The sequence below is a fragment of the Cryptomeria japonica genome, chromosome 4, assembly GCF_030272615.1.
Source record: "Cryptomeria japonica chromosome 4, Sugi_1.0, whole genome shotgun sequence".
Taxonomy (NCBI): domain Eukaryota; kingdom Viridiplantae; phylum Streptophyta; class Pinopsida; order Cupressales; family Cupressaceae; genus Cryptomeria; species Cryptomeria japonica.
The window spans coordinates 167,512,308-167,584,396 of record NC_081408.1 but is presented as its reverse complement, the minus strand read 5'-3'; the positions used below and the strand labels follow the sequence as shown (position 1 = coordinate 167,584,396).

General features: G+C 36.8%; 1 protein-coding gene across 6 annotated transcripts; it reads right to left on the bottom strand.

Moving 5' to 3' along the window:
* Positions 1-19,205: 19,205 nt before the first annotated feature.
* LOC131048980 (inositol-pentakisphosphate 2-kinase) lies at positions 19,206-70,733 on the bottom strand. 6 transcript variants are annotated; one of them, XM_057982967.2, is made up of 10 exons: positions 70,527-70,731; positions 69,878-70,270; positions 69,708-69,734; positions 48,569-48,712; positions 48,080-48,292; positions 21,769-21,916; positions 21,225-21,265; positions 20,823-20,933; positions 20,005-20,646; positions 19,206-19,731 (listed from the first exon to the last, which is right to left on the bottom strand). In XM_057982967.2, exons 4-10 carry the CDS (start codon positions 48,668-48,670, stop codon positions 19,582-19,584), a joined length of 1,407 nt encoding a protein of 468 aa, XP_057838950.2. In that variant the 5' UTR covers positions 48,671-48,712; positions 69,708-69,734; positions 69,878-70,270; positions 70,527-70,731; the 3' UTR covers positions 19,206-19,581. The 6 variants fall into 6 exon arrangements, with proteins under 6 accessions (XP_057838950.2, XP_057838946.2, XP_057838952.2 ...); XM_057982963.2 differs by lacking the exon at positions 69,708-69,734; XM_057982969.2 differs by lacking the exon at positions 69,708-69,734 and having other exon boundaries at positions 48,569-48,702.
* Positions 70,734-72,089: the final 1,356 nt, after the last annotated feature.

Here is a 72,089-nt window from a genome sequence, read left to right as displayed (position 1 = left end):
TATCAACTAGCTGACCAAGTAGATGGTCAGCATATGCAATCAATAGATCTTTATCAACTTCATACCCCATGGGCATAACCCAAGTAGCCTGGGGTTTAACTACTTCCATCATACATGTATATGTATCCACCATGAAACAAATTGTTTTTTCATACCGGTTAACTACCTCTACCAGTATCCTTTCTCTTGCATGTATTTTCTTCTAAGCATCTTTGAAGTATCCCCATGCAATCTTATCAAAATAATTACCTAGCATCCTAATGTTATTCTTCATTTGCATTAAAGCGGGTGTTCCTCCAATCCATTGAATATCTCTAATACCAGGAAAAGAATTTTGAAAATAAAAGAATAGACCAAGAATGAGTTGACCAAATTTGAACCTCAATCTTTTGTCCTTCTTAATAGCCTCCAAGTTTAGCATCAATTGACTCTACAGTGCTTCAGATAGATCATAATCAACATCTTCTTTGATCATCTAGTAATTAGTATGAATAGTAGCTACCGGTACACTGTTCATCCTGCTAGAGTAGTATACTCTGTATCCAATCACCATTGATGCATATTTCATTGTCGGATCACTAATATTGTTTACTATCATAGCTTTGTCATCCCATTTGAATCCTATCAACTTTTCCACATCATTCTTTGGAACGGATCTCAGTAAAGGTACCTCACCGGTTGCACAAAGTCTGATGATTGTATTAATAGCTTCCTTAGATATTTTATGTGGTCGTTCAAGACACATAAACTGATCATGTATCCTCCTAAGCACATATCTAACATGTTCATCCACAAAATCATCAATAAAGTTAAGTGCATGATGAAACCCTTTGTTGGTAACCTTCTTGTATCATTCCTTCAAGATACCATTATCATCACACAGTGCTCTATATTGATAAAAAATAGAAACCATACCCAGATCTTCTACTTTGTAATGGTAATATGATCTAACATCTTTGACATGCAATACACCATGGGGTACTCTAAATAGGGCTTCAATGGGATCAAATTCTTCAGACTTAAATGGATGTCTTTTGAATTCAGGTTGTGGCCTATCGATAACATATACTAGATATGGTGTATCCATCTTCAACAAATCACTCTTCAGAAATAGATAGCAAGATCTCTAAAAAATACCTTTTTCCCACTTCTGCACTAGGATTTCAAACACCAATGAAGTTCTCTTAACCGATTGTCGATTACAGATCACACCAAACACTTCAATCTCAGTCAAACAAAGTTAGATTTTGCAAGCACAAATTCTCTTATTCTCTATTCTCTCTCCAAGTGCTCATACAAATGCAATGTGAAAAATAAAATTCAAAAAGTTCCTTTTATTTTCCCACCATCTACCATATTAAATGCCTTTACCGGTAAAACCCTAAAATGTCTTAAAACATTATACCGGTTTGACCACAAAATCACTTCTTAAAATCATAAAACATCAAAGTATGTAGATTTCACATACCTCATGGTCCTTCAGGGGATTCAAAGATATATCTAACATTAAGTTCCCCCTAAGTTGTATAAGCAACTTAGTTTGTTGGTGAAGGGTTCTCCACACTAGGTGAACCAATAGGATCTTCGGATGATTTTACTTCAGTTACCTCACCATCCTTCTTTTTCCCGATTCTATTCATTTTTGCTCTAGTCTCCTCCACATCAACTTTCATCTTCCTTTTCCGGTCACCTGATTGATTCACTAGTTTGTTTACTTTAGCTCTGGAGAACTTTGCCATATGTCTCGGTTTATGACAATGATAGAAAGCCATACCAGAAGCTCTCCAAGGTCCAACATTGCCTCTACCAGTCCTTCTGCAGTTCATAACCACATGACCAAAGTTATTACAGATTGTGCATACCACATTCATTCTTTTATCCATCTCATAGGGACTAGACCAATTAGCATAGGGTCTTTGCCAATTTGGACTTCTCCGGTCATTGAAATTCCTTCTCCAATCATCAACAGGCCTCTGAATCATGTGAGGTGTAGGATTGTTTGCTCCATACCTACATTCAATAGATCTATGCTCATACATCTTGCATGTGTAACAATAATCTTCAAATATTCTAGGCATATATCTCTAATTAGTATTAGGTCTATAACCAATATTAACATCAAATCTGCTTCTATAGATATTAGCAGTATGTCCTAGCTTGTGGAAATTGAAACACACAGGTTTATAAGATTTCTTACCAATGGTTTTCTGAGTCTTAGGAGCACGTTTACCTTCATGCATTTTGACCTTGGTACTAAAAGGTTCTCCTTTCTTAAATGTATTGTATCATAACCCAGATTTATCACCATTCATCCTCTGAGATTGGATCTGTTCATCCAGCATGGTAGAACTCTTGTTGAATTTTGCAAGCTTCTCATTAGCTTTTGCAAGCTCTTTAGTAAGATCTTCATTCTGCTTCATAAGAGTCTCTCTAAGAGACATTGCCATATCAAGATCTTCTTTGATTTCTTCTTTCTCTTCTTTCTACTCATGCCAGTGTGCATATAGAGTGTCATTTTCCTTATTTATCTTAAAGATCTCATGATCTTTCTCTTTGATCTTGTCTTTAGCCGCCCTCCTAGCTTCAAGTTCTTGACTCATCTGGATTGTAAGGGCTTCAAGATCTCTCCTCGGGTTAGTTTTCTCACCATTTAGTTTCTCCACTTTCTCAACCAATGCATCTATGTTTTCTCCATTAGAAGAGCTGCTTTCATTGACTTCCAATAGTTGTTTAGTAAGCTCTTTCCTTTTAGAAAGTGAAGTTTTATACTTCCCTCTCAAAGTTTCTAGGACATCCTCTATTTCAGCAAGTTTAAGAGCCATCTCTCTATAAATCATGTCCCCCATGACTTCCTTAGGAATCCTTCCCAAGTGGTTAGGCCTCAAATAAGGTTGGATCTGATACCAATTGATGAACTTATAAGGCGATGAGAGGGGGGATGAATTAGTGCAAGCAAAAACAATATAAATCTAATCACCAACTTTAATAACTTAAAACTTACCAAGCATATGAGAAATATCACCACATAAGAAAATGCCCAATAAAACAAATTCCACATAACACAAGAGATTATACGTGGAAAACCCAAAAGGGAAAAACCACAGTGGGAGTTAGTACCCACAAGATTCACTATCTGCAGAATAGAAATCTTGACCAGTTAAGGTCCTACAACTATGTCATGTTAGGAGCACACCCAGTTAAGAGTCACCCGGTTAGGGGATTTGAATGATGAGTCCTGTTAGGAGAAATGACATGTTAGGATCAACCTCGCAAGATAATTTAAGACTCTAATTCAGAGATACCCTATTAGGGGATTTACAAATTAAGGCATGTTAGGACCTACCCGGTTAGGGGATTTTGTTGTTGCAAATTGTTAGGAAAATAACAGTGATAATATCTTCAAGTAACACCTTCTATGTCTGATAAGATCCACTTCTGATCCTTAAAACATCAACAACGCTTCATTACAGAACTTCCCTAATCACTGCACGATCACATTTACAATATTTGCTCATGAAATCTCTCTTCACATACATGCTGACTTTATACCTCATCACACTTTTTATAAACATTTACATTTATTCGGTTACAACCTTGGAACAATTTCTTAGGTTTAATGAATCTAGACAAACTTACATTGTACACTTTACATATGTTGGCCACCGACATAACAAATTAGAACTTGTGTCGTGTTACCAATTTAAGTGATTATATCACTACCAGTTAAGTGTTCTATTAGTTTGTCTATTCTGTAAATCAAATCTCGCTCATCTAGTTGAATCTGCCAATGCAATTGTGAACATATCTTCAAATACCTGTCTCCATCATCGTTGTGAAACCGCATCATCCAACTCTTCATGAATCGCCTATACCGATTGTCGGAATGCAACTCTGTCTCAGTTTACCGATTGAGATACTAATTACTGGTTCTCTATAATACTATCTTTTGTACCGATTAACCCTTACCGGTTGGCTTCTAAGAATTAAATGACTACAAAAACATTGTTGCCATCAATGACAACACAAAACTTAGTCATCAAACATGAATCTCAATCTCTTCATCACAATCACTAATTAATTATATATTGGTTGCATAACAACAACAATCTTTACCGGTTCAGTCAAATGCCAACATATCAACCAATGATAACCTTATCTCAACGATAGCAGCATTCAAAGTTTCATTAGGGACAACCACTTCAAATCCCTAAACCTTGTAGGATGGTTTAGGCATATCTAGAGAAACAGCAACACCCATTTTAGTAGGACTGTTGCCAACCATCTTTTCAACAAAGGAGATAGGCTCCTCTTCGACAAAGAAAGAACCCAAGGAGTATGGTGGAGAGGAAGGAGATCCATCTTGAATATTACTATCAAAAATTATTTTACCATTTCAGGAATATTCTCTTTATTTGGGGAGGCTCGCAAGGGTCCCCCTAATAGAACCATCATAGAGAACAACCAACAAACTGCAACCAAAATCCTAAACCCTAGTAGACACGTAAAGAATTTGTTGTTATACAATCAACTAAAAGCACTTATTTATGATATTGCTAAAGTTTAATATTCATATAGATCTAGTTGTGCATTTCTCAAATTCAAATTAACCAAAGCCTTATCACATTTGAATTATTTCTTTTATTATCATTTCCTACATTGACATTGCATATCCTTTAGATTTTAGCCTCTAATTTTTATCATGGGTATAATTGGAATAATTAAACCTAGCATATTTTGAACTATTATCAAACATTTCTATAATTAAGACTACCGAGTGTGTTAAATCATGTGTGGATATTTTCTAATCAAAGTCTTTTTTTTTTGTTAAATGTATGTCGATTGGTCTCGCATCATGTATGAAGTTGTTCAACACCCTCCTAGTGAATTTTTTTCCTAAAAAGACCTTTCATGGGAAAGGTTTGTCCTTAAGGTCTCACAATTTTTTTAGCTTAGGTTGAGGCTATAGATTGAATTACTTTATTGAGGGAAAAATTTTAAGGTAATCGTACCCAACCTTTCACAAGATTCATATAAAGAAACCACCTCTTAATTCTAATACAAAAACAAAATTAATATATTTTTAGAATACAACAAGTAAGAATAATATGTTAACTACAAATGTTCATACTCATAATTGTGAAGTGCAAGAATGTCTCTAATCGCTCAATAACTACAATGTTAATATTTTGAATATCTTTAATGATTTTTATAGGTATTCATATGTGTATGAACCATGTGACTTCAAGTATGCAACAACTTTATATCCTTACCCGATGTGTATATTAGGGAAATGTAGTAGATTGATCCATAAACATACACAACATGGTTTCATCTATCATTTTAGCATGTGAATTATGGTTCATAATTTAAATTATGTGTTAATATGGTACCACCAAGTTCAACATGTGGAAAAGGAAGATATACCTTGTCAAAGTCAAATAAAAAATGAGGTTTTGGGAATGAAGTCCTTGTTAAGTTCTGGTACTAGATGTAAAGTACTGATGCCAATAGCTAACAAGATGAGAGGGGGGGGTGAATCATACAAACTTAATCTTCCATAAAATCAATAGATTCAACCTCGGTACATATACTTTAGCAATATAACCAAAAACGGCTAAACATGCAAACTCATAAACACATAATCATCATAACACATATAACACCAGATTTAACGTGGAAACCCAAATAGGGAAAAACCACTGTGGGATTTCAGACCCACTAAGAAATATACTCTTCTAGAGTATGCTCGGTTAAAAGCAAATCCTGTTAAAGATTACAAACACATTGCTAGATGTGACCCGGTTAAGGGATTTCCCTCAGATCTGTTAGGATCTTCACTTTGTTAGAAGTGACCTTGTTAAAGGATTTCAAACACTCATTTAGAATGTTACCTTGCTAGAGGGTTTACAAATAAGACTGTTAAGTCCACTCGGTTAAGAGATTTTCTGTCACTTACAAAATAACAGTAATAAAAATATATCTGCAACTTCACATCTAAAATGCTAAAGCAGATTCTTATTTTCTCAAAACAATCTAGTCATAAGACTTATCTAGTCTTCTGCTGGGCTCCTTACTCTGTTATTCAAACAGGTCTTCAAGCTTCTGTGCTCGGTAATCACTATGTAGCATCCATGTGCTTACACTTTCCCACATACATAGTTCATCAATAATTTCTTATTTATAAATAATTCTAACCGCTTAATCTCCTTGATCACATTTCCCATGATCAATCATAGCCATCAGATATTCAAACTTGACTAGGTTCAATGCATCCTTCGATCTAAAAATGTTTTACCTTGCCTAGGGACTTGCAGTCCTTTCTTGGAACTTGTGCAAGGTTATTGCGGTTCAATCTGCACTGTAGATCTTCCTGTCGATTTTTCATTGCCATAGATCCTTAACAAACTTCATGCGCGGCATACCAATCATTTATACATCTCCAGCTAATCATTGTCCTTCATTAAATAATGCTTTTATTCATCCAATGCGCTCTGTCATAACTCTGTTGCAACTCGGTAAATACTAATCTTTACTCGGTAGACATTCCGCCTTCATTAACCGACATCGATAACCTTAGGGTTTACCGACTAGGTTCCTTGGGGTTTACCGACTAGGTTCTTTGCTCAGTGACATAGTATAGTATTAACCTTATAATCAACAACATTTGTAGGATATCAAAACAATCTAAACATCATGATCTCATCGTCTAACTCTGTAATAGTTGCCCATTGAATAACTTATTTCTCCCCTTATTCATCACATTCTTTCTATGTCACTTACCGACCACTTAATACTCATCAAAACATGCTTCTTAAGATATGGCAACATCATACTGAATCAGAAAATCAATTTCTTGTCATCAATGACAAAATAATGTTATAAAGATAGTTATCATCCTTTTTTAGTTATATCAATAATCTCCAACAACCTTCTCAATATCCTTAATGAATATCAACAATCTCTCTTTCTACTGAAAATGCCAACAGTCCTTTGTGTCATAATTGTATTGATGAATGGATTCATTACTATTACTTAGTATTCCCATAGATGAAACACATAAAAACATAACCAAATGGTGAATGATAAGATGATCATGTTTGAGAGTCAATATTCTAGGGATTATTTTGTCACCAAGGATGATATTGTGAACATTCATCTTGAAAATATGTTTGATAATAATGATACTTTTTTAGCACAACAATGGCTTTTGGAAAACACTAACAAATGGCTTGTGTATCAAAGTATAGTGTCATTTTTGTTGATCGAAATGACCAAATTCCATTTGTTTTGGAAATTCAATTACTAGAGCAACTTGACTAGATGCTTCAATATAGCCACAACAACATACTAGCCATGGATTCTACAATTTGTGGAATGCAATGAATGTATGTTGTGTATTCTTCTGTAGAGTTGAATTAAGAAAAATTGCACTCAAATAAACCATAGTATCGATACATTGTACACTATTTCCTTTATTAGTTTCAATTGTATATAGTAATTACACATTTGACTCAAAAAACATTAGGGTGTTTCTGGAATGGGCCATTATGTTTAGGTCGTGTACATATGATATTGAATATTGGATGTGTATTATTCTTCAATGGGTTCACTTGAAGTCTATCAGTTAAGCCTAACTGACCCAAAATGGTTTAGTATTACATGCAAGGCAAGTTTTGCACCTTTGATCTACCTTGACAACTAGTAATTTGCACAGTGATTCTTTTGACCCAAGTCAACAACTTGAGTTGATATCCTTTTATTTTATGTTCTCTAGATAATCACTTATGTTGTTTCACATTTGTGTGATGTTCAAGAGCTCAACATGATCATTTCTTGGCTTCAATCCTTCACATTCATATAAGAATCTTCCCAATGTTCCTTAATGTCATTCAAAATTAATCACGTAAAAGGGAGAAATATTATTCCTAAAAAGCCCACACAATTTATAATATATCTTCTATTGCTCTTGCTAGATTCTACAAGAAGCAAGAACTGATCCATGATCTAATGTCAATCGCAGATCACATGCAATTTCACTTAATAGATGATCAAAGATCAAAATAGTGAAATGAAGAGAAAATCTAAAATGAAAGAAAATAAAGACAAAGCAATATAAATTTGAGAACTCTCGGTACTCTCACTAATGCACATAAAGCCAAAAGAGGGTGAGAAACCCAAGTACCCCATAACCTACTAAGGTGATGACAAAATAGTGGTTATGAGAGGTGGCAAAACAAGCCAAAAGAGGGTGTGTAACTTAACTACCTTTGTGTGGGAGAGTGACACGTGTAGCTAATATATTTCACCACATGTCATCATATTAACCACTCTTATTAAACATAAGAAAGATTAAATAAAGTATAGGAAAAACGAAATACCCCTAACATAAGGAAGTTAAAAAACCTACACTAACACCACCCTTAAGTGTAGCTTAGTTGGGTGAAAAGATGGGTCGTGGAAAATGAAACCATGTTAAGTACCAATATACATAGATGTAACGCCCCCAAAAAATAGCCCCCCTAAATAAAGAGAGATAATTTCCTCTCCCAAAGTTAAGAGACAGAGAGAATGAATGACTAGAAGAAGCCCCAACTAAAGTAGGCACATGTCGCACCTCTAGCAAAGATCACAAATGAAGGATCTTGTTTTCTATGAAGGCTTTGGTAAAGTTGTTTGTAGCATCATTTGATGTAGAAAAATACTTGAGACCAATTATGTCTTCTTTAATCATCTCCTAAATGTAGTACATATGTATCTCAATGTGGTTTGTCCTCTAATGATGAACTAGATTCGTTAAGATTTGTATTGCATTTAATTATCACAAAAGATGATTGTAGGATTTCTGAATGGAATGTCAAACTCAATAAGAATATTCTGAAGCCAAATAGACTTAGTGGCGGCATTAATTACCGCTCAATACTCAACCTTTGTCAATGAAAGAAAAATTGTAGACAACTTCTTACTCCACCAACAAACTAGAGTGGAACCAAGTGAGAAGAAAAACCTAGATATAGACTTGTGATCTTGAGAATCACCTACCCAATCTAAATCTATGTATCCACCAAGCCAATATCCATGCCTACTGCATAATGAGTCCTATAATTGTGAGTACCCTAAATATAGTGGAGAATATGCTTATCTACTTTCCAATGCAACTTATGTCGCTACCACATGAATCAAGAGACCATGCCCACAACATATGAAATGTCAAGGTGTGTATGAGTCAAGTATATGAGATTCCAATAAGATTTTAGTATAAAATGCCATCAATCAAGGGTAAGTGTAGGTGAAGAGAACTTACCCTCAAGTTTAACCCTTGAAACAAATGGAGTCAATGCAAGATTACAGACAAACAAGTAAAATCTGGAGAGCGTATCAAGTGCATACTTGGGTTATTGAAGGAAGATACATATAGATGATTGAGTATTCTCAATCGCCAAGAAGTAATGAAAAAGACCCATCTAACATAAAAAATTGATCATGTAGACTAGTTTTCATTGCCTCAATAGTGGATGAGTGACTCCCGGTGATCAACAAGTCATCAACATAGAGGACTAGAAATGTGAGTGTCATCATGCTATGAAAATCTAACCATCAAAAAGAAGAAATCCATATTGGCATACCAAGATTGATCTTTCGCAAGGATGCTCTGCCAAGGCTTGGGCTATGAAAGGGATCAAGTTGTTCGCTGATCTCTTTGAGTCTGATCACCTTCTATCCTGGGAGACTATCAAAAACAAGTTTAACATACCTGATTCTCAAAAGAAGACATACAGTATGATTCAATTGGCCGTCAGAAACATTCCTACAATGTGCCATGTCGACTCTCATAGATATCTCCATTGCAGGTGGCCGAATGGTGTGGTCTTGTCAAAAATCAAAGCCAAGGATATTTATGCTGTTCTCAATCAGTCTCATGATATCATTAATCATGTTAACAAGGTTTGGTACTCTTCTTTAGATGTTAAAAAGTTTTGGAACAAGCTGTTCTCTCTCTTATGGAGGACGCCTATTGAGCCAAAAATTAATTGTTTTAAATGGCTGGTTTTACTTGATAAGCTCCCCGTTAAATTTTGCAACTCTGACTTTGATTTGTGCTCATTGTGTAGACTCCCCGAAACTGGGAGGCATATTCTATTTGACTGTCTCTTTGCCAAAGAAATATGGGGCATGTTTGGAATTTTCTATCCGATTTCTGCTAGTATTCTTGATATTATCACTGGTCATATTTCTGGTATTCCTAAAGATGCTAATATGTTCTGGAACATGCTTTCTTCTAATATTTTGTGGCAGCTTTGGAAGTGCAGGAATGAGGAGAAATACCAAGGTAAGCCAAGGGCTCTTACGGAGTTTTCCAGGAAACTCACACACTTTAAAATTTTCATGCGGGTTCAGGTTTCTATGATTATGGAGAGGAAGAAGTTGAAAAGGTTTCTCAAGGCGGGACAGGCTACGTTCTATTACTATGAGCTAAAGAATGGTTATATGTGGCGAAGAACCCTTGAAGACTTACGGGCTTTTGAAAGTGCATGCAATAAACTCAAGGAAGAAATCAGAAAGAGTGCTAATACGAGGATGGACGAGATTGCTTTACTCTCCCAGGTGCAAGCTCACAAAAGTATAATCTGGATGGAAGGCCCTCTCGGTTGGACTGCCTGGGTGGACAATTTCTGGAATGCTCCTCTTTAAGTTATATTTACTTTCTCTCCATATATGTACTAAAGTGTAATTTCCGGTGGTGACTCATTTTTTGATGTACTCGTTCTGAGCTGTTTTGGGCTCCTCTATTGAACTCCTTATTATCAATAAAAAAAAGTCGCCTTGAAAAATGACACTCTTTACATCCGTCTGATGAACTTCCCAATGATGTGTTTCAGCTAGGACAAGTCAAATGGAATTCATCTTAGCAACTGGTGCAAAAGTCTCAAATTAGTCAATCCTGGGAACTTTGGAGAACCCTTTTTCTACCAAGTGAACCTTATGCTTATCAACCAGCCCATTTGTTTTAAATTTTGTTCAATAGACCCACTTCCATCAAAGAAGATTTCTTCCCTTAGGAAGAGGGGCAAGATCCCATGTTTGATTCCTTTCCAAGGAATTGAACTCTTCCTACATTGCAGCAACCCACTCAGGAATACCTGAAACTTCTTGAAAATATTATGGTTAGAAGTTGAAGCAACAAAGAGATGTGGAGCTTTCTAAAACTAGGACATTGTTTTTCTCATGTCTGATGGATCACCAATCCAATGACTTGCTAACTCAAATGTCTGATGAGCCCACAAAGGTGTTGTGGATGAAGAGTTAGAGGACATCAACCTATTAATGATGACTAGTGGATTAATGTGCATCCTCATCATCATTGTTGTCATCTGAAGTGGAGGACAAAGACTAGGAGGAAATTAAGATCCTTTGAAGAACTATCATCATTACATAATATCTCTAATATGATGGCGGATGGAGAAGTGGTAAGAGAAGACCTAAAAGGAATCTCCTCAAAATGAACACTCAATGAATAAATCATTAGTGGTAGAATGGAGACTTCTATAGCCTTTGACACCATTTGGATGTGCAACAAATATGCAAGGTTTTCTTTATGGATCCATGGTGTTATGTTTCTCTACTAGAATGTGGACCCATGAAAGAGAACCAAACACTTGAAAGTGCTTCAGAATGGGTTTCTAGCCAATCCAAGCTTGAAAAGGAGTTACCCCTTCATAGTTTTATAAGAAAACCAGTTATAAATTTAACACACCCAATTGATGGCCTCTACTTAGTATTGAGGTACTAAATATTTATAGTGAATCATATAATTTGTCATGTCCTTCAAGGACGTGTTCCTGCATTGTGCAGCACAATTTAGTTGAGGACTATATGGAATTGTGTGTTGCAAGTTGATTACTTCTTAAACACAAAATTGTTCAAATTGATTGTTAACATGTTCACCCCATCATCAGTAAGTAAAATCTTGATTCAAAATTCTTGAATTGTTTCTCTACAAAAGCTTTGGAATCATAAATTTCTCAAATACCTTTGACATCTAATTGAGAAAGTAAACCTATGTATTTACAAAAATTGTCAATAAATGTTAAGACATATCTAGTCATGCTAGAAGATGGTTGTGGAAGTGGTCCTACCAAGTCATTGTGTACCAACTCCAATAGTTGTGTAGCTCTCCATGCTTTGCCTTTATCATACTTTTCCTCAAGATTCTTACCAAAAATGCATTCTTGGTGAAATCCATCAAAAAATCAAATAGGAAGCAACCTTGAAACCAATTCCTATTCACTAATCTATTGTAAGTGATGGTAGTTATAGTGGCCCACCCATTGATGCCACAAACAAATTATCTCATATGCATGAGTGAGTAAGACTATCGAAGGAGAGTCAAAAAAAAAGTTAGAAAATTGATATAGTTTGGGTTGGTGATCCACCTTTCCCACAACAACCGCAATTCCTTATGCATTTCACTAATTAGTATTATACCTAGTGTGAACTCAACTCACATTCTAGAACCAGTATGAGTGATCAAATAAACAAATAGGAGATTAATTGATAAATATGAAACACAAAGTAAATCTTCAAATGTTCCTTCACCCACATCAACAAACCCCCTCCCATGCACTTCAATAAGAGTATCATCACCCATTAGTATGGTAGGAAAATGACATGAATCTAAAGAGATGCACTCATCTTTTGAAGAAGCCATATGGTGTGAAGAACCCAAGACAATGATCCAAGAATTTGGTCATGAAGCAACAACAACTAGAGCCTTACCTTTCCTTTTCCCCTTACTTTGACTAAATCAAACACCTTGATATTGTTCTTTTCTAGAAGGTGTGAAAGGTGTTCAATTTGCTTCTTTGAACACTTATGTTGATCATGGTCAAGCCTCTTATAGTAAGAATACTTGACCTTCTCCTTCTTAGGTTGTTAACATTTTGATGTAATACAATTATCTACTTTCAAATCAATAGGTTTTTATCTTCCTTCTTCTCTTGTTGGTTCTTCCTCTTTTGTTCTTATGCTTCTTGATCGACAGCCAGCACATGTGACTTAGAGGGTTTAATTGTACCCATTAGAACCAATTTGTCCAACTCCTAGTGAGTTTTGCAGCAAATTCATCTACAAAAGGCATTTTATATCTGGAAAGTAAGGCACATTTTGTATCATAGAATGTAGAAAAAAATACTTGAATACTCAAGACTAATCTTAGAAAGAATACTCAAGATTGACTGTTTATCATTCTTCTTAATTCCACATTGTTCCAAATTTGAATTTTGTGAAGAAGTTTTATATGGTATCAAAATTGTTAGAACTCAATCATATGAGTTCACTCTCCAATTGATAACCTCTTAACTCATATTAATTATTGAGGAGGCTTTCTAAGGTGGTCCACTCTCCATTTGGTGTAGTGGTAGGTTTGATGTGAAAAAGGTCAAGAGAGTGTGACATACACAAGTTACAAAAGGCTTCATCAAATTTATTAAATTATTTTATCTTTTTTGTAGGATATTGTGGTTTAGTTTATAGTCTCATTGTTATTGTATGACATCCATATATTTTTAGATAGATTATCATCATATTTTCATTTAAAATAGTTATATGGTATTAAAATGAAAATTGTAGATGAATCCATGAGTGCAGAAAAGTAGATTGCACACTAGAAAGAAAAGTATGAAAAAGAAGACACGAGACACCCTCCTTCCCACTAGACTCAAAAAAACCCCATGATATTACAAGGTTGGCAATTATTAATTAGTGTGTTTATAAGGTTTTTACCATACTGCAATGCTTTCTAGGCCTTTAATGGCCAAAATTATAAATTTTGATACAAAATAAGTTTGATAAAAAATATTTCTTGGTAATTTCTTACAAATTGATTTAAAAGATTTCATAGGAAGAAAAAAATATTTATTAGTAATTAGTCTCAATGAAAATAGAAAAGAGAGTTGGTGCACAAAAATTGTAAACAATCATCTAGAACTAGCACTTGCAACAGAATGGGTGCAAGGACCACACTGATAGAAAAGTATTTGTAAGCCATACCACTTATTTCTTTTGAGGACATGAATTCCTCCTTGTCTCCACTCTTTTGACATGGAATTTAAGTCGATTTGAGGCAATCAATGGATTCATATTAGTTGTTGCAAGCAACCAGGTTAGAAGATAAAATCAATAGTTTCTCCAGCGGACATGATGAGAGATATGTGTATTCTCTCTAAACCATTATCTAGCATAATAGAATTTTAAAATTTGTGGACTACTAATTGAGAACATTTTTTGTGACTTTGTTGCATTGTTCCCACAAAATATACTTCGATCATAACAACTCCTTTCTTAACTATGAGTTTCTTAGAATTATTATGTACGACTAAAGATACATTATTATTATTTTCTATACAACTCAAATAAAATATCAAATTCAAGCTTCATGTCTTGTTATTTAAGGATGACGCCTTCAATATTTTTGGTATCTTTGTTACATAAAATTATATCATGTGGTTATGTTCTTATTATTGGATGTACTTTTTTCTTTCTATTTGATGTAATAATACTAACCCCAATAAAAAATGTGAGAAATTATACATCTTAATTTCTTTCAACTATATTTGATATATAATCAATCCCTACATGTGATCTAAGAGTGATGCTTCCAGATGCTTATTTTATGCATAGTCAACCCTACATGTGATCTTAGATTTATATTGCCATATGCTTATTTTGTCCACAGTTAAAAACACATTTGGTCTTAGATTGATGTCATTGTATGCTTATTTTATGCATAGTTAATCCCTACATGTGGTCTCATGCATACGTAATCCCTACACTCAGCGTATGTGGTCTTAAATTGGTTTGAAAATATTCAATAATTCAGAATACATTGTCGTTTGTCATTCTACCGATCACTTCATTTATGTACAAAATAATAAAAATAGAAATTTATTAAAAAACCAATATAATATATATCCTCCCAAAGTATAAATATTACAAATTAAAATAAAAATACATATTTAAATTATAAAATTGTTTGTAATTTTAGATCTAATGTTTTTTCTTTTTTTGGCTAAGTACTTAGACAGGATGTGTACCTTGAAAACCCAAATATTATGATCTAAAATTTAATGATGTCTAATTTATATCATTTCCATTACTTTCATTTAAAAATTAATGTAAATATGTATTTACATTTGAACAAAACTAATATAAAAGTAACCCTCATCTTGATCTATAAAAATTATTATGGATATATAAAGCATGCCCTCCCTATTTTCATTTTGCATGAATCCTATTGAATTCTTAATTTTTACAATTAAATTAAGTTGGCAGAATAAAAATATTATAGATTTAAATGGTTAAAGGCACAATTTAGCCATAACAATAGTCACAAATTTTCTAAGTTAATACAAAGTAAAACAGAGATACATACACAATTACTGAGTACTTAGGTAGTAGTCAATAATTCCATAAATGTTGTCAGAATATTGCTCAAAGTTTTAACAATGGGGTGTTGTATCATGGTGATTGTGGAATGTAAATTCGCATTCTTCTCATACCCTCATTTAAAAAAGATGTCTAAGATGTGAGTTTAGCAAAGATTTCACTGCGACTTAAGATAGGTTTGGGCAATAATTTCCACTACCCATAAAAGATGAGAGGTTTTACCTACTTAGTAAATGTCAAAACATGTGACATAACTTCCTTAGATGAAGACAAAAAAAGAGTATGAAAGGTGGTACATAAAGTCAAAAGAGGGTGAGGAATCGAACTACCCCATAACCTACTCAAGTAAGGACAAAATATTGATTATTGGAGATGGCACAACAAGCCAAAAGAGGGTGATTAGCTCAATAACCCCTGTGTGGGAGAGAGTGACACGTGTAGTTGATGTATTTAACCACGTCTTCATACTAACCACCCGTAATAAACCTAAGCAAGATTAAATAATATGTGAAAAGAAAAGAAAAAAACCCTAACTTAAGGAAATATTCTTCATGGCACAGTTTGGTTTTTTTTTATTGTCAATGCTTCCTACAAACAATTTATATTTTGTCTTCTAAAATAACTTGGATTGCAGCTTCTTGTTTGACCTTCATGTAACTCCTCACTAATTTATCGATAGGAAGAAAAAATCCTTTATTAAAATATAAAAGTGAGTTGGTGCACAAAAAATTGTAAACAATCATATAGAACTAGCACTTGCAATAGAAACGCCAGTAGAAAAATATATGTAATTCATACCTCTTATTGCTTTCAAGGATATGAATTCCTCCTTGTCTCCACTCTACTAACATGAAACTTAAGTCGCTTTGAGGCAATCAATGGACTCATATTTGTAATCTACTAGGTCAAAAAATGAAATCAATAATTGTTGCACTAGAAATGATTACTATGTGTATTCACTCTAAAACATTATCTAGCAAAATAAAATTTAAAAATTTGTGAGCTACTGATTGAAAACATGTGTCTTTGTTGCATTGTTCCCACGAAATATACTTTTGATCATAACTCCTTTCTTAATTTTGAGAATCTTAGGATTATTATGTATGACTACAAAAAATACATTTTTATTATTTTCTATGCAACTCAAATAAAATATAAAATTCAAGTTTCATGGAAATCTTATTATTTAAAGACGATGTCATTCATTATTTTTGGTATCTCCATTACATAAGGTTCTATCATGTGGTGTTCTTATTATAGCATATCTTTTTTGTTTCTATTTGGTGTAATAATGCTTATCCCAAATAAAAAAGTGAGTAATTAATAACTATATTTGATACATAGTTAATCTCTACATATGATCTTAGATTGGTGTTTCAACCCTACATATGATCTTAGATTGTTGTTGTTAGATGCTTATTTTATTTTATGCATAGTTAATCCCCACACTTGATCCTAAATTGATGTTACCATATGCTTATTTTATATATAGTTAATCTTTACATGTTGTATCATCCATACTAAATCCTTACACTTGGTGTTAGATTGATGTTATCATGCTTATTTGATGCATAGTTAATCCGTACATGTGGTCTTAAATTGGTTTGAAAATATTGGATACTCTTGATGATTGCCATTCTACCAATCAATTCACTTATGTACAAAATAATAAATATAATAATTATTTAGAAAAACCAATATAACATATATCCTCCCATAAGATAAATATTACAAATTAAATAAAAAATACATATTTAAATTATAAAATTGTATGTAATTTCAGATCTTATGTATGTTATATTTTTTTTGAGCTAAGTATTAAGACAGGATTTGTACCTTGAAAAAACAAATATTATGATTTAAAATTAAATGCTCTGTAAGTTGTTTCATTTCCATTACTTTCATCTGAGAATTAATGCAAATTAAACAAAACTGATATAAAAGTAACCCTAATCTTGATTTATAAAAATTATTGTGGATATATAAAATCTGCCCTCCCTATTTTTCATTTTGCATGAATCCTGTTGAATTCTTAATTTTTACAATTAAATTAAGTTGGCAAAATAAAAATATTATAGATTTCAATGATTAAAGGCACAATTTAGCCATAACAATAGTTACCAATTTTCTATCAAAGTTACTACAAAAGTAAAACAGAGATACAAACACAATTATTGAGTACTTAAGTAGCAGTCAATAATTCCATAAATGTTGTAAGATCATTGCTCAAAATTTTAACAATGGGTTGTCGTATTATGTTGGCTGTGGAATGTACATTCACATTCTTCTCATACCCTCATTTAAAAAAGATGTCGAAGTTGTGACTTTAGCAAAAGATTCCATTGTGACTTTAGCAAAGGTTTGGGCAATATACAGTAATGTATGACAACGTTTGAGCAATATACAGTAATGTATGACAAAACGTGGTAATCGAATTGGATTTAGCCTTTAAAATACAATCTAAATAGTATTTATGGTTGATACTACAATGTGTCATTTCTGTGGAGTAATGAAAGAAAATCTTGCTAGCAAAAACCAGAATGTCGATTAAGCCACAGCTGTACACAAATAAAGATTTTATAGAGCGATCAAGAACAGTATTTATTATGTAACCATGGAAAAGAAAATTAATCTCTGGCATTAATATTAAATAAAGATGAACCTATTGTCGGTAAGTAACTTTTGATATGAGAATTTATTTAGTTGCTAATAAATATGCCATGATATGCATGTAATGCTGTTCACATAAAATCATTACAAGGTGTCTGAATACCCTCTACTGTTGGTGTTGGAAATAAGCCACACCCGGATTTGATTGGTCCAAGAGGGGCCAGTAGCTCAGTGGTAGAGCACTCCAGCAGCGTATGGAAGGTCCTAGGTTCGAGTCCTAGCTGGTCCATGTCTCAACATGGTATCAGAGCCAGGTCCAGGCTAGGAGCCCCAAGCACATGAGAGGTGTCGCTTAAGGGGGGGTGTTGGTGTTGGAAATAAGCCACACCCGGATTGACGATGGATTGGTCCAAGAGGGGCCAGTACCTCAGTGGTAGAGCACTCCAGCAGCGTATGGAAGGTCCTAGGTTTGAGTCCTAGCTGGTCCATGTCTCAACATGGTATCAGAGCCAGGTCCAGGCTAGGAGCCCCAAGCACATGAGAGGTGTGGCTTAAGGGGGGGTTTTGGTGTTGGAAATAAGCCACACCCGGATCGACGATGGATTGGTTCAAGAGAGGCCAGTAGCTCAGTGGTGGAGCACTCCAGCAGCGTATGGAAGGTCCTAGGTTTGAGTCCTAGCTGGTCCATGTCTCAACATCTACAAGCTGTGCAGCTACTAACAGCTTTGAAGCCGACTGATATCCATGGAAACTATGACAAACATAGACACGTCAACAATCCACTGCTTTCCATGAAAACTAGGATAAACATAGATACCTCAACAATCCACATATCCTCTACGCATAGGGTAAGACCTAAGTCAAAGCCATTGGAAGTATCTTAAAATTTATAATTGCACCTGGAGAAACCGCTAACAAAGGTCAAGAGAACTTGAGCTTTAGAATATGATAAGCACCTATACTTCCTTTTGAAGCTGCATCTAAATTAGCTTTTCAAATTGTCTGTGGGTCTATACAAGTCTGGAGGTTTGCTCATTATTGGTGATCGAACCCTTTCCTTAACTATCTCTCAGTTTTCCTAGATTTAAAATCAGTTTTCCTAGAAGAACTACATGATTGAAAAATATCTTATCATCCAAGAACATATGCATGGCTCAATATAATTTCATCATATATCATATATCATACAAACTAGTACATGTATGCATTCCTTGTTGAATGCATTTACAAAGAATTGTCATTGATGGTCTCTAGAAAACGTAAACTGGATATTGCACAGGTTTTGGTACAACCGACACAAAGTATTTATCCACAAAGAAATTAATCATTTTTCCAACACTTAAGGCTGAAGAAACTATTAGTTCTGAGCCATTTGTGGCAATTATGATATAAAAGGATGCACAAAAATGGCTGCATTTATCTCAGTTGCTCTGGCATAGGACGTGACTTGTCTGCATCTGCTCAAATGGTAAGTGCCAATGAGGCACGCATATTTAAAGTTTTTAACTAACAGTGATGTGAAAAGACCAATCAAACTGGTTCACGCATTTCAGAATCTTCATGGTTTGAAATTCTCTTTGTTCCATGCATTCTGGTGTAGGCAGTTACTATTTTCTGATCAAATTTGTAATAGTGGATCATTTTTTCCAAGCGCTTTAAATCCAAGTCTACATAGTGTGCCTGCAAATACAGTTAATAGCGACAAGTTATGCTAGTTTATTTATGACACAAACTGCAAACAATGCTCGATTGATTAATTAACCCTCAGGTGGTCATGTTTACAGTTTTTAGTGTGGTAAAAATAAATATGCCTTATCATAGAGCAATATTTCTTTGACTTTACAAAATTAGCGGCACTGGACTCTTACGACCTAATAAATTTATGTTATCAATAGCTTCTCTGACTTAAATTTTGGCACGGTTTGAAGAAAATGAGTGAGGTCGTTTCCAAACCTTGAAGCGAAAAGTTTGATTGGTTGCTGTAAAGTGCATCATATTATTTCCATCTAATGAATTTACATCTGTGGCATCATGATTCACAGGCTGGAAAGTGAACATTAAACTGCAGTCTTTTGCAGTTGTGGCTACCAGAAAGTCACGAACAATCCTTCTGCTTTCCTCAAGTGAAAGAGAGGTAAAGTAATCATGTATATGATTTTGCATTTGATTATCTGACTCGTCTGAAGAACAAGTGCATATCTGACATGGTTTCCTCATAATGTTGAAATATGCATGGATTGCACCTTCAATGTCATAAAGGTCCATCTTCTGAACAGCTAGAAGCTTGCTCAATATTCCAGTTTTGTGTAGAGATTCTGTGATAAGATCCTTGAAGCATGCCATTCGCTCTCCCTTTTGGCATGTCATCACATTCTCAAGTATGTCTTCCAAGTTTTGAACTGCCTGTTCAGTGATGGAACCGTTAAGCAAGCCTTCCTCTGCATAACCTCCCAATCCACCAAAGACCAACGAACCATTCAAAAATATCCGTAGATTATTCTGAGGGGTTTCCAAAAGTCCCCCAATTGCTTGATGGATTCTATCACGTGATTCAGAGAACAAGTCTATTGGACAATATTTGCTGATACTGGCTACCTGAAGTACAAGGAAATTCCCATTATAAAACTGACATCAACACTGCAATTCTACAAGAAAGTTGGAAGCAGACTGCCCTCTGATTTCCTTCAGTGATTCAAAGTTAATACTTAATTTGGGAAAAAAAGCACATGATTATTTTTCTTTTTTTAAGGGAATCCAGGATAATATTTCACCTCCTGTTGGGATAACTTTAGGTGTTGATGCATTGCAAATCGAGATACAAGCCTCTTCAGGTGATTCTCTGATGATATGAACCTTGAACAAGGAAGAAACCCACATTTTGGCTGCCTTCAAAAGATTGAATAAAAATGGCACCAATGTGGCAGCAACCAGAACATTCATAGATATTTTTTCATGTAAGAATCAGAATAGTTAACATGCAAAAATGTACGTAATGAAAATTGAATATTGACAATGATGTTTGTAAATTGAAACAGGAAATTTATATTAACCAAAAAGAACACAATAGTGTAGGGTAAAAAGGATATTCAATATCTCACATATATCCTGGAAAGAAATTGTAAGCGGTTGAAGAACTAGAAGAAATGATTCAATATTAAGATAGGAAAGATTACCTTGATTTCTACTGAGATACATGGTGCAGCACCATCAAGACCTGTCAATTCAAAAGGAAAAATAACTTCACATAAAAAATAATAGAGATAAAAATTGTACAATTGATTGGTAAAATTCCTCAAAAGTGAGATATCCAACTGAGGATTTGATAATATACTAACAGTACAAAGCATGAAACAAGGATACCAGGTATGTGACAGTGGTAAGAAAAAAAATAATGTCATTTACAGAGACATATACTGGTAAGTTGGAGAATAACTCTCAAACATGTTTATTGATGTAAGGCAGCATTAAACAAAAAACTATGATTTGGGGAACAAAAAAAGTTGAAAAGGAAGACAAACAAAATGAAAGAAAGATCCAGAACAATATGATTATACCTTATGAAAAAGATGCACGATTTCACCAGTTAAGGTATACAACTTGGCACGTTTAGTGATAGAAAAGGGAGAAATATATTTAAAATGGGAAATGATGGTATAAAAAAAGTTGAAAAGGCAGACAAATTAAATGAGAGAAACCTCCACAACAATACAATTATACCTTGTGAAAAGGATGCATGATCTGACATAAGAAGTGCAAAGCCACTCTGGAGATTGATCCTGGTATCTCTGATTCTCCATTCTGGACGTTTCTTATAGATGTTTTGATCCAAAGCTTCTAAAAACTCCTTTGAAACACAAACGAGTGTCTGCAATAACTCAAATGTTTTCCAAAATTCAGATATTAGATAAAACAAGCTACAAAGAGAAGAAATAACAATTTGCCTATTAAATATAGCATCAAAACAAAGGCCATAAGGCAGACTTCAAATTAAACAAATGTGCTGTAAAAGGTACTGGCTACAGCAAAAGATAAAAAGACAGATAAGAGGAAGCAATCGCAAGAAGATCTAATAAAATACATTCTCTTTCCTAATGATCCAGATCATGCAAATGCTATTAGCAATTTAATACAGGAAAAGGTATTAGCAATTTAATACATGAAAAGGGTAAACTTCCAAAGAAATAAAACTCTTCAAACATTTGGGAAATGAAATATAGATGTAATGTTAAAAATTGCGTAGCCATGCCCTTTTCTCTTATGTTTAAGGTCTGCTTTACTTAGATATCGTAAATGGAATAATCAGCTTATAGGTGGCATAATTGTGTGTGAAGTTGGATTATGACATCCCATTTCCTGATCATCTTCATCTCTGGTTCCCAGATTTGCATCCCTATTCACAAGATCTATTATTCAACAACCTGGATCGGATCCATGGTTACAGACTTGACCTAGGTCACTTCCATGGTCATCAATCTGAATCCTTCACCTCTAAAAATCAAACTTACCCACTTTCAACCACTTCACTAGCTGCTGTGAGCTGACTTAGTATGTGTTATGTTGATGTGCGTGATTGGCTATTGTATTTAAGGACATTCACTCATTCATTTGAAAAAAACTTAAGAATTCATTGAGCACATCTAGATTTTAATTTGCGGAGGATAAAAGAATTTAGCACATATTTAGAGATTACTTCATCCTATGCCCATTGCACATTTGCCAATTGTTCATGATCTTTTCACCCAAAGTCATAAAGCTGTTCTACTAGGGGTCTGCCTTGGGAGTACTTGACCCCCACAATTCAGTAGATTTTCCCAAATATGTTCGTAAACATTTCCTGTCCTTAAGCCAGCTGATGCCAAAATCAAGGCATGCAAACTAAATCAAGCCACATCCTGCTAGTACAAAATTTGTGAATTCCAGATCAGGTTTGAACTGCAAATCATTTCCACTGACAGATATTTGAACTAGAGCAACAGATAGTCAAATTTTAAAATCTGAGATCTTCATCACAAAAAGTCTGAAATTCCAAAAACGAAGGCAAATTAATTAATAAAATTTCGCACATTATTTTCCCATTATCAGTTATCAAAATATGTATCACATTTAATCGTTTAAATTTCCAGTTCCACATTTTATTTAATTTTAATTTTTGGTCAGTAATAGGTACTTTTTAAGGTGCCACACACTATTGCTGTTCAAATCCGTGAGCGCACCAGCCCAACGAAAGTACCAAGCCTGCGAGCATAGCTGCCCAGCGGGGATTTGAACCTCGGTGGCAGTTTCACCAAGCAAGTGTTTTAACTGCTGTACTACATGGGTCACCCCCAATTTCCAGTTCCACATTTATTTTCAGTTATTTCAATTATCAGTCTTCTTTTATTCAGGTCAATCTGTGCTTTAATTGATTGCATTTGATTGATAAGCCTAGATAAATTTAGTGAGGTGTGATAAGAAACCCTTGCGTTTTTGCTGAACCTCATATATCTTACATCCCCTAGGATTTGGCGTTAGGACTTGCTTTCCAAATGTCATGACCCCAGCAATAACATATTAATCATCAGATAAATTCAGAAAATTGTCTTACTCCATAAGACTTCGCAATTTTCTGTAATCTAATCAAGCCAAGGCAAATAGAAAGAAATTACTGACTCTATCCTATCGATCCAATTCAACCCCAATGCTTATGATAATATATACCAAATGACTAGTATGGAACAGTGATGATAAGTTTAAGAGCAGCTTTGTATAAAGATTAAGAAAGTTTAATAGCCTGTAATGCCCCCTACAGCGATTGCATTATCTGACAGTCGCCCGTGACAACCTAATCAGCAAATGGAGTTTCATTGAACATTGCCATAAACAGAGATTGGCATGGAGGTTAAGGCAAAAGGTAAAAGACGGTGATAGAGTTGCTCTGTTCATACCTCACAATGACTATTGTTAATTGTTTTTCCCTTATCTCTGTCATTGAAAAGTATTATGACCAAGCATTATTAACTATCCTTTAACACATCCTTTGATTGTCATCTTTGTATAGATATGTGAAGGGTTACTGTCTCTGCTTAAAGAGGAAGACTGTCATACACTTCTTTCACTGTCCTTTAGCATGCTTATTGTCATTACCCTCTTGTCCTCCATATCCTAGCTTCTAGCTACATTCTTTCAGTCCTATGCATTTATATCATATGCTCTGTCCTTTTATATGAAGGTTGTCCGCTGTCAAAGGTTCTGCTTGCTGTTTCTCTTGTGACAGTCCATGCTTTGGCTTTCGTAAAATGTGAAAGTCCATGGTTTGGCTTTCGTAAAATGTGAGAGTCCATGCTTTGGCCTTCATAAATTGTGACAGTCATAAGAACTATCATTGTTTTCTTGTAGACTATCACATTTTACTACGCTTTTCTCACTGTCCTTTTCTTTGCTGTAGAACTTTCCAAGCCTTGTGAGCTATCTCATTGATTGCAAGCACCTTTTTCTCTGTGTAACTCTCTCTATGCTCTTCTCAAGGATCTCTCTTGACTCTTAGGGTTCACTGTCATATGACTCACTGTACTTTTTACAAGCTCTCATTTGCATAACGACTGTCCTCTACCAATTCATAAGGATTTTTATGATTTTGAACTATGACAATTCCCTCTTATTTGCAAGGAGCAATGTCACTGTTTTGACTAAATGACATTCTTAATTCCCACTTCTCCTATCACTTTAACACTGTTTTATTCTGCTGAAAGGTTTCCTCTTATTTCCTCAAGCTTTTTGTGCTCGTTGTTTTATCACAATCAAAAGCCCTTAAGTTGCAGATGTCTTTTGCACCATTACGTACCTCTTAAAACTGTCACTGTTATCTCTGCTATGCATGTCTTTTAAAGAGTGTCTTTTGCTCTTTGACATTAGAGGGCATGACATCATGATTTCAATGTCAGTTTGATGGTCTGTTTTCTTTAAACCTCACTATCCTGTACCCTTCACACTTACAAACCCCATCACTACATGCAAAACTGGGCCTGCACTCCCCTTTACACTGTCCTTCAGCTTGTTCATGATGCTGGACTGCGATATCTTTTGTGCAATCTTCATAAACTGTCATGCTTGATCTCACTGTTATGTTCATTTGTGGTTGTGTTTGATTGGCTTGGTGACTTGCAGCTGCAATCTATTGAAGACTGTCATTTGCACACTTGACTGTCCTCTTGGAACTATCACTGTCATAGCTATCTCAACCATCCTTGCTGTAATGTCCCCTACTAAGTTTAGACCTGTTATAACAGTAATTAATTTATTTCAATATACTTGTGACTTAAACTAAATTGATTAGGAGACAACTCTATTTTTAGTTCTTTCCTTAACATAACTCAACTCTGTGATATTCCATAGTTTTAAATAATTTATCAATTATTCATGAATAAATTGTCAATCCACCATACTAGGCAATTAATTCTATTATTAGATAATTAATTGTATCATCCATAATTCTTAATGCAAAGTTCAATCCTTGTTACTAGTCCAGTTTTAAGGAAGGATGAGATGACTATGTTGCCAAGTGCTTAGATTGTAAGGAAAGCACAATGCGGAAAACGCCTTCCTAACACCAATTCTAAGGGGAACCCAGCAAGTATGTCTTTAAATTCTTTTGCAGAACATTAAGATATACACAGACTGATGAAAGACTAATCACATAGAAAACACAACAGAGAGTAAACACCAGATTTACGTGGGAAAACCCTTACGGGTAAAAAACCCACCACCAAAGAGAGATCACTTTATTCACAGTTAACAGAATATGCAAAACACTCAGGCTTTCAATAGGACTTCACACCATACATCACACAGTAACCTCACACACTTCTTCTGCTCCTACTTCTTCATCAATTACATCTCTGGCAACATATATAACAGCCATCGATTACAATGTATCGGTTAAGCATAACCGTTATGGAGTCCAACGGTCTGTCATTCAGTAACATCCATCCACCTAACCAACATTGTGTTTCGGTTTCCTCTGGCTATTCTGATTACATTTGTCGAATGCGGTTCACACAACAGTCAGTCGCTGCAACCGCCAGGAAGTCCAACTGTCGACCGTGCTGTATTCACGACTCGTCCATTATCCCACATTCGTCAGGAAGTCGTGTCGGTTCGTATGCATATATACCGACAAGACCATCTTCAGTGTCCAAGCGGTTACTCTTTTGGACTCCGGTTCGAGCGCACACCCGTAGTCAGTCTCTACTCTGTCGGCCATCGGAAAGACCACAAAAGCATTTCTCCGATCTCCCAATGAACCAACGACTCCACTAATGCGGCTCCATTGGCTTATCGGGATAGCCTTTAACAGGTAGACCCGATCTCCCGATGACACCATAGCGACTCAATCGAGCCATCAGCATAGCTTCCATCTTGTCAACCCGATCGCTGAAGGCGACCTCATCGGGCATCGGTGTAGCAAACAACCAGTTCTCCCAATCTCCGATGATACCCCAATCACAGAAGGCAATTCCATCAGGTCATTGGCAAGACAACCAAACAGCTATCCCGATCGTCCGATCTTCCTTGATCTGCTCAATCTCTCTTTTGCCACGGTCTTACTCCCTGGTTCGCCACCTGATCCACCTAAGCACGGCCTCATCCACCACTGGACAGATTCCCTTTCCTCTTTCTGCACTCCGTCACATGGCACCCCCTGATTGGCTCCGGAGTCCCTGTCCTGCCACCTTAGCACGGCCTCACTAACCATCCGGAATGAAGCTCTTCTTTGTCGCTGGGTCGCAATGGAAAGTCTAACGAGCAATTTCCCATCACAACCTAGCGACCACCGTCGGATCTTCTGCGATCGTCGTCTGATCATCTGCGATCTGCTCGGCCTTTAACTCGCCTTAGCCGCTCTCCTGCCGGGTCCCACCACTTGGTCACCAAGTCGCGAGGGATAACATTTCGGGCACCTCACAACCTCGGTACAACAACAGCCGCTGATAGTCCCGGAATTTCACTCCACCGTTGATCTTCCTCAGATCTGCCGTTGGATCTTCTCGATTTGCACGACCCTTATCTCACCTGGGCCGCTCACTTATGCCACGTGTCACTTCTTGATTTGTTCCGAAGTCCTTGCCCTGCCATCTTAGCACGGCCTCACTAAACACCCAGAATGAAGCTCTTCTTTGTCACTGGGTCGTGATGAATATTCTAACAAGCATTTTCCCATCGCGACCTAGCGACCACCATTGGATCAACCTTTATCTACTCACCCGATAGCCGATCACAAGAAGAGGGTTCCATCGGCCCATCGGCAAGAGTCACACCGACAGCTGTTCCATCGGGATAGGTTACTCCGATCAGCCTGAACACAAATCAAGTTAATTCGAGGCACATTTCCAACATAGATACCAAACTCAATAGGCTCCCTCAAAGTTTACAGATCCAAGCCCTTACCCTATCTTGGGACTATGCCCTCTAGGTTTACGGGACGCTGATCCCTACCCTATCTTGGGAATCATCCTATGGGCTGGATCTAGACTGCCCCTCTTGGAAACAACTCAATCCCATCTATCTATAATGCATCTGGATTTGATTGTGTGAATTTTTTTGCATCAACGTTTCGGATCACACTTTGTGATCCATCATCGGGATGATAGTAGTAGAGAGCACTAATACTGACAGTAAACTTTCTCATGTATTATGAATATATATGAAATTAAGTATGACTGTCATACATATTGCAGTCTATATTAATATTACTACTAAATTCTGCATACCAACATTATCAGGCTTCATATGTTAAGCATACATATTCAGCACATCCCCATGTATACCACCAAGAACAAAGATGCTACTGCCTGTAACTTAATAACAGTTCTGATCTGATCCAATCCATGGTGATGTTCTTGGATGCTTTGATTCATTTCGTTTATATCTCTCAATGTGAGGGAGAGGTCACACATCTTCATCATGCATGCCCTTCGGCAAGAGACACACCCTTTCACCATTAGCACCTTTTGAAAGAGTGCAACTCTTCATTATTTCTGCCCTTTGAAAGGGACATAACCTTTCATAATCAGATCTGCAATTCTTATTTAAATCAGATGTGCACTTCTGATTTCCAAATTATCCCCCTCTCAAATGAGGTTCTCTTCTCCCTTTTATATCTCATTGTTGAGAGAGTCACAACTTTTCCTGCCATGTCTTTTAAGTTTTAACCATTCATTAACTTAATTAAATTTTAATTAAGTATATTTAATTATACTTTTAGATTTTAATTTAATTTTTAATATTTAAATTTTATTATTATTATTTATTATCAAATTCTATTTCAAATTGGGTACATTACAATTGCTCACTGTTTACAGTCAGTCATATGCCTTCTTTATTAGGCTGTCACTCTAATCTGCACCATAGACTGTCATAGATTGACTTTGCATTGTATTCTTGCAACCTCGCATCTTTCCATAGCATTGTGATCTATAATCCTCCTTATCACTCAAATCCATGTGTGAGTTATATCTTATTAGCATCTGAGGTGAGGGTTTTAGCAAACATAAGTGGGTTTTGTCCTTTAGTAATCATGAAATGAACTCACATACTATTGCCAAGGAAAAGAGGCAAATAGAAAGACATTGTATTACATCCACCATATCACACAAAATTAATAGGGCTTATTCATTGCGCCTTCACTATCCTCATAACTACTGTGTATGCTCACTGACTGCTATTTGTTTGTTCTTGACCTGCTCAAAGGAAAAGTGTGATATCTCAATTGTCATATTCTCTCCTCTTTTCTTCATTAGCATTGAGGACTTTCAGCTGCGACTGGGAGACTTGCAAATTTCTTTTTTGTGGAGGATCTTAAGGCAGCCTTTCATTTGGAGAGACAAAAGCAACAAATGCATATCACCGTAAGAAAGAAAATGCCTTATTTCTAGCACTCATTATCACATATATTTCCACAGGTGTCTTTACATGAATCTGATATTTGAGAAAACAGATATGCAGAAATGCACAAACTACCCACTTACCCGTTAGCGTGTGATGAGTTTAACCTCTCCATGCATCTTGATGGCCTTGTGAGGCTTCAACAAGTGTTCAAGCTATTCAACTCTCAGGCGGAAAATGAGGAGAAAACTCTTAGATCAGGCAATGTGGTGTCCCTTTCTTTTAAAGATTTATTCAGAAAATCACGCACAAGACAGCAGATGTCCATCTTGCAACCAACATTCCCTTCAAGACGATGGACTGCTTCAACATGGGTCTTCAAAGGAGCAACAAATGCTATTTTCAGGCCCAAAATGAAGGTCCTTTCAACAGCCAACAGCAGATCCTTGAGCTACGTGGAACTTGAAGGCTCTAATCGAAAAGCAAAATGAAAATACTTCCCTCCAAAACTCGCCCAGCCAAAAGGTCACAACCATACTCCCTTTGACTAAAAACCACCATAAAAGTGACAATGTAATGCAGGAAAAAAATCACGAGGGTGGATTTTAGCAACATGTGACATGACTCCATGGATTCTATAAAGAACACTTTAAGCACACTAGGAGTTAACCCATGATTTGAAAACCTTAGGAAAAGCAACAAATACACCAAGCTATACAACCTACCAATGAAGAATTTGGGCATATAATGCATGTTTGGACAACAGAGGCGACAAACAATAAATGCTAACATTCTTGGTGACTTCGAGCTCAAATTTACTGGTTTCAGCAGGCCAAGAATTGATATGTTTAAAGATTATTAAAAGAAAATCTGATTTTTCTGATTTTTCAACTTCTTGAATGAAAGAAAATGTTTTCTTTTCATGGAAATACATCATATCACCCTCCATTTCCTGAAAATTCTGCTCACATACCCTCTTGTCAGCCATACCAAACTGAGCATACTGCTGATTTATATATGATGGAAATCAGTAATATGTTCTACACATTCAGTATATATGTATGTTATTGAAGAATATTTTTAAAAATTATTTGTTCTGAAATGTTTGATGAATTTGCCAAGTTATTGCCAAGCTTTTCCTCGAGTTTTTGCTGAGTCCCTAACTTTTTAAAATTTTGGGCCTGCCAAATTATTGTTGAGTTTGAGTTTTTTAACTATGGATAAAACTGCAAAGGATCAGTTTAAATGTTTTCCTCCAGTAAGATACTATTTCATGCAATGTATATGACTACCAATTCCTACACTGTTGGCTAATGATTTTGTTCATTTTAAAGGTTCATGGAGGGTCAACATTTCCAAGACTAGTGCCTTATAATGGGTTACAAAATCACAACTAACCAAACGACACAACACATAGAAATGACACAAGAAATATAATAATTAGCAACTAAACATGCTTCATAGTCCCTCTCTAATCTTCCAAAACTCTACATGCAATAAGGAAATGACCATTACACACAAAGTCTGCACTGTATTAAAGTGCTCCGACACTTATCAAATCAATATTGCATTCGCATCAACAAATGTGGTGAAAGAAAACTCTATGCTAGGAATAACCCTTCACTTTTTCACTTGGGAGTCTTCCTAAAGATCAACAATTAGCCAAAGAGACATTCAATTACAAGTTTCCGCTACAAGATAGCTAACTCTTCATGATTTGCAAGATAAGCTACTCCACTTCATGAATTCCAAAGAAAAATGTGGTGGTTAACAAATGTAAAATATTTTGATTGAGCCCTCTCCAAAGAAACAAGAGAAACGGGTAAATAAAGAAGAAACTATTGTTCCACCTATTAATAGTGTTTTTGCTAAGAGGAAATTCCTATAAAAAGGAAACAAGTGTAATTGAAGAACAAAGCAATGCAATTGAAGAAGAATATAATGCTACTTCTTTGGAACAAGATGACCTCTTGGAGAAGGATCTCTCTAAAATATGCTCCATGAGACATCAAATATTAGCATGCCTTATATATATACACTTTGACCATTTTGTTTATACCATGTTTGTTGTGCTCCATTATCGCCACTTGGGGAGCTTTCCAACGCTTTCTTATGTCATGTTTCGCTCTTATGCTTTCCACTTGGTTTACATTTGTTTCTTGTCTACATGATTTTATGATCTATTGTCCCTGATTCATGATATTTCTATTTTCCCATGTCAAATGACCTAATGATGTCTCTTTGATCCTTATGTTCCATGCTTATGTGTTGCTTACATGTTATGATCTTTATAATTCTTATATTCACTTATGATCCTTGTCATATCTATATCTCATTATTTCATGATTTATGATACTTATCATGCTTATAACCCTCGTCATGCTCATATCTTTATATTTATAATCCTCATCGTCCTAATCATGCTATTATTACATGTCATGACCCTCTTGATGCCCACATCCTTGACACCCTATTGGTATTTATATGATCCTTACCAAGCCTTCAGGGTTATCATTTTAGCATTTGCCAATGTTGGGGGCAAACCCTTTAGATGTGCCTTCATGCTTATCTCCTACTTATGTGTGTCTGCACAATGTTATCTATAGATATTTACCAAATCCTTAATGTGCTTAAATGATCCTTTAAGCCTTAAGGTCATCATTATCTTATCATTTGCCTATATTGGGAGCAACCTTTACACATGCCTTGATTCTTATCTCAAACTTGTGCATGTTGTATGATGTTATCTTTTACTACACTTATCATGTTCTTCTCCTCTCTTCTGATTCCTTGCATAATTTGCATGCAATCAATAGGAGGGTGGTGTATGTGTCACTGCCATTCCTTTGAAGTATGTTTTGCAGTGATAGGTTTGCATTCATTCCCTTGTCTAATAGAGGATTTACCACTTCATCCACACAATTGAAGTCCTTACTCATTGAGCTATCTACAAAGTCAAATACTTAACTGCACAGTCAGAGCTTTGCATCACTTTCCATAACAAGGGAAATCTCTAGTCGTTCTCTGTTTATTTTTACTACTTTGAGGATAGTTAATTTTCAATGCAAGTTGTGGTTTGTACTTATTTCAAAATATTTGAAAAAAGCTACTCATTGCATATTTTCTTTGGTTTGCAAGTTTCAACAGAGCACTCAAAATATATAGAATTCAATAATGATGAGTTGCTTTAAACAAATCAATTATAATTTTACTGTAAAAATATTCACTACTAGCTTACTTTGATGTGCATCGACCTAGTTGTTCACATGTACCTCAAAGTGAGGGCAATATGTAATGGTAAACGTTTGTTCAGGGCCTGGTTTGATTACAGTGTTGTAAATGTAATAATCAGCTTACAATTGGCACAACTGTGAATGAAATCAGCTCATGACATTTGTATCCTCGTCCCCTTCATCAGCAATTCCCAAATTTGCATCACTGATGCCAAAGTCTATATTCACCACCCTCAATCAAATCTGTGGATGTGGACCTGACTGAGGTCACTTCTGCAATATTCACCACCCTCAATCAAAACTGTGGGTGTGGACCTGACTGAGGTCACTTCTGCAATAGCAGATCTCAATCCTTCACTTTTAAAATTTAAAATCCAAATCACTCACTGCTGACCACTCGCAGCTATGAGCGAACTTAGTGTGCATAATATTGATTTGTGTGCTTGGATATTGTATTTAAAAACATTCACTCATTCTTCTGAGAATCTGTTGTTTGTAATTAGGGCTGGCGGATTCCAATTGCCTTGGGCAACATTGGAATCTGCCTAAGGGGGGGCCAGCCCCTTCTCCAACGTGTAGGGCTAGGCCCTATACCTCTCGGCTTCTCCTAAAAGTCTCCACGCTACACTCAAGTCCAACACGCCATCATGATAGGGCCAACCCTATCCATTTTGCATTAAATGAATTAAAAGGTTTTAATTTACAAGGCAAGCCAACATGGTTAGAAGTATTGCTCCTCGTATAAATAAGCATATACCTCACATAACAATTCAATCATTCAGTTTTCAAGTGGATGCAAAATATATACATTGAGGTAGCGATTACATATATCATTTAGCAAACATCTTCATGCTTCAGCGAAATACACATAGAAGGTAACAGATCATCATTAGAAGACAGCGAACTCCATTGAAGGCTCAGCAAACCCTATAGAAGGACTGCGGACCAGTTGAAAGGTGCAGCGAACCCTTGTTATGCTCAGCAAATCAGTTTAGAAGGACTGCAAATCATGATGTCTGTCAATGAGCTAATCTTGTAGACTGCTATGCCATCTTTCTTGTGACAGCAACATCTATACTCCAGATAAGTGTGTAATCATCATATGAATTTAAAACCATAATCAGATCTGAGGATCTTTTCTGGCTGGCTTTTTCCTCCTAGGAGGTTTTCCCAGGGTAACTGTGTCTTGTCTTTATTCATTCACTTTCCTTGCTATGCTTAAATCTGGAAAACTATAAATCTCTAAGTTAATTAATCTAGTTAGAAACAAATTCTGATTTTCTGAGTTTTATTTAATCTGAAAGTGTTAAAAACAACATGGTATCAGAGCTATAGGCTAGATCAACTTTCAAATTTTAGAATTTAGTACTCCTTTATTTCCAGATTGTTGTCGCATTTGGAGGTCAGGTCAATGGGGCTGAAAGTGGAAGATAGGCTTGATGGGAATCTCAATTTTACTGCATGGAAGGTTCGAATCAAGTTGGCTCTAGAGGAAGAAGATCTTCTTCAATTCATATAAGCGAAAGAGCTAACTGAACCTACGGATGCGGCTGAGTTAAAACAATTCAAAAAGGATGTTGTCAAGGCCAGAAAGATTCTCATTGATTCAGTCAAAGACCACCTAGTCACCTCTATTGCCTCATTTACTACTGCAAGGGAAATGTTCAGCCATCTACAAGGTACATATGAAATTAACAATCTCAGTAGGGCAATTACTTTAAGACAACAACTACTTAATATCAAAATGGTAAAAGAAGACTCTGTTATTTCCTACTTAATGAGAATTTCAGAACTAAAGAATTAGCTAGATTTAATTGGACATAACATGGAAGACAAAGACCTTGTCATGATTGCCCTAAATGGTTTACCACACTCATGGGAGTCATTTATCCAAACCATAAGTGGTAGAACTGAGTTACCTACCCTTGATTGCCTTAAAAATGATTGCATCCAAGAAGAGTCTCGCCTCATCACAAGAAGACAAACCAAAAGTCCTCATGTAGATGATCAACACATGCTTGCAACCCAATGCAAAAAGGTGGAAATTGGAAGAAGCCTTATCCAAAAAGAAATAGGGAATTCAAACCATTTAGTTCCCAGCACTCTTGGAAGAAACCAAGAGATACCTCACGTGTTCGATGTTTTAGATGTGACAAGTTTGGTCACTATGCTAAAGAATGTCAGAATAACCCTACCCAAAGAGAAGCCAACCTAAATGAAATCTCAAAACAAAATTATGACTTTTTATTCATCTCTGCTATGTCTAGCAATATTCCTTCATATAGTAATACATGGTTGATTGACAGTGGTGCTTCCAGACACATCACAGGCTACTGTGATCATCTTTTAGACTTAGTAGAAAAGGATATCAGCCTTCACGTGGTAATTGGTGATGATGTTCGTTATTCGGTAAGAGGTTCTGGCACCTCTTCTTTAAATTTAGACTATGGTATTTCATTGCACCTTAGTGACATCTTGTCTGTTCCTGCAATTAAAAGAAACCTAATTTCCATTTCTGCTCTAGAAGATAAAGGTTATCAAATTGCATTTTCTAAGGGAAAAGTTCTTGCTTGGCCTAAGAAATCTAGTTTTAAATCTGCTCGTGTAATCGGTCATAGATATGATAGTCTTTATAAGCTCTCTACTAACCCTATTCAAGCCCTCATTAATGAGGCTCCCGAATCCTATGGGCTATGGCATAAAAGACTTGGACACTTGCACTATCAAGCTCTTCCCTCTCTTGAAAAGTTAGTCAAAGGTATGCCTAAACTCAGTCAAATTCATGATAATACTTGCAAAGGTTGTGCTATAGGTAAAAATGTTAAAAGTCCTTTTCATAAAAGTGAAAATAGAGCTAAAGACAAACTAGAACTTGTTCACTCTGATTTATGTGGTCCTATGTCTATAGCATCTCCTAGTGGATTTCTTTATTACATAATTTTCATAGATGATTTCTCTAGGAAAACTTGGATCTACTTCTTGAAATCTAAAGAATCTGATGAAGTCTTAAGTAAATTTAAAGAGTTTAAGGCATTAACTGAAAACTCCTTTGGTAAAAGAATTAAATGTCTAAGATCTAACAATGGAGGTGAATACACCTCCGGTAGCTTTTATGATTTTTGTGTTGAGTCAGGAATTAAGAGGGAGTTTTGTGTTCCATACAATCCTCAACAAAATGGAGTTGCTGAAAAAAAGAATAGGACTATTGTTGAGGCTACAAAGGCTATGATTCACGATCAAGATTTGCAGACCTTTCTATGGGCTGAGGCTTCTAGAACAGCAGTATATATCCAGAATAGATGTCCACACCATGTTCTAAAGAACATGACTCTTAAAGAAGCCTTCACAGGATCCAAACCAGACATCAGTCACCTCAGAATTTTTGGAAGTCCCGTTTATGTTCATGTGCCCAAGGAAAAGCGAACCAACTTGGAACCCTCCAGAAAGAAAGGCATGCTAGTCAATTACAGTGAATCCTCCAAGGCATTCAAGATATACATCTCGGGTCAAAGGTATGTTGAGGTAAGTAGGGATGTTACATTTGAAGAAGATATTGCTTTTAAGAAATCAAAAGGTTCTTGTGTTATTGATGAAGCTAATGACAATCAAGATATGAATGTTGATACTAACCCTGAGATTCAGAGGGAGCCTGTTGAACCTCCACCTCAAGAAGAACATAATGATCCACCAGAGCCCATGAATCCCACTGATATTCCTAGTGACATTGTCGTTACCAAAAAGAAGCCCCTTTGGGTAAGAAACACCATTCAAGAAGCCGAAAGATTTGCAGCTCCCAGTGGCACCTTCCGTGAAACTAAGAGACCTCAAGTATTCTCCAACTACGTTGCATTAATGTGCAATCTCATTGAAACTGAACCTTGCAATGTTGAAGAAGCCTTGAATCATCATGCCTGAAAGCTTGCTATGGATGAAGAGTATCAGTCAATCATCAAGAATGATGTTTGGGATATTGTGCCCAGACCCAAAGGTAAATCTGTTGTTTCCTCTAAATGGTTATTTAAAATTAAACATAATGTTGATGGTAGTATTCAAAAATATAAGGCTAGATTTGTAGCTCGTGGTTTTTCTCAAAAGGAAGGCATAGACTATGAAGAAACATTTGCTCCTGTTGCTAGATATACTTCTATTAGAACAATAATAGCTATTGTTGCTGATAGAGGTTGGAAACTACATCAGATGGATGTTAAGACTGCCTTCCTTAATGGTGTCATTAAAGAAGAGGTCTATATTGAACAACCTGAGGGTTATGAGATTCAAGATAGATTAACTCATGTGTGCAGGTTGAAGAAAACTTTGTATGGCCTTAAACAGGCTCCTCGTGCTTGGTATGAAAGAATTGATAAATACTTGTTAAGTCTAGGTTTTTGTAAAAATGATGCTGACTCTAACATCTACTTTAAGTTATCTAATGATGAAATGCTAATTATAGTTCTATATATGGATGATTTATTTCTTACTGGTAAAGATGAACTTATCATTAGATGCAAGAAAGAACTAGCTTCAAAATTTGAAATGAAAGACTTAGGTCTAATGCATTATTTTCTAGGTCTAGAAGTATGGCAAAGATCTAAAGAAATTTTTCTAAGTCAAGGAAAGTATACTATTGACATTTTGAAAAGATTTAGAATGATGGATTGTAAACCTATGTGTACTCCTATGGAATCTAACTTAGAGAAGTTAAGTGTTTCTGCAGCTAACTTTGATTTTGCAGATCCATCAGAGTACCAGCAGTTGATTGGATCATTGATGTATCTAGTTAACACTAGACTAGACATATGTTTTGTTGTGAATGCTCTCAGCCAGTTTATGAGCATGCCCAAACATGTTCATCTTGTTGTAGCCAAGCACATCCTAAGATACTTGCGAGGCTGTTGTGACCATTTCACACATCACCCCATTAGAATGGGGACCCCCTCTTCTTCTTAGGGTTTTGCTTTCCTTGATTAGGTTTTCTCTCTGCTTGCTAGGTTTGGAGCGAGTGAGTGGTCGCTTGGGCTGGCTAGATTAGGGTTTATCTCTAAAAACTCGTATTAGGGTTTCTTTCAAGCTGAGTCTAGCCTAGTTTTGGGAGGTCGTTAGTTGTCTGCCTGGAACCTTAAGTTTGCCTTAATGAAGCTTTTCCTTTCAGGAGAATGAAGATGGTTAGATTGAGGAAAATTCTAGATAGGCCTCAGGTCAAGATAGGTCTGGATTAATGGTTTTCTTGTCAGAGTCCAGTTCTCCTCCAAGTTCGAGTCGATTGAGCAGAGTCGCTGGTTAGAGAGAGATGGAAGTGGAGATTTCAGAAATTGATGAACAAATGCACTTGATGATGATTGAAGGAGTTTTGGAAAGATATGATCAAGGTTGTTGACTTTTGAGGCGTAATTGGGAAAATTGATACATGTTTCACCTTGAAGAAGAGCTTTTAGACTTTGAAATGATGAAAGCTAGCCTGGGAGGAGATTTTTGCTCCTGACCCTTCCAAAGGGTCCAGAGCGAAATCTTCCTTTCTTGCCTCCCTTTGGCCCTGAAAACCTAGTTGGACCTTGCTTAAACCAAAGTTGGATGAGGAATTGTCTTGATTATGAAAGGAGGAAGATGATTTGATCAAATTTGGAGGAAAATGAGATAAACAAGGTGAGAAACTAGCCAAGAATAGGGATTTCGCTCCTGACCCTTCCAAAGGGTCCAGAGCGAAAATCCCCTTAAACATCAAATTCTCACTTGTCAAGGCCAGGATCATAGCTTCCTTAGGCATAGTAAGGGCAATTTGATACGTTCTAGCCCTGGGGAGTGATTGATGATGGATGAGATGAAGGATTTTGGTCAAGAAGATGAATTTCGCACCTGACCCTTCCAGAGGGTCCAGAGCGAAATTCTTGAAAACTCTCATTTTTCCTTTGGCTAAAGTCAGGATCTTGATAGAGATGCATGAAGAAGGATCTATGTTTGCCTCCCAAAGAGAATTGGAGTTGAAAAGGTCAAGATTCAAGCTCAAATCTTGATTTTCGCTCCTAACCCTTCCAAAGGGTCCAGAGCGAAAATCTTTGTAGCCCACATTTCCTTCCCAATTTTGGCTAAGTGTTGGTTTCTAGGGCATGTTTGAGGATGAATTGGTATGTTCTCGCCTTGAGATGGAGTTGATTGATTTTGAAGAACAAGATTTTGGCCTAAAGGAGAATTTCACTCCTGACCCTTCCAAAGGGTCCAAAGCGAAAATCCTCTTAAAGCTCATTTCCTCCTAAGTTTGACCAAATTTTGTTTTGTAGGGCATCTTGAAGGGAAGGATGGACATCTTGTGGCCTTTGGAAATGTTTGAAAGCATTGAAATGTAAAGGATTTTGGACCAAAAGATGAATTTCGCTCCTGACCCTTCCAAAGGGTCCAGAGCGAAATTCCTAAAAACACTTATTTTTCATTGGAGGAGGTCAAATCCTTGGTTTCTTATGGTGTGGATGGAAGAGAGCTAGCATGCCTTTGCCTCTTAAGGTTGTTTTGAATTGGAGAAATGAAGAATTGAGCCCAAATCTTGATTTTCGCTCCTAACCCTTCCAAAGGGTCCAGAGCGAAAATCTCTCTAAGATGCATTTCCTCCCTTATTTGACTAAAATTTGATGTCCAAGGCATGATGAGAAGGAGAATGAACATGATCTTGCCTTTAAGAGTGTTTGGTAGCTATGAAACTAAAGGATTTTAGCCAAGGAAGGAAATTTCGCTCTTGACCCTTCCAAAGGGTCCAGAGCGAAATTCCTTACAAGCCTACCTTTTGACCTTTCTTAGGCTTAAAACCTTGTTTCTAGGGCAAATAAAGGTAAGATTCTACCATGCTAATGAGCAACAAGAAGAAAAGAATGATGATGAAGCAACATCTCCTTTCAAGGAAGATAGACCTCTGCCTAAAGAAATACAAGTGAGGGAAAGGAAATCTATCATTCCAGATTGGCTAAAAGAGAGGTTGACAAGGGTAGTTGTGGTCGAAGAGGAAGAACAAGTATTTGACTTGGAAAGCCTCGTAGGAAATTCTCATGAAGAAATAGAAAAGAAGCAGGCCACAAAGATGTCAAAGGTAATTAGAGATGAGACAGGATCCAGAAAAGTGCAGATAGCTACACCAGTGGTGGACAAGTATGAAGATGAGATTCTAGCAAAAGAATACGATCTGGAAACATTTGATCTTGGTCCACTTACCACTGTGCAAGCCATGGAAGAAGCAACTGATTCACTAAAAGCACTTAATGACAAACTCAAAGAAGAAATGGAAAAGAATAAGAAACTAGAAAGAGAGGTCAATGCTTGGAGGAATTATTTTAGCCATCTTAATCAACCTTTGAGACAACAGGATCCAGCAATATCTCCTTTGCATGCACTTCCTCTTGAATCAATAAATGAGGCGGAAAGGGTAAAGAGCTTGGTCCAACTCATGAGTTCTTGGATTGATGAATCTGACAAGGTGGCCATGGAATTCGCAACAAGGATGATGAAGACGGTCCACCGTGCTATCCAAGTTCTTGAGATTATCCATAATCTATTGGTAACTGTGGATGCATTTGCTCACACTAGAAATGTTGTCATCCCGATCTTGCAAGTGATAAGGACTCCAAGACAGGTTCTAGCGCAAGAGAAGATAATGAATGGAGAAGCCCATAGCCTTCTGCAGTGGTCAACTTTGCTCCAGATAAAGGAAGTTCTTTTCGAAGATATCAGTTCCAGATGTGGCCGAGTTGAGGAAACCATCCACCCTATTCAAGACAAGGTGTTTGAGGTATTGTGTAAGATCCTTGACAGAAGAATTGAGATCGAGACGAACGTAGGCATCCAAGAATTGGAAGACAAGATTAGGATCATCTTTTGCAAAGAGGAGAACACAGTCACCGAAGAGCAACGAAATCAGATGCATGCTACTATGTTCCTGATCGAGAAAACAAAAGAGCTTGAGCCTGGATGGGAGGCAACCCTTCTCACAGCTTTTGATCAAGTCCTTCACTTGGAAGAACGAATGAAGAATCTTCCTGAGATTCCTATTGCTGAGATTGAGAAGATTACGTCCAGATTCATTGAATATGCCAGAAAAGAGAATAGGAAGGGGAACAAAGTTCTAGATGAAAAGTTGTTATAAAATGATGTGGCAGCTTAATTCCTATTGGTCTGTCTCCTCGTTATTTGTGCCAATTTTTATTGGCTATGGATTGATAATGTTTATCTAAATGGGGACTTTTTTGTAACAAACCCTAATTAGGGTTTAGGTGTCAGAATCTCAGCCATCGATCTTCTTTTGATCCAGGCCGTTCATTGTATTTGAGAGTTCTATATAAGCCCTCACTCATTTCATTTTAAAGAGTTAGAAAAAAGTTAGAGAGTTACAGAGAAACAAGTTTAATATCAGCAACAGAGAAATAAGGTGTGAAGAGAGAAATTTGAACAATTGCTGTTTTATTTGGCTATGAGATCAATAAAATATTGAAGTTATGGTGTTTTATTGCAATCCGTGTGGCTACTTTCATGGTTGTTTATCTTCTTGAATCACTCTTAGTAGAGATAGCATTTAAATTTTAAAGCTTGAAGGACGAATGTTGTGCTTGATCTTCGATAAGACTCACATTCCAAACCACTAGCTCCTTACTGATTGTAAGAACGCCTTGTGTGGTCAACTGGAAATCTTGAGATTGATTAAGAGTTCAATCATCATTAGAAGTATTGATATGTATCTCATTGATAGTATCTATCTCCTTGGTGATTTGAAAATTGTTGAATCCCCTTAGAAGATCGCACCAATTCCAGTGGAGTTGTAATCCTTTGGCGATACTGAAATTGGTAGAATCTTATCAAGACCAGTCCTCATTAAGTCATTCTTAGGGTTAGTTTAAGTATCTCTTCCTTGAATCCTTTATCTTTTGATCTTTTTTGAAAATCTATTAGTATTAGGAGAATCCTGTTCCCTCATTTGAAAAGTAGTTACATGAACAAGCTTTCTCTGAAAGTACGTAAGGCCCCTTGAAAAAACAGTAAACACAACAACCACTAGTGCTTATCCACGAGTAGAGAACCTACATAAAAGAACCTTGAAGTTTCACCGATTGATCCTTCTTTGCGATATCTTCAACATTCGGTAACTTTACTCAAGAGAGGATAAGATACCTCTAGGTATTTTATTCTGTGTTTGGTCGTGTACAAAATACACATCAACAGAGGCACAGTTGGTTTTGGGCTGAAGTATCCACTTAACACTTCAATAACCTTGGAAGGTTATTCAAATCCAGACTGGGCTGGAAGCATCAAAGACAGGAAAAGCACCTCCGGTATTTGTTTCAGCTTGGGATCTGCAGTGATCTCTTGGGTTTGCAGAAAACAACCCTCTGTGGCATTGAGTACTGCTGAAGCCGAGTATATTGCAGCAAGTGTAGCCTCTAGAGAAGCAGTGTGGCTTCGTAAGCTTCTTGCTGGGCTGTTTGGTCAGCCTTGGGATCCTACAGTTATTCATTGTGATAATCAAAGTTGCATCAAAATGTCTATCAATCCAGTGTTTCATGATAGGTCAAAACATGTGGAAACTCATTATCATTTCATTTGAGATATGGTGCAAAGAGGCGCTATTCAACTGAAGTATGTCAGCACTGATGAGCAGATTGCAGATATTCTTACCAAGCCTCTATCCAAAGTGAAGTTTGTGTACTTCAAGGGAAGACTCGGTGTTGTGGAAAATGAAACCCTAATTGAGAGGGAGTCTCAATCTCAGTGATACATTGTGTTGTATCAAACCACCCTCTACAGGCAATGTAAGGTGGTATTGTAATCTTCTCAAGGAGAAGTGTAATTATTAACCATCCTCTGCGGGCAATGTAAGATGGTATTGTAATCTTCTCAGGGAGAAGTGTAATTGTTAACCATCCTCTGCGGGCAATGTAAGATGGTATTGTAATCTTCTCAGGGAGAAGTGTAATTGTTGACCATCCTCTGTGGGCAATGTAAGATGGTAGAAAAAATCCTCTCCACCCTCTGCTAGCAATGTAAGGTGGATCCAATCTATGCTTGTGTGCGAGCTGGAAGATTAAAATTATGTAGTTCCATACTTTGCTTGTGTGCAAGATGGAAGATTATGGTTATGTTTCTCTTCCCTAATTGAGAGGGAGTTTTGTTTGTAATTAGGGTTGGCGGATTCCAATTGCCTTGGGCAACATTGGAATCCGCCTAGGGGGGGGGCAGCCCCTTCTCCAATGTGTAGGACTAGGCCCTATACCTCTCGGCTTCTCCTAAAAGTCTTCACGCTACACTCAAGTCCAACACGCCATCATGATAGGGCCAACCCTATCCACTTCGTATTAAATAAATTAAATGAATTAAAAGGTTTTAATTTACAAGGCAAGCCGACATGGTTAGAAGTATTGCTCCTCATATAAATAAGCATATACCTCACATAACAATTCAATCATTCAATTTTCAAGTGGATGCGAAATATATACATTGAGGTAGCGATTACATATATCATTTAGCAAACATCTTCATGCTTCAGCGAAATACACAGAAGGTAGCAGATCATCATTAGAAGACAGCGAACTCCATTGAAGGCTCAACAAACCCTATAGAAGGATTGCGAACCAGTTGAAAGGTGCAGCAAACCCTTGTTATGCTCAGCAAATCAGTTTAGAAGGACTGCAAATCATGATGTCTGTCAGTGAGCTAATCATGTAGACTGCTATGCCATCTTTCTTGTGACAGCAACATCTATATTCCAAATAAGTGTGTAATCATCATATGAATTTAAAACCATAATCAGATCTGAGGATCTTTTCTGGCTGGGTTTTTCCTCCTAGGAGATTTTCCCAGGGTAACTGTGTCTTGTCTTTATTCATTCACTTTCCTTGCTATGCTTAAATCCGGAAAACTATAAATCTCTAAGCTAATCAATCTAGTTAGAAACAAATTCTGATTTTATAAGTTTTATCTAATCTGCAAGTGTTAAAAACAACATAATCAACTTGAAATTCATTGAGCACATCTAAATTTCAATTTGCATAGGAGGATAAATTCTGAATTTAGCACATAATCAAAGATCACTTCATCTTAGGCCCATTGCATGTTTGGCAGCTATTCTCAATCATCTCAATAAGAGCAATAAAGTCGGTCTGTCAGAGGTCTGACTACAGAAAATTTGACTTCACAATTCAAAAAATTCCCCAAAAGTGTTCATAAATTAAGCTCATCCTTACATCAGCTCAGATATCAAAATCAAGGCAGCTAAATTAGATCAGACCACACCCTACCAGTTCAAATCCATGAGTTATAAATGAGGTTTGTGTTGACGTGTTTTTTATGATAGAGTCTAACACAAAATAAAGTTGCCTAGCGGTCACTTCACTCTCTCTTGATCAAAGTACGATTGCATGCTAAGATTGCAAGAAGTTCAAACAATCGACTCCAAGGTTCCTTTACGCTACGGACGTGACTCAGTTGGCTGATGTGATTGCTGGTAATCCAAGGGGCCTTAAGTTTGCATCGTTCTTTCACTTCTTTGTTGTGGCTGGAACTCCATCATCGGATATAGCGAATCTGTGCTGCTTCTCCTTCGCACGAACTAAAATGAACAGAAAATAAAGGGGAAAGGGTTTAGAAGGATCTATATCTATTCCTAAGGGCCATGATATCAACAGTTAATGCTTTGGTGGACAAATTCCAAACAAACCAAGCTCTGCTTCGCCAAGATCAACTACAACTCTGCAAGAACCAGTGCAATCTTCTGTGGATGCTAGAGGATTTTCAAATTGAGAAAGTAAATTTGAATACCCAAAAACAACGCAATCCAAACGACCATCCACAATCAAACTTAGCACAAATTTAGGGGGTTCAGGCCAACTTTACACTGCAACTTACAATCAGCAAGATGCAAAAAGTATGAACCATGGAAATTCATCAAAGACCATTACATTCTCCATTGAAATCAAAGCACTATACTACTACTCCAAGTGAGGAAGGTGAAACCATGCAAGCTTTGAAAAAATAACTTAAGTGGACACCATCAAAGAACAATGTTTCACTGTTATTATCTCAAAACTAATCGCAACAATTTCATACAAGTCTCCCCCCTGTTACAAATGAGGAGTTTACCCCTTTATATAGGCTTCAAGCCTTGGCTACATGCACAACCCTAGTTAGGGTTTCTCCCTAAAGATTCCCCACACATGATGCAACAAGGTGGTAATCAACAATAAATGCCCATTATGCCCATATACAATTAATTACAATCATGCCGAAAATGGCACCCGTAAAGCATTAATTAACCTTTACATTTAAAAAGTGCCCACTATGCAATGAATGTACCCTCATGCAAAAATCGCCCATGATGCCATAAATGCACCATCATCTCTTGAACGTGACGGCTGCATGCAGAAGGAATCTGCCATAAATCAACATGCAATGACCGGGTCGCCATTTGGTCAAATATTCCGGTAATGAATGGCCACTTTTCTGCCACGTGTTCAATAGATCCTCGCCATGCAAGTGGACCCCGCCGTCGTATATCCATTCCTGCACATCTTTAATTGTTGGAGAGACAAAATTTGATTCAGGAAGAATTTTCTTGAAGTCTCTTCAACTTTCCTTGCTTGGAGAAGGTTTTTCATCAATTTTGCACATATCCTATTTTTTAGGAAAATTTCCAAATTAGGGTTTCACGGTCTAGGAGAGAGAAAATTCACCTATGAATCCAAATTTGTAAAAATTTTGAAATTTGGATGTGATTTGATGCCTGAAAATGGATTTTTAAAAACTTTTCCTGGGGGAAATTTCTTGTTCAGTTCATCCCTAATTCCTTCCTTGCCAAGAAATTGTTTTCCATCTTCAATTCATCCCGCCGCGGAATTCATGTTGTGAAGGAATTCTCCTTTGGAAAGAAATTTGTTCCTTTCCCCTGGGGAAGGAAATTCTTCATGCCTTAGCCAATTTTCATAATTTCCAAGAACTATGCCATGAAGGAAGAAATTTCAAACACTTAGTCAATTTTTCACCTTTCCTAGAATTTTGTCCTGAAGGAAGGAATTTCCATCACTTAGTCAAGTTTTTTCACTTCCCTTGAATTTCTTCTTCTTGGGCGCAATTCTTTCTCAAGGAAGGAAATTTTTGTGCTCTTTGAATTCATCACATCCGCAGGGAGCCTTATAACCACTTTGCCACATTTCCTATTTTTTAGGAATTTTCCTAAAATTTAGGACCCGAGTCCAAGAGAGAGAGAATTCTCTCGCAATTCCAAATCTGCAAAAATTTTGAAATTCGAACAAGATTTGGTGTCTAAAAATAGATTTTTCAATTTTTTTCTCGAGGGGATTTGTGCTTTTCATTCCTCCTTGACCCTTTGATTTTCATGCCTTAGAAGATTTTCTGAATTTTCAATCCTAGGTGTGGATTTTCATTGGAGAGAGAATTTCATCAATTTTGTGAATCATCCAAGACTTCAAGATTTTGGCGCCCAGTTGGAGAGGGGGGCGGAATTTTGCATTGGTGGAGGATTCAGTGAATTTGTGAATCCTCCATGCCTCCTTGATTTTGGCGCCCAACTAGAGAGTAGGGTGGAATTTTGACTTGGTGGATGATTCAATGAAATTTGTGAATCCTCTGTGCCTCCTTCACTTGGGCAGAATTTTGACTTGGTGGAGGATTCAGTGAATTTGTGAATCCTCCATGCCTCCATTTTGGCACTTGTCCTTCATCTTAGGCGGAATTTTGCACTGGTGGAGGATTCAATGAATTTGTGAATCCTCCACGCCTTCTTGATTTTGGCGCCTGTCCTTCATCTTGGGCAGAATTTTGCACTGATGATGGAATTCATAATTTTTTATCCCTCCATGCACGTTACATTCTGGCACTTCTCATCATCTTTGGGCGCTTTCTTCATGAGGGAGGAATTTTGCATTTTCCACGCTCTTATGGAATGTCTATTTTGGCGCCCTCCATCATTACTAGGCGGCATTTTGTTTTGGTCATGGAAAGCACACCTTTTTCAAACTTTCCTTGAACACTTCATTCCTTCCTTCCAAGCATTCTTCAATTTGGCGCCTTGCTTTACTTCCAGGTGATATTTGGACTTGGTCAAGGATTCACTAACTTCCCTGCACATTCCAAGAATTCTTCAATCTGATGCCCTTGAAGGAATTCACAATTTCTTCTTCCTTCCATGACCATTCCATTCTGGCACCCTTCCAACTCCTAGGCAATATTTGGACTTGGTCAAGGATTCACTGACTTTTCTACGCATTCCTTGCCTTGTTTGTTTTAGCGCTCTCTGGAGGAGTAGGGCGGAATTTCACTATGGAGGAGGAATTCATCAATTTGTGAATCCTCCATGAGACCTCCATTCAGCCTATCCCTGGCCTGGGGCGGAATTTTGCTGTGGAGGAGGAATTTTGTCCTTTCATGCTTCTTCCAGACTTGGATGGATTTTGAGCCCCTTCTGGATCAGGCCACCATATAAGAATTTGGGATGACTTTCCAGACTTAAGACAAATTTCCCGAGCTTTCCATTTTAGGAATGGGCTTCCAGCACTCAACTATTTTCTGGCTTTCGCTGTCTGCTTTTTGACTTTCCGGAATTAGAAATAGTTGCAAATGCCTGATCTTTATAGTTTGCCTAAATGGCCCTATCAAAACCAACTTTCCAAAAATAGAAAGATTTTCAAAACGTCAGCGTTAGACCCCTAGACAGGACCCAAGAATGACTTACTAAAAATAGAAATTACTAAAAATAGTAAGTTTGATTTTTGGCAAAATGACAACATTCTGGGACTCATTAAAATCCCTAAAAAATATGAACTTTCTAAAAATAGAAAGTTACTCCGTTTTGGCTCAAATTTTACTGGGAGGTTCCTTGAAGGGTCTTGATTCCAGTCGTATGTTTGGTTTTTCGAAAACCCTACCAAAAACCCCTAAAATCTAGGACTAAAGGCAGAAACCCTAAAATCGACAAAACAGGCCCTAGACTTCACCAAACTCGCTCAAACGAACAGCAGATTTAATCGATTTGACCCCCGAACACTTGCAAAGCAGAGAGACTGACAAGACAGCTGTGAAAAAGGACCCAAAAAACAAAGTCAAAAGACTAGAAGGGCCTAAAAAGTAGGGGGTCTCCATTTGCAATGGGGCGATGTGTGAGAACGTCACAATAGTCTGCAATCAGGAAGATCAGCTCTGCAATTGCAGATTTGAATCAGAATGACAGGCAATCAATTTTCAGAACCTGAGATTTCATCACAAATAGTACTAAAATTCCTGAACCAAGTTGAATCTGTTATTGACATCTGGGACATCAATTTCCCATTATTAGTTATCAAGCTGAGTATTGCATTTGATAGTTTACTTTCAGCATTTATTTCAATTCAGTCACAACTTTTTTTTATTAAGGTTAATTGTGCTTAATGCATTTGATTGATTGGCCTAGATAAATTCAGTAGGGTGTGATAAAAACACTTATAAAAGAATAATGAAACAATTGAAAAGAAAATGTAATGTTAGAAAATCAAGCATATTCTCAACCAAGGGAAAAAGAAATTCCTTGGTCGAGCTGACTCGCATAAAAACAGTGAGGCATACTGCATAACTAACTAGCATGTTATCTCTATTCTAAACAAAAGTTTTATAGAAACTTATTTTAACTCATTCTTGTATGGCTAGAATTCTTACATTTGATCCTACCAGTATTAAGACATGAAATGAAGTGAAAATAAGGCCTCTTAAAAATTTCTGAAATGAAAATAGAGACAAAAGAAAAGTAAATTGCACTCATTAGAGGAAATTTCATGCATTACTTCAAGACCATTAAGAAATTAGTAAAAAGAAAAGTTGCTCAATTAAAATCTTGACTTTATGAAGGCAAATGAAAAGAATCATAGTCAAATTATAGCAATATAAATTTTTAAATATCAGTAACATAAATCTGGCACAGAACATACCCCAGGATCAACATGATCAGAACCCAATAAAGAACCTATGACATGTTGTGCGTATCCCTGGGCTAGAATCTCTTTTGAGTTTGATGCAACCATTTCTTGCAACTCAGACCACAGCACTTGTTCTTCAACAGACAAAAGTGGAGCATTCTTTTCGGGGCTGCTGTCATTGGGCTTATTTGGAGAAGCTTTCTGCACACGTAGTACTTTTCCAACCTGCAAAGGGGCACCTGCTTCTTAAAATGAAAAAGGAGTTCCTGACAACAAACTAGGAAAGACACATCAATATACCAGGTACTAATTATATAAAAAGAGAATATCAGCACACCTTATTCTAGGATCAACAAATTCTCTGATACATTATTCAACATGTTAAATGAATACTAGAGAAAAACAGAGTACAACTCACATGCTAAACGTTATTCAAATTATTTATAATAAGAAAAGCATAGAAACAAAGTAAAAATAAACTATAGTGAGATAAGGTTGTACAAATTCTGGTGATGTCCCAAGATAGCCCATTACAACATTGGCTGCACCCTCGCCTCTATAACCCCATTCCTCTGCATCTTTTGCCTCCAGAAGGAACACCATATTTCTCTGGCCCTATATGCCTTTCACTTTGCCTGCAAAAAACTGAGCAATGAAACATTATCAAGGACAGTCAACACATGGAAGAAATGCAGAGGTCTTAGAAGACCAATTATTAGATGCTAGAACCCTACAAATTCTACAACGGCCATGGAGTTGGGCAATCATCATGAAGACTGTGCTGGGTCTTTCATGGACAGTATGGACAGTCTAACCCTATTTGCAGATTCAGAGGAGGATGCAGTTTTATGTCAGGATCTGTTGTTTCTCTTCAAAAAGACCAGTTTCTATGTAAGAACCCATTCACTTGCAAATAGGAGTGACAACACATTTTGGATGTAGAGATGATGACTTTTTTTGTAACTCATAAACAGGGGAAAATCATGACAAAATAAGAAATAGATAGTATTCTCATAAACAACATTCAATCCTACCGGAAGTAAGAGTACACTTCCGAATGTGCAGGTATGAAAACTGACTTTGTGGACTATGGCAATCCAAAAAACAGAGTCAAAAAATGACTAGAGAATTGTGTTCAAGAGCATGAGATTCATGAAGAGTCATAATGATAGTCACACTTATAGGACAGCCATGATGAAAGGCTTGGTGAACTAAGGTTATCAATGAAATGCATGTGTATATCCCTGTCATAATACCTATGCCCCTTAGAAGATATCATGACTTAAAGAACGCATGACAGTCATAGGAAGGACAGTGGAAAGAAGCCTAGAAATGCATGCACAGTCCTAAAGGCAGTCACAAGAACATGAAGAGACAAGCCATGTAGCATGATAGTCTCATGAGAAGAAGATGGAAAACAGAGGTAGATCATAATGCATAGATGGGCAGTATGACAGGGTTTCATGAAGAATGATAGATGACAGTGACAAGGGCAGTCTACACACTCAAACACACAGCATTTTTCCTATGATGATGACGGATATGGGTTTTAAAGAAGCATGGTAGTGAAGGAAGACCGAACACAAAAAATAGAGGTATGTAACAGCACTAAAGAGAACACTCAAGACATCACAATGGCAGGTCTGTGAAGAGCATATGGCAGAGTTACAAGTTCAGGTGACCGTACCATTGAGAGTGGATAGTAGATGGTTTAAATGCAGGATATGAACAAAGAGTTATTTTCAATAACTGCAAGCTAGGTCTGTTTTAGAATGTTCAATGGTGCTTAGCAAAATCTTCCAGGGACACAGTTCAGAGTGCAAGAGTGCATGGATGGGAGACCAAAACATCAAAGGGCAAGTACAAAGGTTACAGTCCACATTGTGACAAGGTACACAGTGACCAGGTAAGAAAGCAGAGGGTTTCATAGAAAATGCAGATGACAGTATTATATGACTGTTAGAAGCCATACAAAATCAAACCATAGTACATTCAACATATAGAATTCTCATGAGAATAATGTACAAGAGAACAAAAGACAAGTCAAGGAGAGTTAAAAGGTGAAAATCTAACAAATGCCATTACAAATTGAAGACAACCACAGGGACAGTCAAGCTCTATGACAGTCCATAAAAGGCATACAAAACTGAACAGTACACGTGGAATGTAAAAAGCAAGAAAGGACAATTAATGTTAGGATGATTCAAATTTTACACCACAGGGACATGACAGATTTGAAACACATGACAGTCCTATTGGAACAGTAATGGATGGTATGAAAAGCAATGAGAAAGTTTTGCAAGGTTCAGTTGAGACAACCATAGATGTATTTCTTGCTGTAAGTGTTCTAAAAGCAAAGGGTTCAAAATTGTTGGGAGAGTCTCTAGGGCCGGATGATGTTGTGAAGATTTTGAATGATTTAAGTGGGATACAAAAAAGTGTCTGCACAGGTGTATTGAGATTTTATAAGAGGGATCTTGCATGACTAATAGTTCAGTAAGCAACCCATGATAAAGATGGCAATGGAAAACTAATACAGAGAGCTCAGATATCAATCCCTGAAATATCTTAGTTAATGAGAACTAGTTGTTTCCTATATCTCAAATTAGCTTGAAAATGATTCCCAATGCAATCACACTACAAGGGAATGAAAACTGGCAGGAACACAAAGCAGAGCTAGAAGGGATGCAAAATGACAATTACTCAAAGGGCAGTAAACAAGGACAGTCATGAGAGGCAGTCCATGACAAGGATGGATAAGAGTTTGTTATATTGATAAGTCAATGAAGGCATCTATAGGACTATCACCTATTTGCCAGTTTAAGTCCTGTCCACACTCTCTTGTGAGATGACAGTTAGTACAAGATAATGAGAGTTGACAATGTCTCATTGGAAATGCCCAAAGTTGAGTACAATCATCTATCCATGACTTCCTCAAGCCTGCAGATTGTGCCATTTAGTTGCCAATATTTATTTCCAATAAAGTCTTGCAGTGTAACCAGGTCAATGTTTCTTCTACTGTCATAAATGCCTTAAAACATTTTCTGAAACATTTTCTGCAGATATCAAAATGGTTAACTCTTCATAGATTTTCTCCAAGTACATGTTTCCAAACCTTAACCTTGACTGTCTTCCTTTTGAACTGTTTCACTGAAACCAAGATTCATATTCTGCTCCTCTGTCAACCATGTTTTGAAAGAATCTTGTATCAATGTAATTGGTGTTCTACTCAAAATACTTAGATACCAAATCCCTTGAGATAAGATACAGTGGGTTCGTGGTCATTATTAAAAAAGAAATCAGTGAGAAAGGGCAGATGAGGAAGGATATCATAGATAAGAGAAATCCAATATACCAGAAAAAACACACAAGGCAGACTTGTTTGATAAGAGGACAGTGTTCAAGCAAGGAAATAGCAAGTGACAGTCTCTTTTAAAAGACAATCACGGGAGGCTCTTGTGAACAGTGAGCTGGGGACTTGACGTCATCAAAAGATACAAATTCCATGAGAGACCTTAAGTCCTAGCAAAAGATTGAGAATACAATGTTAGGAGAACAAAATCTAGGTTCCTTATTCAATCACAGAGGCAGCTAGCTAGCTTGAAGAGAAAGCCACCAAGCAAATGAGCACATTCCAAAGCAAGAGTAGAAAGAGATATAAGGATGAGGTTAGGTAAGAAAGCATAATGGCAGTTACAAATGCATGAGAGATAGTCATAGGGCTAAAAGAGAAATTCAATGCCATTTTCAAGACCTAAACATGGACAGTCGGTAAAGGAAAACCTTCAAGGACAACCTAGAGAAAAATCCCAGAAGACAAGTGACAGTGGTTTCTAGAGAAGAATATTGACAGTGACAGTCCTAGCAAAGTCAAATTAGTGATAGTCCCAATGACAGAAGGCAGAGTCTCATGAGCTCACAACAGGGCAGACTTGTCTAGAAAAAAGAGCTCATAAAGTTGGCAGAGATAAAATGATAGATTGAAAGCTACAGATGGGGATAGATAGAAGTTGCAGGGATAAAGGAGGTCTTGAGATCAAACGTGTGTAAAAAACAAGCCTGAATGATCTCATACGCCGTCCCTCCTTGGGTGGTTGATTACTTTCAAGTCATTTGTCACATTCAAAGCTAGAGAAGGCAGGCATGGTAGTTTGGAGGAGTTATGAACAGGTGCAAGGTTATAGGGACTGGTTGGATGAGTTGGTTTGGCAGTTTTAGGGGATGCAATGGACAGTTGCAACTTGCAAGCATCTAGGCATCAATTCGGGAGTAGTTATGAGCATATTAAGAGCAGATATAGGAGCTAATAGAAGAAAAGCAGTTAGGAAAAGTGAAAGACCATCCTTGTCCAACGCCACCTAGGTGCATTCCAAGTAGTCAAAATGAAGGACTCTTTCCAGTGCCTAATTAAGGTCAAGCAGTTAGCATAAGACAAGGGAAAGTCATTTAATAATCTAAAAAGTCTGTCCCACTTTCTCTCCAACATTGGATGGAGATATAGGATGCCTAGGCTCTTTGTTATTCAATTTTTGCATAGAATTGTATCTGCTGAAAGTGCTTTCTAGCAAACATATTGTATTAAAAATCAAAAATCAGTATTCGGACTGAAAACAAGCAGTGTAATTTTCATTTTTCAAGCAAAAACCAGTCATTCTCAGACTTCTACTGCTAAAAAACACCTTCTAGCAATAAAATTCAGTCTTTAGCCTTCTTTACTTCTGTTATCTTGAGTGTAAATTTCATGATTGATAGCTTTTTTGTGATTTTATATGAAAGATCCTTAAATATTAGTCTCATTCTAGCACCATGGAACAGATAATACATACAATTATGCAAGTTGTAAGTTGTGAACCGAACATGATCGGTTATTAGTTGTGAAAAAATATGTTTTCCTTCTCAGAACTGTGAAAACTCAATGCTTCTTGCCAGACACTGATACATGAGCATGTGAAATTCTTGAGTTGTGTGCAAATCACCTGAGTTATTGATATTTTGTGTGTCAAAACGGTGGCATAGGTCTAGTTATAGTTTGGTGCATCACCTCAGTAGGATTTAGGTTTCATATCAAGTTATCCTCTATCTTTTTCTTCAGTAAAGCAGTAGTTTAGATCAGTTTCAATTGTTGCAGCAAGGGAACCAGCCCTCTTTGGAGGTTAAATTCTACCAATCAAAGCCCACACTTTGAGAAGTCTTCTTGCAAAGCTAGGTGCTTAGCGAGGGTGCAAATCTGTGATAACAGTCTCTTCTAAGAAGATTATGGTAGCAATGGACAAACGCAAAGCTAGGTGCTTAGCAAGGGTGCAAATCTGTGATAACAGTCTCTTCTAAGACGATGATGGTAGCAATGGACAAACACGGACTTCAGATGCAGGTGTAATAAAGGGACAGATCCAAACAACAACTATTCATTTATTATTTTTCTACATTAAGAGAAGTTGCATCTGATGCTTGCTAAGGGACCTATGTGACTCATTTCAGATAAAAGGAAATTCCCCAGAATACTTTCATATAGGAGAACAAACTAATAAGGGTGATACAGAATCCATGGGCAAAATCTAGAACCTAAAGCAACAGAAAGATTGTGACACTAAGACTCTATAAAATAAAGCTACATAGTTAGGTCAAGAAGATGTGCACCAAGCCTGTCAACACAATGCCAAAAAGCTAGTCCATTAAAGTCTTCTATTTGAGTCTAAGTTACCGAATCGGGTACGGATACGGGTACGGGTACGTAGTTTCGATACGCGGATACGTCAATTTTTTTGGAGGGGGTTGGGTACGTTTTGGGTACGCCTCTTTAATAAACATATGAAATCATAAATATATACATATTTAATACCTAAAACTTTAATGTCATAATAATATAAATCTATATTATATTAAATTTATAAGTTTATGAACTATTATCTTAATACCATATTAATATAAAGTTATTTGATATTATTGAGTTTTTAAACATGTTAAATATTAATAATAAATATTAACAAAATAAAAGTAAAACTATATTCCTATCACTATTTTTCAAAACCTGTTAATATAAATACTACTTATTAGGTCATTCATAAAATAACACATGTATAATAATAATAAAAATAATTAAATTAACAATAAATATTAAATAATATTTAATTTAATATTAATTAATATAATTTAATATAACTAATTTAAGTTTAAATTTAATAAACAATAGAATTCATTAAAATAATTGTAAGCTTCTTAATGTTAATAATAATAATAAACGATATTAAATTTAATAAAATTTTAGTAAATTAAAAACCTAAAATTAAAGTTAAAACACTTCCGTCGAACACAACTTTGGTTTTATCTCCGTCGGGAAGAAGCTATTCGAATGGATGGAAGAGTGAATCTTCGTTGGGAGGTGGCTACTTTGCCCTCGTCTGCCCTCATTTGACCTCATCGTGCGTCACCTCCCCTCGTCTGCCCTCGTTGTGCGTCGCCTTGCTGCGTCGTCTATGCTTGCATCTGTTCTAAAAAAACCCCTCGAAATCCACATTCGACATTGACTCGTCAAAAACGCCACAGAATCGAAAAATAAACGCCACGTCATTCCAAATACGTTGGGATTCATGGTTGAAAACGCGGATACGTTTCAGAGGGCAAATGCAGGAACCCTGTTCGATTCCACAGGGATTCCAGTTCGAATCCGAATCTGATTCGAATCGTACCCGAATCCAGGTCAAAACCTAGACGTACCGGTAACTTAGATTTGAGTACAAGAACATGATAGTAATACTTCTTGACTCACATAGAAGCTCATCTTGTAAATAAAAACTCAGCATATCTGTATATGTAGTTGTTATGGAATTTTTGGAGGCCAATCAATGCTTTGTGGGTCCAGTTGCAAATGGACAGTTGTCTTCATTTTCACTTCAATCTGTTTTAAATTAACATGTTTTCTGAAAAAGTCATTGTCGATTTGAAATGGTTTTTTGCCATTTGGTTTGCTGCTGGTAAGTCCTGATTTCAGTGGGGTAGAGAGTGCCAGTCATCTTCATATATGGCTCCAAAGCTTTGTAGTTGGTGTATAGTACCATTTACATTTAGATGCATGGGTTGTGCAATGACACTTGCTTTACAAATGATATATACTTGCCTGCCCTGCATTATGTCTCTGCTAAGGTTTTCCAGGACAGGACCCAAATTAAAGACACTTGATACAAACTCATAAACTCTGTGCCAACATAAAAAATTTCAAGGAAAAGATTTGAAAGGGAAAGATTATCCTAAAAATTAAAAATAATAATGAATATAAATCAGAAAGCTCATCTAAAGATGGCTTCCAAGCATCTAACGTAGAAAATAAAAGTTCTATTTCAGTTAATGACACAATTTGCTGCATTTTCCACAGAATATACAAGGATGTGTAGAGTTGAGGGAACTCCCTTTGTTTCTGTGGACTTCACATAGAATGTCATGAAAATGTTGTCTCTCTGCAAGAATAAAATTCATGCTTCAAGTGAGATAATATCAGAATCTCCTGATACAGTGGAAGGATAAAATCATACAATTCCTCATAATAAACTGTGATGAGCACTTATTGCTCATGGATGATCTTGATTATGCCCTACTACAGGGCTTTTCTTATGTAAAGACTTTCTGGTAATCATGTGACTCAAACATTCAGTTATTGATGTAACATTGTATTATGAAACAAGCATGAACTGCATGTTTGCATTATTGATGGACGATGTTTTTGCACTGCAAATTCTCTAAGGAAATTATTTTTAAATAAATTTACATACAAATAAGTGAATAACTATTGACTTGTCCCTTGGAATTTTAAAGTGTGTGAAGTAAATGGGGTATTGTGCAATTTTAACATACTACTGATTCTTTTGACATATAAAAGTTTCGTTAAGTCCTGTCCCCTTGCATCAGCTGAAATTTGTTGGGTCTCTCCAGGTATTCCAAATCTTCCTGCACACCCTCGAAACGGGGGAAAATTGGAAATGCCTCCAAATCAAGTCTTTGCCCCTCTAAGGTAAGTCATGAGCTTTTATAGTCTACCATATGTGATATACTCTCCTCTAGACTCGGCCACAATCGTCGAAACAGTAAAATCACAAAATTTATTCTGTAGAAAGTTTAGAAGGGATATAGTAATGATGATGCATGAGAGAAAATCCCTTCAATAAGGATTGTATCCTTTCCCTGTAGTAATCCAGCCAATTGTATTTATTTTCATTAAAATGTGCATTTGAGGAGGAGATCCGCTTTCAAAAGATGTCATCCAAACTCACAAAAAACTCCCTTTATGGCATTTTCTCGGTTATCTATCCACTGTAAAGAGGCTTCCTTTCCAATATTCAGACCAAAAGGATATATTTTAGTCCACCAGGTACTTTAATGCAAATTTTGGGGCTGTAAGTTTGTAACAAGATTGCTCATGAAGCCCATCATAATATAAAAAATTACCCGAGACTCATAATCCAACCAAGTGTCTTGCCAAAACTGAGTAACCCTTTGATTCCACAATCTATGCTAGATTCTTTTATTCAGATTTAGAGTTTATGGATACTCCAGGGAACTAGTGGAACAAACATAACTCAATGGTATATTTTCCCATCAATGGGACTTCAACTAAAAACTTAAAAAGACTAATTGTAGATTGATAAAATGTAGCCTCCCCCAAAAAGATTTTGGCTACTGAATTTTAATGGGTTGTCTGAAGGCAACTCAATCCAGGCTGAGGCTGGTTTTGTCATTCACAATTCATCTGGAGATTTTGTGAAAGTTGGCTCTCTTTTATTGGGCCAAAAGACCTATAATGAAGCAAAAGGGGAGGCTCTAATAGCAGGAAATTATTTGGCCAACTTGGAGGGTTGTAATACATTATCGGTGGAAGGAGGCTCAACAATTGTCTAAGTTACCAGGCACTGCTAGTAAAGCCTGAGTCCTGGTACTGGTACGTTTCAGGTATGGGTATGGCCTTGGGTATAGTTTGGGTTCTTCCTAGTTGCCTGAGTTCCCTGTGGGTCCTTCTGGGTTCTTCCTGGGTGCCTGGGTTCTCTGTGGGTCCTTCCTGGGTCCCTGAGTTCCTTGTGGATCCCACAAAGAACTTAGGCACCTAGGAAGAACCCAAACCGTACCCAAGCATAGTTTCATACATTAAAACCTCAGTTTCACTTTTCATAACTTTGTGACCGCATTTTTAATCAGAATATGCCAGCAAGCAAGCAATTAAATATCATTTCAGTTGCATTTGTGAGCTATACCTATGTACACCGGGCTTGTAAACTTTATATCAGCATTAATGAGATTGGATTCAGTTGATTTACATTATGCATATCTAGCAGCTGTTTGCTTATGCTTTGTGAAATCACTTTCCTTGTGTTATTGATGATATGGTATTTTGTCGAATGCTTAAAAAATGGATTTGAACCAGGTTTTGCACTTGACACAGCTAGTGGTAGTGGCAATCCAATTGATTGTGGTTCAAATGAAATTGAACCAAATGTTGATATTGATCTTGATGCTTCTAATGAAGAGCATGAAAATTAAATACCAATTATAATTTGACTTTTCATTGTGTTATCACATTTTGAGACTTGAGTATTTTCATTTTGCAAATTATATGTATACATACATACATACATACATACATATACATATATATATATATATATATATGTATATCATAGAAACGGGACTTGACCAGACTCGGCAAGTCTGAGTACGAGTCAGGCCCGGCGAGTCCCAGGGACTCGCACTCGGACTCGTCCGAGTCTGGCGAGTAAACTCGCCAGACTTGCCGAGTTGGCGAGTTTGGCCCAAACTCGCCAAACTCGAGGAGTCCCAAGCCCCAGACTCGGCCGGCGTCAAGCCAAAAGAAAAACACAAAAAAAAATTATTTTGCAATGTTTTTTAAAGTCCTTTTTTTTTTGTTAATTATCTTCTATCCCTAAAAGTGACTTCCATTTCATTCACTTGCAAAAAAAGGAGGAGTAAAGTGAGTTGGGAAGAAAAACAAGGGTGCATAGAAGAAAAACCAGCAAGGAGGAAGCTCAAGTTTTCTTCAATTTGTCACATTGGCGCTGCATTGTGTTTCGATTTGGTGCATCAAGAGTTGGATAGGAAGACTTCGCAGCTCATTTCAAGCTTGTTGTAAGAGGTAAGATTTTTTTTTGAAGATTAGTTTGTTTCTTGTATGCAAAAATTCCATTTTCTATTCATTTATTTTGAAAGTTTTACATTTTCTTTCAAAATCTTTTGTATGTTTGTATGTAGCATGTAGTATGTAGTTGTAATGTTGTACTATGTAGGGTTTGTAACTTTCTTTTTTTTAAAAGTAGGGTTTGACAAACCCTACTTTAGTTTTTTTGAATGTATGTAATATGTATTAATTTTATTTTATATTTGTAATGTTTTATTGCAGCAAACTTCACTTTATTATTTGCCTCAACTTCAAGTTTCACAAAACTATCCTAAAATGTCTACTTCAACTTCTAGACCCTGCATTAGAAAGGACCCTACTTGGAAATATCATGAGGATTTTCTAGGGCAAGGAAAGGGGCAAACAAAATGTATGTTTTGCAAAACAATATTCCATGGAGGTATATATAGGCTGAAATACCATATTGCTAGTGTGCGTGGACATGATGCCAAACCATGCCTAAAAGCAATCCCTGAGGCCGTACGTGAATGTTATGTAATGGTTGAGGAGATTGAAAAGAAAAAGAAATAAAAGGAGGATCGAGCGGCCATTGGGAGAGAGACAGTTTTAGGAAGAGGGACACAGTTAGGTTGTGTTGGAGGCCCTTCTTCCTTACCTCCATATCGTCCCACTCAGTTTGCTACTGTTGGTCCTTCCGCTTCTGCTTCTACTTCTATAAGTGGCAGTGCCACCGCCACTTCTCATGCTCCTAGCACTAGTAGTTGTAGTGGGAGTGTTACCATTGGACCTAAGATTCGTAAATCTAGGTTGGATTCCTTCTTTGTGCCTCGCACTACTCCTGGGTCCCAACCGTCACTTGAGGGCATGGGCTGGAACAAGGAGGTCCATGATGCTGCTAAAATGGCAGTTGGCAGGTTTTGGAGCTACAGCTGTATTCCATTCTTTGTAGCCAGGTGAATGTTTTACTAACTTTTATGTTTGATAACTTTGATTGTTTTAATTTTTATACTTAACTTATCTCATTGAATTTTTATACTTAACTTATCTCATTGAGTTTCTTTGCAACAGGTCTCCTTATTGGCAACAAATGGTTGATGCCATTACCATATGCGGGGCGGGGTTCAAAGCCCCTAGTGAGAGTGATTTGAGGGGACCCATTTTGTCTCAAATGGTGGATGATGTGAAGAAGGATTTAGATGAACAATGCCAGATATGGAGCACTAAAGGTTGCACCATCATGACTGATGGTTGGACGGATAGGAGAAATAGAACTCTCCTTAATTTTCTTGTTTCTTTCGCAGGTGATTGATTAATTTTAGTTTCATATAGTCTTTAATTTTTTATTTTTTATCTAATGGTTTATTGAATGATCATTGACCTAGCTTTATTTTTTTATTTCAGGGGGCACCGTTTTCATCAAGTCCATTGATGCCTCCACCTATTGCAAGAATGCCACCTACCTATGTGACCAGATAGAGGAGGTGATTGAAGATGTGGGTGAGGAGAACGTGGTACAGGTGGTGACCAACAATGCAGCAAATTATGTTGCTGCGAGTAAACTTTTGATTACAAACTAATTTTGTTTGCAAATTAATTACTTGTAGTTTGTACCTCCATTAATTACAATTTACAATGCAACAAATTATGTTGCTACAGGTAGACTATTGATGGAGAGGTACCCATCTATAGTTTGGACTCCATGTGCTACTCATTGCATTGACCTCATGTTGGAGGATATTGGAAAAATCCCATGGGTCAAGAGATGTGTAGAAAGGGCAAGAAATGTCTACAAATTTGTATATAATCATTCATGGGTGTTTGCTCTTATGAGACAATACACAGAGCAGAAGGAGTTAGCTCATCCAGGAATCACAAGATTTGCCACAAACTTCCTCACATTGCAGTCCATGCTTAGGTCTAAGTCTGCCTTGAGACGTATGATTGTTGGTGAGGAGTGGTCTTCCTCATCCTATGCTACCACCCCTGCAGGGAAAGATATGGCAGACTACATTTTTTATGAGCAAGGCTTTTGGGTCCCTTGTGATGAGATAGTGAAGGTAACTTTTTTATAAATTCTACAATTTAATTTTAACTTCATGTTTTATAACTTATTATATGTATTCTCTTATTTGCTCATTTTTCTAAATGACACAATATTTTCAATTTTGCAGTTTGTTAAGCCCTTGGTGGTTTTGTTGCGAGTTGCGGATGGAGATAAGCCCACAATGGGCTATATATATGAGGGCATGGATAGGACGAAGGAGGCCATCAGATTCGTCTATGGAGGAGATGAGAGCAAGTATGGTCCCATTTGGGAGATCTGTTGTGATGTTTTCACACATCGCCCCATTGCAAATGGGGACCCCCTTCTTTTTAGGCCAACCCGGTTTTTTTGGCTTGCGTTTTTGTGGTCTTTTTGCAGCAGTTTCGTCAGTCTATCTGCTTTGCAAGTGTTTGGGAGTCATATTGGTCAAATATGCCTTTCGTTTGAGCAAATTTGGCTAAGCCTAGGGCTTGTTTTGTCTCATTTTTGGGTTTATGCCTTTTATCCTAGATTTTAGGGGTTTCTGTGAGGGTTTTGGGAAAACAGAACATACGACTGGAATTAGGACCCTTCAAGGGACCTCCTAGTAAAATTTGAGCTCAAACAGAGCAACTTTCTATTTTTAGAAAGTCCCTATTTTTTAGGGATTTTTCCGAGTCCCGGAATGTCGCCATTTTGCCAAAAATCAAACTTACTATTTTTAGTAAGTTTCTATTTATAGTAAGTCATTCATGCGTCCTGTTTTAGGCTCTAACTTTGACATTTTGGAAAGTTTCTATTTTGGGAAAGTCTATTTGTGGCAGGATCAGGCTAGTAGACAGCGAAGAATCAACATGCACAATCACTTCTAAATCTAGAAAGTTGAAAGCAGACAGGCAGGGGTCTAAAATGGCTAAGTATGAGAATCATCCCTGAAGTGGAAGGCACAAAATTGTTCTAAGTCTGGAAAATCCACCTTCAAAAACCCAAACTGGCATCTCAGCACAAACAGTGGTCAAAATTTGGCTAAGTTTGGATCTCCTTTTCCAAAAGAGGAAAGCAAGCATGATCATCCAAGTCCAGAAATTCACATCAATCCACCAATGTCATCCTGATCTGAAAATGGCTTGAAATTTGACTAAGTCTGGAAATTTGGAAGATCTTCCAAAATCTAGAATTTGCATTATGATTCCTATGGACCTGAAACCACTCTCAAACATCCTGAAAGTATATATGAAATATAACTTAAAGTATAAGTGGCATCTTCAAGAAAGGAAAAGGACATATTGAAGATGCCACTTATACTTAAATGTTATATTTCATATATATATCCTGATGAAGAGCCTGAAATAGTGGAAAAATCCATCTCTCCATGGACATCTCCAAAATGTGCCCAGGTATGGGCTAGGGCGCTAAAACTAAGAAGTAATTCACAAGTGCAATTTTCCGCCTCTCCATGGACATCTCCAAAATGCGCCCAGGTATGGGCTAGGGCGCTAAAACCAAGAAGTAATTCACAAGTGCAATTTTCCACCTCTCCATGGACATCTCCAAAATGCACCCAAGTATGGGCTAGGGCGCTAAAACCAAGAAGTAATTCACAAGTGCAATTTTCCGCCTCTCCATGGACATCTCCAAAATGCGCCCAGGTATGGGCTAGGGGGCTAAAACCAAGAAGTAATTCACAAGTGCAATATTCCGCCTCTCCATGGACAGGGCCAAAATGCGCCCAGGTCTAGTCTGGGGCGCTGAATCCATGAAGCCATTCACAGAAGGAAAATTCATGAATCCTTGGCATGATGAAAATTCCGCCCATCCAATGAACTGACTCCTAAATTTTAGGAGGATCCCTAAAAATAGGGATGTTGAAAAGGAGACATGGACAATTCACAAAGTAATGGAAATTCCTTCCTTCAAGACATAATTCCAGGAAAGATGAAAAATTGACTAAGTGTTGGAAATTCCTTCCTTCACGACAGAGTTCCTGAAAAAGGTGAAAATTTGGCGCTGTGTTGGAAATTCCTTCCTTCAGGACAAAATTCCAGGAAAGATGAAAATTTGGCTGCGTATTGGAAATTCCTTCCTTCAGGACAAAATTCCAAGCAAGGAAGAAATACACCCAAGGATGAATTGAACATAAAATTTCTAAGGCAAGGAAGGAATCAGGGATGAACTGAACAAGAAATTTCCCCTCCAGGGAAAAAATTTGAAAAATCCATGCTCGGGCATCAAATCACATCCAAATTTCAAAAGTTTTACAGATTTGGATTTGTAAGAGAATTTTCTCTCTCCTGGACCATGGAACCCTAATTTGGAAATTTTCCTAAAAAATAGGAAATGTGCAGAATTGATGAAAAACCTTCTTTGAGCAAGGAAAGTTGAAGAGAATTCAAGAAAATTCTTCCTGAATCGAATTTTGCCTCTCCAACAATTCCAGATGTGCAGGAGCGGATATACGACGGCAGAGTCCATTTGCATGGCAAGGATCTATTGAACACATGGCAGTAGAGTGGTGCATTCATTACCGAAATATTTGACCAAATGGCGACCCAGTCATTGCATGTTGAATTTATGGTAGATTCCTTTTGCATGCAGTCGCCGCATGTGGAAATGATGGATCATTTATGACATAATGGGGTGATTTTTGCATGGATGAATGTTCAACGCATGTTGGGCAAATTTGAAGGAGGTGGTGCATTTAATGCACAATGGATGCTATTTTGGGTACTTTTGAATTAATTGTATATGGGCATGATGGGTTATTAATTGGAGATTCCCACCTTGTTGCATCATGTGTGGAGAATCTTTTGGGAAAACCCTAATTAGGGCTTTGCATGTAGCCAGGGCTTGAAGCCTATATAAAGGGGTGACCCCCTCATTTGTAAAGGAGGGAGCTTTGTATGAAATTGTTGCGATAGTTTTTGAGAAAATAATAGTGAAACATTGTTCTCTGATGGTGTCCACTTAAATTATTTTTTCAAAGCTTGCATGGTTTCACCTTCCTCGCTTAGATTAGAAATAGTAAAGTGCTTTGATTTCAATGAAGAATGTAATGGTGTTTGATGAATTTCCATGGTTCATACTTTTTGCATCTTGCTGATTGTAAGTTGCAGTGTAAAGTTAGTCTGAGCCCCCTAAATTCGTGCTAAGTTCGATTGTGGATAGTCATTTGGATTGCGTCGTGTTGGGTATTCAAATGTACTTTCTCGATATGAAAATCCTCCAACATCCTCAAAAGATTGCACCGGTTCCTGCGGAGTTGTAGTTTATCTTGGCGAAGCAGAGCTTGGTTTATTTGGAATTTGTCCACCAAAGCACTATTCATTGTTATCACTGCCCTTAGGAATAGATTTAGATCCTTCTGAACCCTTTCCCTTTTACTTTCAATTCATTTTATTTCATTCGAAGCAGTAGCATCGCAGAATTGCCATATCCGATGATGGAGTTCCAGCCACAGCAAAGAAGTGAAAGAACGATGCACACGTAAGGCCCCTTGGATTACCAGCAATCACATCAGCCAACTGAGTCACGTCCACGCATCGAAGGAACCTTGGAGTCAATTGTTTGAACTTCTTGCAATCTTAGCATGCAATTGTACTTTGATCAAGAGAGAGTGAAGTGACTGTTAGGCAACTTTATTCTGTGTTCGACGCTGTCATAAAAAACACGTCAACAAGATCATTGATAGGAGATGGCATCATCAGCTTCATAGGCCCATCCATGAGGCAGCCTATTATCTGAATCCGGCATTCCGTTTTATCCCTTCTTTCAAGGCTGATGTGGAGGTCCATAATGGCCTATATGCAATCATAGAGAAGATGGGACCTGCTGGTACTTCTCAGATAGACCTTTTTCGAGAGCTACAGTTGTTCTCAGATGCACAAGGGGAGACCTTCTCTCGTCCTGTTGCCAAAGACGGTAGGACAACTATGATGCCAAGTAAAAATAAATTGTAAGGCTTAATTTTAGTTTTATTCAATACTATATTGTAACTTGCTAAATGAGTTCATGAGTGAGACTGATTTTATTTATTTTTCTCATTTCAAACTCAGATCATTGGTGGAGCTTTTTTGACCCAGAGACACCAAATATTCAGAAGTTGGCCATTCGCATCTTGAGCCAACCATGCAGTGCATCAGGTTGTGAGCCCAATTGGAGTATGTTTGAGCACATACACTCCAAGAGGCACAATAGATTATCTGTGGAGAAGATGAATGATCTCGTCTTTGTTCACTACAACCTCCGCCTGAGAATGAGAAAGAATGCATTAGTTGACATCTCTTCTATCATTCTAGATGAAGTTGATCTTGAAGCAGAGTGGGCCAATGAGAATCAGACAGCTCCTAGGACTCCTACAGCTATCTTTAGTGATGATGACATTGATTGGATCGACCAGGTAGATATAGAGGCTGAGGCTGTAGCCATGGCAAAGGAGGAGCAGAGAGCACGAGTAGAGACAGGAAATACTGAGACTCAAAGTGACACAGTTGTTCCTGATGTTGGTGAGCATGGCATGGTGTCACAAGGAGCGACTATGGCTGCTGAATCATCCAAGACCTACTTTAAACGCCTTCGCAGGGGGTCAAGGTGAGAGGGTGCACGGCCCTCTGAGCCATAGGCTTGTACACTTGTAGTTGTATTTAGTATTTACTATTTACCTTTGGTATTTGTATGAAACATTTGATGATGATCATATGATGACATGGATTTTTAATTCCATGAGTTTTCTAATATTGTATACATTTGACAATATTTATATATCTATGTTTGTTATTTTCTTCAGCTACAATTTGCGTTTATGCTTATGTGATTGATGTATACTTGTGTATGTAATCAAATGAGCCGAGTTTGATGATGTTTTTGTGTCTTTAAGGTGTATTCAATAAAGGGTGTCTAAAGCAAGTTTTAAATCTTTACAAATCTCTAAATTTCTTGATTTTTTCACTTTCCCGAGTCCAGTCGAGTCTAACGCCGAGTCCGAGTCCGAGTCGGCCTTGCCGAGTCCGAGCCGAGTCTGAGTCCTGTTTCTTTGAGATATATATATACAGACGTACCCGTACCCGTACCCATACCCAAGGAAAGAAAAAATTTCCATACCCGTGAATCCGTTCCCATACCCATATCCACATCCGCACCCAACTCGATAACTTAGACAATTGTTATTAAAGGTTTGCAAAAAGCAAGTTGTCCAACTTGGAAACTCCATGAACTACTCAAAGCAGCAATTGTCATCTGTAAGAGATTTGAACTGATCTTTTTCTCCTATTGTTCCTGAGCAATGAAAAGGGTGGCAGATTTGCTTGCTAAGAAAAGTATCAAGCGAAAAACCTTCTTGTCATTGGTCAGCTCTAATCTCTAATGTAAGAAGGGAATGAATGGCATCATCCTAAAGAAGAAACCCCCATGATTTGTCCTTTCCCCTGTACCTTTCATTTAAATCACAGAGGGTATTTTCAATGTTTTAAGTGGCAAAATTTGGCCCATGTCTAAAGAATAATGTAATGAGATGGTGTTGTTTAATGTTGCCATGCGAAATCTCTTTATCAAGGCCACTTTCTCCCTTTGTGTGGCAGCCTCTCGTAAAAGTTTCATGATAGCCAATTTGGGGTGGTATCCTTATCATCAGTGTTCATGTAAATCATATGCAAGTTTGGTGTGTTGTGTTTTGCTTGCCCTTGGGGAAATGGCACAAAAGAGGACAGGTGAATCAGGGAGCCTTTGCGTCACAAAGGAATGTCCCACCATTGAGCTAGGAAGATGTTTTAGTGCCCTAATTTCATACTGTTGAATATAGTTCAGAGTATCGTTGGTGATGGAAGGCTGGCACATAATGGCATGCTTTGTATATAGGTGATGCCAATAGCAGAGTTTTAAAAAAAAATGTTAAGGGTAGCTTCATTTCAGAAAGTTTTAGACTGGTTGAAAATGTTGCTTCTCCTAGAGAATACCTCAATGGCAATAGATGATGCTAAGGAGGTAGAGGACTCAGACCTAAAAGATGGTATGATATTGTGTGTTAGGCTTAAAAGCTGAGGGAAGTGAGTTTGGATTTGGGTTCACTCACCACCACTAAAACCCGGGGATGCATTTCCAGCAAAATTCTAGCCGTTTCGGAAACCGAAACGGAAACCAATCGGGGAATGGGGAGACAGCAGGGGATGTTTCCTTGCTGTTTCCAAAACCAAAAAAAATTGCGGGGAAGTTTCCTGTTGGGGGGAGATGCGGTCGTCCCAGGGATGGCTGAGGATGTCACAGACATCCACCAATCATCCTGGGGACAACTGTCCTTTCCCCCAAATTTGCACTTATTTTTTTATAAAAAACTCGCCCAGCTTTGGAAAAAAAGGACTTATTTGTATTGTTGAGTGACCCCCACACCTTCCAGCTCACCCTAAATGGGTAAAACAACCTGAGTCATTTGGAAATAGTTTTAGCTGCAGGACTTTCTATATTTTACCTGAACCACTGTGAATCATACAAATACTAATGACAGTTATAACCTTGGAGATGAACAATCATGAGAATTAAACTAGATTAATCTATTGATGTGAAACCGCTATCCAATATGACAAAATGAGTTGAAGGAAGCAAATTGAGAGAAAATGATTTGGAAGCTTGTAAGTATTTCTGTATTACAAGTTCATATGATATAGAATCTTTTGATTCCAAATGTCAAGACAGGATCCATCAATCTGATTAATATTTATTTCTTTAAAAGAGTTCATATGGCATAGAATCTTTTGATTCCATATCTCAAAATAATATTATTATTGGAAATCCTTTACCTTTTACCCTTCAAAGGATCATCGAAGAATTTGCATGACTCATTTGGACTCAAACTTATTAAGCATCCAAGCTCAGTCACTAATAAAGCAAATATTTGTACGATGGCAAGATCATATATGCTTATTTCAATAAATAAAGAAAAAGCCTTTACCTTGTACCCAGCCTCAATTGAGACTTTTGACAATATGATATATGATATTTTTCATTTTGTTGAAACTTGCAGCCTTTGGACATTTTGATATTCATATAATTACATGTATATTGACAGTGATTCCAGATCCAATGAGTTATATTTATGAACGTATATGAATTTATGAATTTGAACTCTCATTTCAAGTTTCAACTCAATAGCTGTGTATAATGTATATGATGAATGATTTAAATTTCAGATTTGTCAATGTTACTTTGTTGTCATATGAATATATTTAAAATTTCCCTATATATTTTAAATTTTCCCTATTTTTTATATAGCCATCGCCTCTATCATCCCCTTTGTCCCCAAAAATGACAAAAAAATCCATCCCGGAAACCCGTGTCCCCGTCCCCGTCCCCGTCCCTGAAACTCAAGGTAACATAGGTCACCGCCTATTGCCAAGATCTATGCATGGAGGTAAAACATGTGTTCATCTCCCATAACAAAGGGATCCTAGAAGTATATAACACATTTATTCTTCCTATGCTATCAAGGGGAAGGTGGTAAAGTTTGAAAAATGTACAGAGGTTATTCATGGAGTTAAGTTTTAAGGGATTGATAGACCTGCTAGTGGTGGCAACATGAAGCTTAAGATGGTGGTAGCAGCTGCAGATGGCTGAGCCAGTTGAGCATTTGATCAAAAGAAATAAGTGAATGAAAATTCAAGGATTGACCACTTGGGGGTTTTGGCCCTTCAATGAATTACCCAGGTTATGGAGACCACTTGGCCTTGTACAACCAATATGCATCCCTTGCAAGAGATCTTTCAATTAAGCAAATGACTTCCAATAGGGTAGAGAACCCGATAAAAGGTTAAAATAATTGAAAAACTCGTGGACTAGCCACAGACTCGCGAGTGCAGTGGCACCACAAGTCGACACGCCATGGACTTGTCCTGGCGAGTCTTTTTGAAAGACTCACGAGTCTTTTGACTAGACTCGTGCAACCCAGAAAACACATTAAAAAATTATCTAAATCTTTTTTTTTCAAGTCAATCTCATTCTCTTCATCAGAATATATACATGAAATATAACATTTAAGTATAAGTGTTTCATGTATATATTGGCAGGATATTTGAGTGGTTTCAGATCTCTAGGAATTATAATGTGAATTCTAGGTTTTAAAAGATCTTTTAAATTTTCAGACTTAGTCAAATTTCAGTAACCAGTAGGCTCCTATAAGCATTCTCTCACCCTCTCTATCTCACTCACTTTATCTGCCCCAAATTTTAGACCTATCTATCACTCTTCCTCTATCCCCTCTCTCTACCACTCTCTATCTCAGTCTCTCCTCTCTCCCCCAAGATCTAGACCTATCATTATATGTAATTTTGTAAACATTTATAAACTTATGCTGCTATTATACATTTTAAAGTTTGAAACTATGAGTATGAATGATGAAATTTCAAATATCGAGTGTTCGGAGATCATATGACATGTGTAATGCTTCAATTATGGCTCTTATGTTCTCTAAATGCATTAATTTCTTTACGTTTCTTTTTGTAAAACTACAGTTTTTTTTTGCCGAGTCTTTAGCGAGTCTTTCACAAGTCCGACTCCGAGTCCAATTTTTTGGTTTGCCGAGTCCGTGGCGAGCCCGAGTTTTAAAACTTTGGTTAAAACAATAGCTGAGACGCAGGTGTAAAGGCAAATCGTAAAATGACAGCATTCAATCATGAAACACTTTGGTCGCATATAAAACCAACTAAGGAATCATTAGCGCATGCAAAGTTTCTATGGAAACAAAGAATTGGGGCATAATCAAGTCATTAAAGAATATTTCAACTGTCACTGGGTGCACAACTCTTACATACAATATGTCACAAAATCCATCTAAATGAAATCCTGCCTTTCCTACACATTCCTCTATCACACCTCACGTGACTATAATTAGGTTCACAGGCCTGTGATGATTCCTCATATAATCAAGTGCATTACCAGGTTATGGAGATCACTTGGCCTTGTAAGAGCAGTATGCATACCTCGCTAGAGAATTTTCAATGCAGAAAAGCTTTCAATTCAGGCATTCTAATTAGTGAACATTTGAAACTTAAGGCTCCCCAGCTTCAACAACCATGATGTCATTCTCTGCTTCCAACATGCTGAAGCAAGCCTAATATAGAGCAAACAATGCTATGAAGATATAGAACCTTAAAAAAATACCCTTGAGATTTGGCACAGTAACTACCTGCTCAATTTTTTTAAGCTAATTCTCTTCATATGCCCAAAAATGCAAAAGTTGCACATACCAAACCAAAAAAAATCTTTCAAACCACCTAATAACATCTAACTTTGATAAATACAAGAGAAAAAAACATCTAGTATCAATTCTACAAACCCGTATTAATATAATCCTTAGCTCAACTACTCAAAGCCGGTAATCCGGAAAATAAGAAATAAATTAAAAAAATCGACAAAATCCACTAGCAGGTAACTTCAAGTAAACCCATCGGCTCCAACAACACTAAATTTATCACCCCACTTTAGCAGTCAATGCAGCTTACCTTGCATAGCCAAATATTTCACAGAACCTAGAAAAAACGTTGCCAAAGAAAATCATGTAAAGCTTTGTTTGTTTTCTACAGAAAACAAATTACTCTTTCCCCGCAAAAAAATATCATTAAAAATTAATAAAATTTTCTAACAAAATCTGTATGAACAAACAATCAGTTACCTGAATGTCTTCAGATGCAAAACAGGGGCCAATAAGTTCCGGAGAGAGATTCAGTGTCTTCTGCAAATTGTAATGAGGTGTGTATATGCATAAAACTACCACGCGTTGTACCGATCAGAAAAACAAAAAAAACTACCACGCGTTGTTATTTAAGGTACCCACGAGTGTAATTGACAGAGCATTATTGATCAACACAGTAGTCGACATCACTACAAGACGCCATCTCCACCATCACATGCACCACTCTCCGTACACCCACTACTGCCCCTTAGTTTATTTATAAGACAAAGACTGCCAGAATATACAACTGGCAAACTCCCAAATTCTGCATCCCTTTACAAAAAGCCGGCTTATGCAATATGCAGCATATGGGCGATTCCTAAGCTCTGCAATCTGAAACATTTTGGGGAAATTGAAGCCTAATATTTCAACACAACATGATCTCATGTGCAATTAAAACAACTCCGAATTTTGAATTGAAATAATAATAATAATAATAAATAAACAAACACTCCATTTATTATTCAGAAATAGATTCAAACAAACACGTGTCTCATCTGCAAATACGTTGACAATACAATTAAATACAGTGACAATTCGCAGATGATTTTGTCAATGAACTTTAAGGATACATACACAGACATCATACCTGTAAGTCTGAGCCGATTCCACTGTTGATCTGATAAACTTTTTATCAGCAATACCCCAAGAGTATTTTGCCACGTACAAACAGAATTTGAGAATAGCTTATTAGACCATACAAGGGAAAAAAATTCTGTAACTTTTCCAGCTAAAGTGAGGCGCATATACTCCACTCGAGACTCGATCCTCTACTTTTCTTTTCTCTTCTATATATGTTTTGGTTATTTCACCGGTACATTTTGACTTATTTAAATCCTCCTTAATGATTACTTTCAATTTCCAATCTGATTTTTATTTTTATTTTATTTTTATTGAATTTATGACGTCATAACGATTGCTTGGAAATAAATTAAAGAGGCTCAATTAACCGATTTCCACGCCCTGGGCAATTTCCACGCCTGATATTTTTTCCATTCATATTGAGCATTTAAGAATGAAAAACCTTTTAATATAAAGATAGGTTAATTAAAAAGAGAACAAATGCATTTAATATTTTAAATAATGACGAAAAAAATATTGTTGATGTTTAAACAAGAAAGAGCATATTTTTTTTTTTTTAATTTAGGAAAAAATTAGAGATATATCTTAAATCTATTTGAAAATAAGTGTTCGGAAAATAGTATTTTCTATCTTTTATATGAATTCTTTTAAAGGTGTATATGTGTGTGTTATATTTTGAAGATTTTCTCTCTCACTTTTATACATATGAATAATTATTTTGATAGGTAAATAGTCATCATAAGGATCACACTTGTTTTATTAAATAAGTTGGAAAATATTTTTGAAAATATATATGCTAAATATTAGTAAAAACATAAAAACTATATATATAAAAATGTTGGACTTCTAGTTACAAAAAATACCTATCAAGTGTGTTGGTTGTCTTATTGGTACATGGGAGAGTAATCACTATGAAAATGACAAAACCAAAAGTGTTGTTGGGAGTAATTGATACATGTTTCTCTTCATTCTAGCACTAGTTAATATGTAGTTACTTTGTTATACTAGTTGTTAGTTTTAGACTAGATAGTTATATGTTTTGTTTTAGTCTAGTGGTGTCTTGACATCATATATTCTATCTCATCTTTGTATGTTTTGGTACTCAATGCCTAATTATCAAGTTATATCATAGACTAGCTTGTCACAAAAGAGGACAAGGAAATATAAGATGCCTCTATCAACCCAAACAGTAGACCAACTTATTAGGAAAGGGGATAGAATTCTACAAAATGCCCCAACACAATAGAGCTATGTATACTATGGAGCCACATAGAAGAGAACCTCAACCTCCACATCACCCCTATAAAAAACTAGAGAACTAAGCCATACAATGTCTTTTGACAACATGAATCCAAGTGTTTGCTTAAGAGTTTGACCTCTTGTGACACCTTCCTCATCCTATGAGCCTCATTTTGTGGGAATGTGAAGGGTATAGAGGTGCTATGGCCCAATATAGGTGTTATGCCTGATGTAGGAAAGTATAAAAAATAAAATAATTTCTGACGATTTATATTAACCTATCAATGCAACAAATGTGAAATAGTTGCCACCCCAATGAAACTTTAACCAT

What these genes read in the sequence shown, in the direction of transcription:
- LOC131048980 (XM_057982962.2), bottom strand. Translation starts at nt 48,670, where the DNA reads ATGGTGTTCCTTCTGGAGGCAAAAGATGCAGAGGAATGGGGTTATAGA. An exon ending in TTGGGACATCACCAGAATTT is followed by an intron (nt 48,293 to 48,568) that starts GTACAACCTTAT and finishes GCCCCTTTGCAG; the next exon opens with GTTGGAAAAGTACTACGTGT. An exon ending in GTATCTCAGTAGAAATCAAG is followed by an intron (nt 20,934 to 21,224) that starts GTAATCTTTCCT and finishes TTTTGAAGGCAG; the next exon opens with CCAAAATGTGGGTTTCTTCC.